The sequence below is a fragment of the Nicotiana sylvestris genome, chromosome 6, assembly GCF_000393655.2.
Source record: "Nicotiana sylvestris chromosome 6, ASM39365v2, whole genome shotgun sequence".
Classification (NCBI taxonomy): Eukaryota; Viridiplantae; Streptophyta; class Magnoliopsida; order Solanales; family Solanaceae; genus Nicotiana; species Nicotiana sylvestris.
Genome location: NC_091062.1, coordinates 184377407 through 184449495, shown reverse-complemented (window position 1 = coordinate 184449495; position 72089 = coordinate 184377407). Strand labels below are relative to the sequence as shown.

General features: G+C 38.0%; 2 protein-coding genes across 2 annotated transcripts; both read left to right on the top strand.

The window, feature by feature from the left end:
- The first annotated feature begins 43018 nt into the window (after positions 1-43018).
- LOC138871794 (uncharacterized mitochondrial protein AtMg00810-like) lies at positions 43019-43512 on the top strand. The gene is made up of 2 exons (XM_070149696.1): positions 43019-43073; positions 43163-43512. Exons 1-2 carry the CDS (start codon positions 43019-43021, stop codon positions 43510-43512), a joined length of 405 nt encoding a protein of 134 aa, XP_070005797.1.
- A 21981-nt stretch (positions 43513-65493) lies between these two features.
- Positions 65494-65985, top strand: LOC104236511 (uncharacterized). The gene has a single exon (XM_009790440.2). The coding sequence runs from the start codon at positions 65494-65496 to the stop codon at positions 65983-65985; it is 492 nt and encodes a 163-aa protein (XP_009788742.1).
- Positions 65986-72089: the final 6104 nt, after the last annotated feature.

Below are 72089 nucleotides of genomic sequence, written 5' to 3'. Positions count from 1 at the left end.
TGTGACAATGGACCACAATTTATTGGAGCACAAGTTACAGAATTTCTTCGAAGTTGGCAGATCAAAAGAATAACGTCTACGCCATATCATCCAGTGGGGAATGGACAAGCAGAATCAACTAACAAAGTTATTATCAATAACTTGAAAAAGAGGTTACAAGATTCAAAAGGTAATTGGCCTGAGGTGTTACCTGGAGTACTATGGGCTTATCGTACAACGACCAAAACAGGCACTGGAGAAACACCATTTTCAATGGTTTATGGTACGGAAGCCTTAATTCCAGTTGAAATAGGTGAGCCAAGCACACGATACGATCAGGCAACGGAGGAATCTAATAATGAAGAGATGCGGGTTAGCCTAGATTTACTTGAAGGAAGAAGAGAAGCTGCTTTGATAAGGATGGCAGCACAAAAGCAAGTAATAGAACGATATTACAATAGGAAAGCACGCCTCAGATTTTTCAAAATTGGGGACTTCGTGCTTAAAAAGGTGTTCCAATCTGCAAAAGCTGCTAACTCAGGAAAGCTAAGTCCAACATGGGAAGGGCCATACAAAGTCCATGGCATTGCGGGAAAAGGAGCATACCAGTTGGAAACAATGGATGGTAAAGTTTTACCCTCACATTGGAATGCTGTCCACTTAAAAAGATACTACTTTTGAGAAAGTACCTACGGTCAGGTATCATCGTGTTAAAATTTCTCTCTTGGTTTATTAGTATTTTACTAACGATTTTAGATGCTAGGCAAAATATCCTAACTCGTGCCAAATGATGAGTAACAACCTGCAAGGCAAAATGGAGTATTCTTAAATTCCTAGCCCAGGGTTACAATTAATCTGATGGAAATACACACGAATTAGGCGGTCGTCATCTATAATCGCACCTTCGAGTCCCGCATATCTTTCTGTTTCAGGAAAAAGGGCCAAAATAAAAGAAATAAACAAGTGCTCGAGGCTTCATACTTCACCGCTCAAACACTTGGGGGACTACAATATTGTACACAGATACATGTAGAAATGCAGATACGCAGATACGAATATCGAATGATAGAAGTCAAGTGTTGAGAAAAAATTATGAAGTCTTCAGCATTCATGAGAACAACAGAGTCATCTCTCAAACTCATAAACAAATTCACCTCTCAAAACCCTTCTTAATATGTAAAGATAGGGTCATGACTGTCGCACCTCCTTTTTACCGCGCCCGCGGGGCGCGTGGGGAGTTTTCTCCAATTGAAGGACAGTCGAAACGGGATTTATTTAATTATTTCAGAGTCGCCACCTGGGAATTTTAAGGCGTCCCAAGTCACCAATTTTTAAATCCCTGAATCGAGGAGAATATGACTCTGTTTGTTATTCTGCGAACCAGAAATCCTGAGTAAGGAATTCTGTTAATCCGGAAGAAGGTGTTAGGCATTTCCGAATTCCGTGGTTCTAGCACGGTCGCTTAACTGTTTTTATTATTGGCTTAATTATCTTGATTTTACTAAATACGTTTTTATTGCATGATTTTACTACCGCTTTTTACTTATTGTTTACAATTATATGGACGAATTACGCGTACGTATATTCGTATTATATACTTTTTATAATTATCGGGGATCATGCCACGCGTACGTGTACACAATAAAATTGTCCATGTTATAGTTTTTATAAAAAATATATGTTCGAAATTTAAAATAAAATCAGGAACATCATCACCCTTTTTATTTAAATAATGAACTGCACACCTCGGGTTATATGAAATTATTTTGACATCCGCGGAGAAATCTATTTTATTAAATATTCGCTCGGAATTGCGCGTACGCATAATCCGAATTTGCTTTTAAAATATAATCAGGGTACGCGAACGCATCCCTAATTGTGCAAAATATTTATAATGGTATTACGGATTTTCCACAAATTGTTTATTATATCTACACGTTTTATATGAAAATCCTGCGAAATTCACATTTTAAGGATGCCTTTAAATTATTTTTTAAAAGGATTCATAATTTATTAAATGTTGCCCGTCGATTATAATTTCCGGATATAAATTATATTCAGCCAGACTATTCAAATTCAAAGAAAAGAATAAAAATATGATTAACACTATTTCCGGCAAATACAACATATATATCTATATGCCCAATAATGAATTGTATATGAAACTAAAAATGATTTATAAAGGGAAGAATATTTTTCAAGAACTTTTATTATTTCTATTTCGTGCAAGTTTTATTTCTACTTACCCTTGATATAAAGTGTTGCGATTCGTGTTTATATATCTCATCTCATTCTCATATACTTGTTTTAATCTAATAGATGAAATTAATTTATTTACGATGGTAGATAGGCATCAAATTGATAAGAAAGGGAATTATAAATCGATTAATAATATTGCCTTACCTGCAATATAGATGTACGTCTAAAACATTCATAGCATTTTAACATCATAATCAACTCATCATCCATTAATGGTTATATATATACCTGTTATCATGCCATATATGAACGTATAACTCACATCATTCAATCCATAACTAAATCAGGTATTAGAATAAACTAGCAATATGGTTTTTGGACATTTTTATACTACTCTTTATTCAACTAACAACATCTAACCTTAATCCACAACCAAACAATCGAAATACACTAACCATGCATTTTCTTGATATTTCAGAATACTCTATACCTGACTAACAATGTCATAGGACTTAACTAATAGCCAACTTCATGCCATGTTCCCTATCTTAACAATTCAATCATAACTATACTTTAATGAAAATTTAGAAATTAACCTTGTTACAACACTTATACAGTCTTCAATAAAGGACATTTAACTTACAGTCATCCTGTCAACATATACTACTTATTTGATCAAGAAACAAAACTGAATTTTTAACTAAAGAGCTCAAATGAATAAAAGATAGTATTACAATTCAAACTTTATTTATTTGTCATGTTGAATCTCTTTCAAACATAGAATTTAAGAGATATGTACCTGAAAATGAAGGTAGAAGGAGTGAATTTCAGCAGTTGCAGCAGTAACAAAATACTGACAGAATATCAATAACACAGCAAGTCTGAACAAGACCCGTTAATCCAGATGAACAGTGACAGAAACTTGAGGGAAAGATTTCAGATTCAAACTGAATAATATCCACAACAAACAACGGACAGATTCTAGAAGAATAACATTTTTTCAGATTTTAGTTTCTTCCTCTTTCGGATTCCTATTTCTGACTTTTTCTGTTTCTGTTTTCTTCTCTTCTTCAGAAAATCATTTCTGGTTTTCTGCTTGATTCTCTTTCTTTTTATCTCACTCTAGGTGTATTTTTCTTAAAATCTCTCTCAAAATCTGATCTAACTCTCCTTAAATACTTCTGAAAAAAAACTGATTTTCTCTCTTTTCTTTCTTCTTTTCAATCTGACCTTTTTTCTCTCTTAAAATCTGCCCCCTTTAAAGTCTGTCCAGCTCCCTGTATTTATACAGGGCTGGTCCTATCTTTTTAAGTGCTTCTTGGACCCCTTCTTCTTTTAAAATCAAAAAGTTCCATTAAAAACTGCTTTTGAATAATTTAAATGATCCTATCCTGATTTTAAGCAGCCCATTACCCTTTGTTTCCCATTAGTATCTTAAATTATAGCCAACCAACATTCCACTTTCAGTCCACTATTCTATCACATTACCCTCACTATTTTGTCCCAAAAAATGTCCCAGATTTCCTACTGTAATTACTGTTATTACTGCCTTAAATTCAGAATCTAACAATACAGATTTTAAAATCTGTTTAAGCAGCTATAACCAATCCTAAAGTTTTGGACTGAATCCTAACTAAGGATGTAACCTTCTAACACAATTACATCTAATCAACATTTGTAAAATCACACTGAATTCAACATAGCAATTTAAACAGAACTTCAACACTGAGTTAGGATCAAACAGATACAGGAGCATTGTCAATATACTGACAATGCCCTGAAACTTAATGCTCAGAAATCAACACACATACAACATCCATTTGATGGATTTTATTGAACTATAAACAAAGATGACTTAATTAACGAGTATTAATCAAACTGATTATCAAATAAGAAACAACTGATTACAACAAAATAATCCATCCGAAATAGGTTGCTTCAGTTAACATTTTTAGAAACAAGATTCACAATACAACTAATCGACGAACTTAATCGAGTCGATTACACACATTGTACATAATCACAATCAACAGAAACAATTCACATTTGGAATCAAGTAGACAGATAGGAGACAGTATAACATAATTGACTAGAAAAATCATGAAAATTTAAACAAACTAATGAAACGAACATAGAATACACGTAGAATACACATAAGAAACAGAAAATTACCTCTGAACCTTCAAATTCAACCGGACTCAACTCAACTTGGATTTGGACTTTGTTTGAAATCAAACAGACCTTAGTCGAAGTATTTTCCACTGAAAATACTTCGACTAAGGTCGATTAAACCTCAATCTTCTATTTAATTTGAAACAGATGTCAGGATTGGAATTTTAGGGTTTCAAATCTTGGATTTTAAATCCGAACACTTCTGGGTAGATTCGAATCAAACCAACGGTATTCTAGGCACGAGGGAGGTCAGGGGGGTAACTGGTGTGAGTTTGAGGTAGGTTGGGATAGGGTCAGGTTTTACTCGAATCTTTAAATGAAGATTCGAGTAGTTCCAGTATGATTCGAACCATGCAACTAACAGATCTGTGGTGAGGGAGTTTAGGGGAAGCTGTGGTGTTAATTTGAGAGCCATTGGAAAGGTTTGAGTTTTCAGACCCACCTTCGATTTAATATTCGAAGAGTTGGGGTCTGATTCGAAGGAAACTAAGGTCAGATCTGTGTAGAGGATGTTCAGGGGGTTCTAGGGTGTTATTTTGGTGACCGCAGCGTTGATGCCGCCGGGTTTCAGGCGGTGGGATTCTAGGGCGGCTAGGGTTAGGGGTTTGGTTTGGGAACGATGATGAACAGTGAGAGTAGGGGGTGTTAAGTTAGGGGCCGGGGTAGGGGTTTGATCCTTAAATAGGGGTGGGGTGGATTGATCTCATCCGTCGGATCAATTAAGATGCACGATTGAGATCAATCCACTTAACCAAACGTTGTCGTTTGGTCTAAGTTCAGGGTCAGCCTGGATCGGGTCAAAGGGTCGGGTAAAGGGTTACGGGTAATGGGGTGAGATCTCCGCCGTTGGATTGATTTAATCCAATGGTCTTTGATGAAGTGCGACCAAACGCTGTCGTTTTGGCTCGTATAAATTGGACCGGACAGGCTGTTTGGATTGGGCTGTGGGGGGGGGGGGTAATTTGATTTGGGCCTGGATTTTAATCCAGGTCCAATTTTTATTTTACAACTTATTTTATTTTATTTTATTTTATTATTTATCATTAAAAAAATCCTAATAAAAATTATAAAACAATTTTTAACCTTACACAAAAATATTAATTACTTTATAACAACTATTAACACATAGTCAAAACGTTAATGACACAGTAACATATTTAAAAATAGAACGAATGCATATTTTTGTGATTTTATTTAAATTATCTTTCAAATACATAATTAAATCCTATATGCATGCAACATGTATTTTATTTTAATTTTCATTTTATTATGACAAAGTAAACATTTACGGACATAAAACAAATATTTAACACCACGCAAATTCAAAAATTACACAGTAAAAGAAATTTATTTTATTTTTTGATTTATTTTGGAGTAGTTTTCGTAAGGCAAAAATCACGTGCTCACAGCTTCCCCTCTTTGTGCGGAAACTCGAAGAGTTTTCGTGCAAAGATAAAGTGAGCGGATACGAGCGATTTTTGCCCGTTCAAATACTCCGTGGGAAGCATTTTTTGAAAGATTTGACCGAACCTCTGCTTCAAAGGTTTCCTACATATCCTTGGCTATAAAGGAATCAGGTCAATGTAGTTCGGGAAGTTTTGGGTAGCTGGGACTACCATGGGACTGTGATGTTACTGCTGCTTCGTGCTGTTTTTACTGCTTGCTGACCTCCTTATTACACCTTACTTCCAAGGTAATACAAAAAACTAAACTAGACTATGGTACATGAATTATAAAATCTTATCTAGATCATGCCCTTGCGTTTCTTGTTGTCTTGATGTCTTGTTGAATCTTGGGCATTTTGGCTTATTCCGTATTCTTTTCATTGCGTCCCATATTTTCTTTATCTGTTTGGGACTCTTGTTGTTTCTCGCTGGGGACTTTGTTGGACTCCTCTGCTTTATTGACTCTAAATGTACTCCTTTCTCATATGAGCGGGTTTTTGATTTCAACATTTCAATTGTACTCCCTTGTTCTCCAGGTGGGTGCCTGACTCCGGATTCATCCTCATTCTCCAGGTGGACGCCTGACTTCTTCTTTTCTTTGGCCTCATTCTTCAGGTGGACGCCTGACTGCTTCTTCTCTTTATCCTCATTCTCCAGGCGGGCGCCTGATTTCTTCAATTCTCATCCTCATTCTCCAGGTGGACGCCTGATTTCTTCAATTCTCATCCTCATTCTCCAGGTGGACGCCTGATTTCTTCAATTCTTCATCCTCATTCTCCAGGTGGACGCCTGACTTCTTTAATTCTTATCCTCATTCTCCAGGTGGACGCCTGACTTCTTCAATTCTCATCCTCATTATCCAGGTGGACGCCTGACTTCGTCAATTCTTATCCTCATTCTTCAGGTGGACGCCTGACTTCTTTAACTCTCATCCTCGTTCTCCAGGTGGATGCCTGATTTCTTCAATTCTTTGTCCTCATTCTCCAGGTGGACGCCTGACTTCTTTTTAATTTTTCATCCTCGTTCTCCAGGTGGACGCCTGACTTCTTCAATTCTCATCCTCATTCTCCAGGTGGACGCCTGACTTCTTTAATTCTTATCCTCATTCTCCAGGTGGACGCCTGACTTCTTCAATTCTCATCCTCATTATCCAGGTGGACGCCTGACTTCTTCAATTCTTATCATCATTCTACAGGTGGACGCCTGACTTCTTTAACTCTCATCCTCGTTCTCCAGGTGGACGCCTGATTTCTTTAATTCTCACCCTCATTCTCCAGGTGGACGCCTGATTTCTTCAATTCCTTGTCCTCATTCTCCAGGTGGACGCCTGACTTCTTTTTAATTTTTCATCCTCGTTCTCCAAGTGGATGCCTGACTTCTTCAATTCTCATCCTCATTCTCCAGGTGGACGCCTGATTTCTTTAATTCTCATCCTCATTCTCCAGGTGGACGCCTGATTTCTTCAATTCTTCATCCTCATTCTCCAGGTGGACGCCTGACTTCTTTAATTCTCATCCTCATTCTCCAGGTGGACGCCTGACTTCTTTAATTCTCATCCTCATTTTCCAGGTGGACGCCTGAGTTCTCCAGGTGGACGCCTGACTTCTTCTTTTCTTTATCCTCATTCTTCAGGTGGACGCCTGACTGCTTCTTTTCTTTATCCTCATTCTCCAGGTGGACGCCTGATTTCTTTTTAACTTCTTCATCCTTATTCTCCAGGTGGACGCCTAATTTCTTTAATTCTCATCCTCATTCTCCAGGTGGACGCCTGACTTCTTTAATTCTCATCCTCATTCTCCAGGTGGACGCCTGACTTCTTTCTTTTTTCATCGGGTTTCTCCTGACACAAATGTTGTTTTTGCCCCTGCTTTAAAATCAAAGAAAACTTTGTTAGTTTTAAACCAGGAGGGTTAACTGGGCATTCTCGCCGACGGTGGGGCTTTTCTGTCTTGTTTCGTTGCCTTGAAATGGTTGAAAGACTGTTTGTCCTTGTAATTGATCCTTAACTATAGGATTCCTCTCTGTATGTTTCCTTCAAACCCTTTTAACCGTAATCATATGTTCTCCTGACATTGCTGATCCGCTTTTGATTCCATTTTTCTTACACCCACATCTTATTATTTTATCTGCCGCCTTTCATGGCTGTATTTTGTAACTTTGAATCTTGGTAGTATACCTTGACATTCCTTCTTTTTTGTTTGGAATAAAATTTATCTCAAAGCTTTAGAAAAGTAAGATTATTAGTGACGAAACACGCTGATTTCGACAATTATAGAATGAAAAGAAAAATCCAAATTTGATGTCTGTTGGAAAAGGAATAAACTTATCTGATTGGAGTTACTAGCGCCAATGATCAGGGTATGCATTTTGGATTAATCAACCCAGTCTTTAATCAATTTCCTCTTAATTGTCTCATTTTTGTTTTCCCCAAAATTTCTGTAATCCATCTTCATTTTTCCTTTTACAGACCTGTTGGACTTGTAATATCTCAAAGAGTTCTCACCGACAAACCTTCCTCATTTGTTCATTTCTTACTTCCTTTTCGCCCTATGGTGCCTACGAAGGTTTTCACCAATAAGACTCTCTCATTTTACTTTTCTCTCAACTTCCATCATCTTATGGTGCCCGTGTGGGCTTTCACCTATAAGACTCTCTCATTTTTACTTTCTTTTCTTGTTTGTACCAGAGTGTTATGAACCATCTTCATTTGCTTGTCTCAGCATTTTTCTAAGATTGATCGAAAGGTCTTTTTGGTATGGGGTTAGAAATGGAAAAGGTATTAAAAGCTAAATAGCTTTGGTATGGGTTTAAAATTACAACTCTTGGAATCTTTTTCTTATTTCCAATACAGTTCTTGCCCCAGTTTCTCGATTGGGGTCTCTTGATGTTTCTTTTCGTGCACATTATGTATATTGTGCACCCTATGACCGAGCCGTGAGGCGCCTACATATCCTTCTTTGAGGAATTAGGTCAAACGTAGTTCACTAAATAATAGTGATTTTTTTTTATTGTTTTTTCATATTTGATTTTCATTGATTCCAAGAAAGGGTAGGAACGAAACAAATATGGCTCAAAAGGGGAAGCAAAGGGTATAGTGTTTGGATAGCAGAATAAATTGCCTTTGTCATTCCAATCTTCGAAATAACACTAAATACAAACATTCAAAAGTGCATAATATCTTTTTACCGCGTCGGAATTGATCGCATATCTATGCATTTGCCTTCAATATCTGTTAAGCATAGTGCACCATTTGATAATACTCTGGTTACAATGAATGGTCCTTGCCAATTCGGGGCAAATTTGCCTTTTGCCTCAACCTGATGTGGAAGAATACGTTTCAACACATGTTGACCCACTTCGAACTTCCGTGGACGCACTTTTTTGTTGTATGCTCTTGCTATTCTTCTTTGATATAATTGACCATGACATATTGCGGCCAATTGTTTTTCATCAATCAAGTTTAACTGTTCCAGACGGGTTTTGACCCACTCATCATCATCAATCTTTGCTTCGGCGATGATCCGAAGGGAAGGAATCTCAACTTCTGCAGGAATTACTGCTTCAGTGCCATATACCAACAAATAAGGAGTTGCTCCTACTGAAGTGCGAACAGTAGTGCGGTATCCCAATAATGCAAATGGTAATTTTTCATGCCATTGTCTTGAACCTTCTACCATTTTCCGAAGTATCTTCTTTATGTTTTTGTTGGCTGCCTCGACTGCTCCATTCGCCTTGGGCCGATATGGGGTAGAGTTGCGATGTGTAATCTTAAACTGTTGACATACTTCCTTCATTAAGTTGCTGTTAAGATTGGCACCGTTATCTGTGATGATCACATTTGGGATTCCGAATCGACATATGATATTTGAGTGGACAAAATCGACCACAGCTTTCTTGGTCACTGATTTGAATGTCTTGGCCTCAACCCATTTGGTAAAATAATCGATGGTTACCAGAATGAACCTGTGCCCATTGGATGCTGCCGGCTCAATTGGTCCAATCACATCCATGCCCCAAGCAACGAAGGGCCATGGTGCCGACATTGTGTGCAACTCGGATGGTGGAGAATGAATCAAATCTCCGTGTATCTGGCATTGATGACACTTGCGCACAAAACTGATACAATCTCGCTCCATGGTAAGCCAATAGTAACCAGCTCGGAGGATTTTCTTTGCCAACACATATCCGCTCATGTGGGTTCCGCAAACTCCCGAATGTACTTCAGACATGACAGCTGTAGCTTTTCTGGCATCTATGCATCTTAATAATCCAAGATCTGGTGTTCTTTTATACAAAACTCCTCCGCTTAAGAAGAATCCATTTTGCCAATCGCCTAATGGTCTTCTTTTGATCTCCTGTGGCTTGTGTGGGATATATCCCCATCTTGATATACTCCTTGATGTCGTGGAACCATGGTTCACCATCAAATTCTTCTTCAACCATATTGCAATAAGCGTGCTGATCGTGGACTTGAATATGTATCGGATCTATATAAGCTTTGTCCGGATGATGCAACATTGATGCCAGGGTAGCCAATGCATCGGCAACCTCATTATGGATTCTTGGAATATGTTGGAACTCCACTGATTGAAACCGCTGACAAAGATCATGTAGACATTGTCGGTATGGTATGAGCTTCAAGTCTCGAGTTTCCCATTCTCCTTGAATTTGATGTACCAAAAGATCCGAATCTCCCATGACTAAGATTTCTCGGATACCCATGTCTGCGGCTAGCCTTAACCCCAAAATGCAAGCTTCATATTCAGCCATATTATTGGTGCAATAAAATCGCAATTGAGCCGTAACAGGATAGTGATGCCCTGTTTCAGAAATGATTACAGCTCCTATTCCGACTCCTTTCATGTTGGCGGCTCCATCAAAGAAAAGTTTCCAGCCAGGTTTTTCAATTTGTTCCACCTCGTCGATATGCATTGTTTCTTCATCAGGAAAATAAGTCTTCAACGGCTCATATTCCTCATCGACCGGGTTTTCGGCTAAATGATCGGCCAGTGCTTGAGCCTTCATTGCAGTTCGAGTCACATAGATGATGTCGAATTCTGTGAGCAATATCTGCCACTTTGCAAGTCTTCCCATTGGCATAGGCTTTTGAAAAATATATTTCAATGGATCCAGACGAGAAATGAGGTAAGTAGTGTAGGATGACAAATAGTGTTTCAACTTCTGAGCTACCCATGTTAAGGCGCAACATGTCTTTTCCAGATGAGTATACTTAACCTCATAGGTTGTGAATTTCTTGCTAAGGTAGTAGATGGCCTGTTCTTTTCTGCCGGTGAGGTCATGTTGCCCCAATACACAACCGAATGAATTTTCCAAGACTGTCAAGTAAAGAATCAAAGGTCTTCCTGGCTCCGGCGGGACCAACACGGGTGGGTTTGACAAGTACCCTTTTATCTTATCGAACGCTTCTTGACACTCATCGGTCCATTTGACCGCAACATCCTTTTTCAACAATTTGAAAATTGGCTCACAGGTTGTTGTGAGCTGAGCAATAAACCTGCTGATGTAATTTAACCTTCCCAACAAACTCATTACTTCAGTTTTGTTCTTTGGAGGTGGCAATTCTTGGATGGCTTTGATTTTTGATGGGTCTAGCTCGATGCCTCGCCGACTGACTATGAATCCCAGCAACTTTCCAGATGGAACTCCAAATGCGCATTTGGCAGGGTTAAGCTTGAGGTTGTACCTGCGAAGTCTTAAGAAGAATTTCCTCAAATCCCCAACGTGGTCGGCCTGATGCTTTGATTTTATGATCACATCGTCCACGTATACCTCAATCTCCTTGTGTATCATATCATGAAACACTGTGGTCATCGCTCTCATGTAGGTTGCTCCGGCGTTCTTCAAACCGAATGGCATTACCCGGTAGCAATAAGTTCCCCATGGTGTGATGAATGTCGTCTTTTCTGCATCTTCTTCATCCATTAGAATTTGATGATACCCGGCATAACAATCCACGAAAGATCCTATATCATGCTTGGCACAATTATCGATCAAAATATGGATATTGGGTAATGGGAAATTATCCTTTGGACTTGCTTTGTTGAGATTGTGGTAGTCGACGCATACTCTAATTTTTTCGTCTTTCTTTGGTACAGGAACGATATTAGCCTAACCAAACAGGATATCGAGTGACTCGAATGACCTTTGCTTCCAATTGTTTGGTGATTTCTTCCTTAATTCTCACACTCATATCAGGCTTGAATTTTCTCAGCCTTTGCTTGACAGGAGGCACCGTTGGATCGGTGGGCAATTTGTGAACCACTAAATCAGTGCTCAGGCCCGGCATGTCGTCATATGACCATGCAAAAACATCTTTGAATTCTATGAGTGCTTTAATTAACTCTTCTCGGATCTTTGGTTCGAGATGGACACTTATTTTAGTTTCCCGGATATTACTCGTGTCCCCTATATTGATGTCCTCGGTATCACTCAAGTTAGGTTTGATTTTTTCCTCAAAGTGAATTAACTCTTTACTAATCTCTTCAAAAACCTCATCTTCATCATATTCTGATTCATAATCACAATATATTTCTTGAATTAATATTTCGGAACCAGATTGATTTTTAAGACTGGGCTGAGGATTCCTCATGCATGCCATATCACTAGAGCCAGCGTAAAAAGAACTGTACAGGAAAGAAGAAAAAGAAAAGAAAACTATCAGGAATGATAATAAAAAGGAAACTGCTTTTTATTGGATGATGAAAGATAACAAGGTTTTGCACACTTCAAACAAACTGTAAGATAAGCTTTGGGATTACAACCCTGAAGTAACCCAAACAAACTGAAAGAAAATCAAAATAAACTACCAAGACTCCTTTCGAATGGGGAGAGGAGTGGCTTTCCAATTATTAAGCTTTGTTTCTGGCCCAACGAATTGAACTTCTGCGTTGCTACACCCTTCTCCGCTTTCCAACATATTCACATCATTAAACAATTTCTCGAATCTTTCAATTAATTCCTCCTCAGGATTGACCCGGGATTTAGGAATTGTTGTTATCGGGCGATTTCTAGCACCGGTCTTGACAAAAGACTTTGACAGATGTGGGACTGGTTTTGGAAGATCCCATGCCTTATGTTTCAGCTTTCTGGCCTTTTTCACATTGGTGATAGTGGGTATAAATCCCAAACCAAATGTTCCCCAGTTCTCGGGGAGAGATACTGGTTGTATAATTCCTTGCAAAGATAAGCCCAGACCTTTGCCAGGTATAAAACCATTCTTTAACATTTCATAAGCTACCATGACTGTAGCAGAGGTTATCTTTGGATTTGGAAGGTACTTCCCTTCTGGCATTTTCTCTACCGACACTGTATCGGACACTTGGTATACCCATGGTCCCTGGTCATTTTCTATTCCCTCGACCGGTACAATGGCACTGCTGCGAGCATTTAAACTTTCTTCCCCATGTACAACTATTTCTTGATGATCCCATTCAAACTTGACAGCCTGATGTAGTGTTGACGGGACTGCTTTAGCAGCATGGATCCATGGTCGACCCAACAACAAGTTGTAAGAAACAGTTATGTCCAACACTTGAAATTCCATTGTGAATTCAACTGGCCCTATTGTTAGTTCCAACACTATGTCGCCAAATGAATCTCTGCTTCCACCGTCAAACCCCCGTACGCAGATACTATTCTTCTGGATCCTCTCCTCTTTAATTTTTAATTTGCTTAAAGTGGAGAGAGGGCAGATGTTTGCACTTGACCCATTATCAACCAATACCCGGGTTACTACGGAGTTTTCACTTTTCACGGTGAGGTAAAGAGCTTTGTTGTGCTCGGTACCTTCCACAGGCAATTCATCATCAGCAAATGTAATTCTATTTGTCTCAAAGATTCTGTTGGCTATTCTTCCCAAATGATTTACAGAGATTTTTTCAGGAACATGAGCCTCATTCAGGATTTTCATTAAAGCCAGACGGTGCTCCTCTGAATGGATCAGTAATGACAACAATGAAATTTGAGCGGGCGTCTTCTTTAATTGATCCACAACAGAATAATCATGGAGTTTCATTTTTCTTAAAAACTCTTCCGCCTCTTCTTCCGTCACAGCTCTCTTTATTGGTGTTGGATTATTTTTAGTTTTTCTTAACTCTTCGGGCGTAAAACATCTTCCCGAACGAGTCAAGCCTTGCACCTCACACACTTCTTCCTTGACTTCTTTTCCCTTGTACATTACAGTCACCCGTTCATAGTTCCATGGGATGGCTTTGTTGTTGATGACTGGCAGCTGGGTTACAGGTGTGATAATAACCCGATCTGTACGGGCTCCTTCCACGAATACAATGGGTTTGTTAACAACCCCTGGTACTATCACTTTCGGCCTTTCTTGTTTTGTGGCAACTTTGCTCGATGATCCCTCCTCGACTATCATAGATGGTTCATCACCATTTCTGTTCTGCTTAGGTACCGGCTTCTCCTCTGTTAACTGCTTATCTGGCTTGGCTTCATGAGACTTGATCATCATGACAGTTTGTGACGGCTTCTTTGTCTCCCCATCAGCTTGTATGATTTCTATCATATTGGCCTCTTGATGGGCTGGCATTGGATTTCTATTGATATTGGGAGCTTCGGGGGTTTGAACCTCGATTTTATTAGTATCAATCAGCTCTTGTATTGCATTTTTCAAATGCCAGCATTTCTCCGTATCATGGCCTGGTGCACCGGAGCAATACTCACAGCTAATGGTGTAATCCAGATTCTTTGGAGGAGGATTGGGTAGCTTGGATTGTATTGGTCTTAGCATGTCTAGCTGTCTCAGCCTGTGGAACAGACTAGTGTAAGACTCTCCCAATGGAGTGTAAGTTTTCTTTTTCTGTTCCCTTTCTCCCCTGAATGCTGGCCTAGGCCTGAAACCTGGTCCGGGATAGGCTCGTGGGTAAGTATTTGGTGTGACAGGAGCACGCCAATTGGTGTGAACAGGTGGCTGATTGTATGCTTGAGCATGGTTAATGGAAAAATGAGGCTCTGAAGGGTGATAGTAGTGTTGGGATGAATCATGGTGGTAAGCTGATTGGCGAGGTCGTTGTTGATTATAGTAAAGCGGTGAACCTCTGGGTCCCGACCAAATTCCTGAATCAACTACCGCTGCTTCCTCCCTCTTCTTTCTTCCGATTCCTCCTACCCCGCCTTGAATGGCTTGAGTAGTTGCCTTAATTGCTGAATAGCTCATAATTTTATTTGTTTTGAGGCCTTCTTCCACCATACCTCCCATCTTCACCACTTCGTTGAATGATTTCCCAACCGCTGAAACCAGATGGGCATAGTAAGTTGGTTCCAAGGCTTGGAGGAAGTAGTCTACCATTTCACTCTCCTTCATAGGAGGATCCACTCGTGCTGCCTGTTCTCTCCACCGGAAACCATACTCTCTGAAACTTTCATTGTGTTTCTTCTCAAATTTCGTCAAAGATAATCGATCTGGGATGATTTCCAGATTGTATTGGAAATAGTATGCGAATGCCTGTGCTAGGTCATCCCAGGTGTACCATCTCCCATGGTCCTGGCGTGTATACCACTCTAAAGCTGATCCGCTTAAACTTTGACTGAAGTAAGCCATCAATAATTCATCCTTTCCCCCAGCTCCTCGCATCTTGCTGCAGAAACCCCTTAAGTGGGCTACTGGGTCGCCGTGCCCGTTGTATAGGTCAAATTTGGGCATCTTGAAGCCAACTGGTAATTGTACATTGGGGAATAAGCACAAATCTTTGTATGCTACACTGACTTGCCCACCTAATCCTCGCATGTCTCTGAACGATTGTTCTAGACTCTTGACCTTCCTGAACATCTCTTCTTGTTCAGCATTTTTGGCTGGCTTGTCAATTTCGGTTGGGAGATCAAAACGAGGAGCAGTTGAATGGATTTCGGAGGCTTTGAGGGTGGGCTCCGGGGGGTAATATTGGTTGTCCTGGGCCTGGAATGTAGGCTCACTAGGAGATTTGTGGAATGTAGCAGGGGGAGGTGCTACGAAAACAGGAGTCATAGGTGGAGGAAAATATGGAACTGGTTTCGGAGGTGGAGACTGCGGTGTCTGAGAGGTGGTGCCTCGGTAGTGCTGGTAAATGGGGAAATTTGGGGATAATTCAGTGGTAATATTATCCTGAGTTTGGGTCATTGATGGAGCAGGGTTATTTGGGTAAGATGGGGGTAACTGTCCTGTAGACCAGGCTTGGTACATCTCAGCCATTTGCTGCTTGAGTTTAAACATCTCTTCTTTCATTTTCCCGACATCCATCTCCTCTAGCTCCATACCTGTGTCAACATCTGGGATAGACATACTTTCGGGTATTGGTCCTTTTGATCTTGTGTGATAATGATAATATGCCAGTATACTCTTTAGAGAAACTAACTGCTTGAATTCTGAAAATGAACAAACTTGTTAGTTTTGAGAGTTTAACACATATATAATTACACGTTGAGATGCAATGCTCCTAGACAAATAATCCCTTTCTATTATGCATTTGCTCGGTTGCTTGTGTCGTCCCAGCTTTCTTGAAATTTTCATTGTTATTCATTTTTTAATTTTATTTATTATATATATCTTTTATTGTGGTGGTCGAATCCTATAGAGATTGCCTACGTATCATACTCCCGCATGAATCAGACCTTGCGTAGTTCGGACTAAAGGCAATCACTTTTATTCATTATACAAAGATGGAATTACATTTGAAAACTTTTAAGAAAATGGCTTGAAACACACACACTTAAATCAAAATAAAAGATACAATTCTTAACATCTCACAACATGCCCCACTTTCCACTTTTGTTGTCAAATATTGGATTATCTGCTCAATGTGGGGCTTGACCTGGATGGCCTCCCAGCGTACGATACATCCTTTCCAACTCCATTGCTAGATGACGAGCAAAAGTGGGTGCATGCTCTGTAAACCTTTCATAATCCATTCCTTGGCAGTTTACATAACTTTGAGATGTGTAGACCGCCAGGTCGTGGATTTGTGCCCTGAAACCTTGGAGACGTTGGTCTTGGTCCTGCAATTGCTGCTGGCGAGTGGTGGCTATATCTCTGACACGGTTTTCACGATCTAGAGCTGATTCTAATAGAGCTCGGAGTCTGGCCTGTTCTAATCTTGCTTGCGCTCTTTCCCTGTCGATGTCTGCTTGTTGATGTTCTCTGTTGCATCTTCTTGCCTCTTCTAGTTGTGCATGAAGCTGGTCTTCTGATCGTATCCAATGGTCTTTTTCCTTCTTGAATTGTGCCCTGTCTTTTTCGGATTGCTTATCTTGGCGTTCCTTATTAGACATGGCTTCTTCGTTTAATTGTTGGATCCTTTCTTTTGCTTTGCTCAACGCCCTTTCGTTTTCCGCAAGAATGGAATCATAATCTTGCATTCTTTCAAAAAGATTGGCGATGGTTTTTTGATCCTTCCAGCTCCTCTTTGGTGTTTCAGAAACTCTTTTCATTTTTTGGAATCGAGCATGAAGATTTTCATTCTCACAAGCTAGACTCTTCTTCTCGCCTTCGGCTTCTTGTGCTTGCAAATCTTTCTCCAAACTGAGGCTTCTCAGATTTTCTTTTAGGGCATGGATAGTTGCTTTGTACCCTTTTTCCTTTTCTCCCCAGATCAACCGCTCTTGGATTTTATCATTGAAGTTTTGAACATGGGGTCTTTTTGTTGGCCTTCTTAGCTCAGGCTCTGGTACATCATCCACGCGAGACCGTTTTTCAAACCACCTTGCATATCCAGGATTTATCTCACCCTTTGTAGTGTCTGGGACTTGAGTATCACTCTTCAAGTATCGACATCCATTCCACATCTGCTGAAGTAGAGCCTCGGGAATAGTGGCTTCTGGGTGTAATTCGATTACTTGCATACTCAAATCTTCATCATCAGGAACTACTTGATATCTCCCTAGTTGTCTTAGGACTCTTAGTGGCGCATACGGCTGGATGCTTCTCAATCCCAATAGTAGCAGATAACTATTTGAGGTTGACATGTGTATCACTTCCCTCATCGGGAGCCATCCCAAAGTCCATTCAATCTGATTTGCCGTTAAAGCCTTTAGATGAGATACCCATGCTTCTATCCCTTCTGGAGCCTGATAATTTTTTGTTCTTTCCTCATAGCTCTCGATGCAATTATCATTGTTTGACCCATACTGTATGATCTTGGGCTGTTGTTGGAGATGTTCCATCACCCACATTTGCAACAAAATTTTGCATCCTTCGAAGACTTTTGCTCCTGATTTACATAAAGTCAAAGCCCGATAAATGTCTGATAGAATGATGGGGACAAGGGTGTGATTTTCTTTGGTGGTGAGGATTTGCACAACTTTTGCGGTGCGAATATCAATTGTTCGCTCTTTGTTTGGGAAGATCATGATTCCTAGAAAAGCCACCATGAAGGAAAAACGACGGTGAATCTGCCAAATGTCTTTGTTTTGCTTGTTAGTAAGGCCTTTCTCATGAATTTCGAACCCATCTGACTTTCCGAACCTAGAATACAAAAAGTTGAAGGAACAACATCTATTGATGACATTGTTTTTCCTGATTTGACTGCTGATGTTCAGAAGACCGAAGAATCGATGTACCGAAGGAGCCTTTGTGAATATCAGGCTTTGATTTCTTAGACTTCCGTCAAAACCAGCATATCCAGCTATCTCCTCTAATGTAGGAGTAAGCTCGAAGTCAGAGAAACGAAAGACATTGTGAACAGGGTCCCAAAAAGTTACTAACGCCGCAATCAGATCATCACGGGGTTTAACTTTCATAATATCCGTGAGATTTCCCAAATGCTTGACGACCCATTTTTGACCATCTTCGCCTAAATCATACCACCACATTTGAAGCTGAAATAGAAACTCTTCTGTATTCGTGGATGGGGGGTTTTGCGTGGTGCTCATTTTGTATCTGAAATTTAATTTAATAAAGTCAAGACTTATTTTGAAAATATACACTAAAAAAAATCATTTTCGAAAAAATTTTATTTATTAAAACCTTTATTTCAAGATTTAAAACTATTTTTTTTAGAAATTTTTTTTTTTTTGAATTTTTTTTTTAAAACAACCCATTTTATTCCTCTCTTCTCACCATGATTTTATTTAAGCTGGTCAACAAGCATGTTCGAGGCAAATGAATACACAAGTAGCAAGTAGGATGCATCATGATGGTCTTTTTATTTCGGGTTCACCTATCCTAGACAGACCCAACCCCTGTGTTGAGTCTCCAAGGCCAAATGTACATGATGCAAATAGACGTTCCTACTAGGGATCCGGTTCATGGCTGAGTTATTCTAGGTAAAAACCTGAGGTTGATTGTTCTAAACCTGGCTTACCCAAACGGACAGTTTGAGCCGAAGCGGGGGCAACGTACCGGGAGCACGAAAGTCTACCCGGCCTAGTTACTTGTCCCAACTTCGTCTTATTTGGTATGACTTTAACAGAAAGGTGGGCCACGCGCACGTGTGCACCATAAATTTAGAAGACTCAGAAAGAAGGGGGTTTTCGTAGCAGTTGTATATATTCACAATTCAGATAATATTAAAGCGGTAAAAAAAACATTTAGCATGTTAAGCATATAAACAGTTGAAAATCATATAGTAAATGAAGCCAATTATCGCAGTTATTTTAAGCTCGCATTCTTTAAACCCTGAACCAGTGGTTCTGGGTTACAGTACAGTTGTCCCCAGCAGAGTCGCAAGAGCTGTCGCACCTCCTTTTTACCGCGCCCGCGGGCGCGTGGGGAGTTTTCTCCAATTGAAGGACAGTCGAAACGGGATTTATTTAATTATTTCAGAGTCGCCACCTGGGAATTTTAAGGCGTCCCAAGTCACCAATTTTTAAATCCCTGAATCGATGAGAATATGACTCTGTTTGTTATTCTGCGAACCAGAAATCCTGAGTAAGGAATTCTGTTAATCCGGAAGAAGGTGTTAGGCATTTCCGAATTCCGTGGTTCTAGCACAGTCGCTTAACTATTTTTATTATTGGCTTAATTATCTTGATTTTTACTAAATACGTTTTTATTGCATGATTTTAACTACCGCTTTTACTTATTGTTTATGACGAATTACGCGTACGTATATTCGTATTATATATCTTTTATAATTACAGAGGATCGTGTCACGCATACGTGTACACAATAAAATTGTCCATGTTATAGTTTTTATTAAAAAAATATATGTTCGAAATTTAAAATAAAATCAGGAACATCATCACCCTTGTATTTAGACAATGAACTGCACATCTCGGGTTATATGGAATTATTTTGACATCCGCGGAGAAATCTTTTTTATTAAATATTCGCTCGGAAGTGCGCGTACGCATAATCCGAATTTGCTTTTAAAATATAATCAGGGTACGCGAACGCATCCCTAATTGTGCAAAATATTTATAATGGTATTATGGATTTTCTACAAATTGTTTATTATATCTACACGTTTTATATGAAAATCCTGAGAAATTCACATTTTAAGGATGCCTTTAAATCATTTTTTAAAAGATTCATAATTTATTAAATGTTGCCCGTCGATTATAATTTCCGGATATAAATTATATTCAGCCAGACTATTCAAATTCAAAGAAAAGAATAAAAATATGATTAACACTATTTCCGGCAAATACAACATATATATCTATATGCCCAATAATGAATTGTATATGAAACTAAAAATGATTTATAAAGGGAAGAATATTTTTCAAGAACTTTTATTATTTCTATTTCGTGCAAGTTTTATTTCTACTTACCCTTGATATAAAGTGTTGCGATTCGTGTTTATATATCTCATCTCATTCTCATATACTTGTTTTAATCTAATAGGTGAAATTAATTTATTTACGATGGTAGATAAGCATCAAATTGATAAGAAAGGGAATTATAAATCGATTAATAATATTGCCTTACATGCAATATAGATGTACGTCTAAAACATTCATAGCATTTTAACATCATAATCAACTCATCATCCATTAATGGTTATATATATACCTGTTATCATGCCATATATGAACGTATAACTCACATCATTCAATCCATAACTAAATCAGGTATTAGAATAAACTAGCAATATGGTTTTTGACATTTTTATACTACTCTTTATTCAACTAACAACATCTAACCTTAATCCACAACCAAACAATCGAAATACACTAACCATGCATTTTCTTGATATTTCAGAATACTCTATACCTGACTAACAATGTCATAGGACTTAACTAATAGCCAACTTCATGTCATGTTCCCTATCTTAACAATTCAATCATAACTATACTTTAATGAAAATTTAGAAATTAACCTTGTTACAACACTTATACAGTCTTCAATAAAGGACATTTAACTTACAGTCATCCTGTCAACATATACTACTTATTTGATCAAGAAACAAAACTGAATTTTTAACTAAAGAGCTCAAATGAATAAAAGATAGTATTACAATTCAAACTTTATTTATTTGTCATGTTGAATCTCTTTCAAACATAGAATTTAAGAGATATGTACCTGAAAATGAAGGTAGAAGGAGTGAATTTCAGCAGTTGCAGCAGTAACAAAATACTGACAGAATATCAATAACACAGCAAGTCTGAACAAGACCCGTTAATCCAGATGAACAGTGACAGGAACTTGAGGGAAAGATTTCAGATTCAAACTGAATAATATCCACAACAAACAACGGACAGATTCTAGAAGAATAACATTTTTTCAGATTTTAGTTTCTTCCTCTTTCGGATTCCTATTTCTGACTTTTTCTGTTTCTGTTTTCTTCTCTTCTTCAGAAAATCATTTCTGGTTTTCTGCTTGATTCTCTTTCTTTTTATCTCACTCTAGGTGTATTTTTCTTAAAATCTCTCTCAAAATCTGATCTAACTCTCCTTAAATACTTCTGAAAAAAAACTGATTTTCTCTCTTTTCTTTCTTCTTTTCAATCTGACCTTTTTTCTCTCTTAAAATCTGCCCCCTTTAAAGTCTGTCCAGCTCCCTGTATTTATACAGGGCTGGTCCTATCTTTTTAAGTGCTTCTTGGACCCCCTTCTTCTTTTAAAATCAAAAAGTTCCATTAAAAACTGCTTTTGAATAATTTAAATGATCCTATCCTGATTTTAAGCAGCCCATTACCCTTTGTTTCCCATTAGTATCTTAAATTATAGCCAACCAACATTCCACTTTCAGTCCACTATTCTATCACATTACCCTCACTATTTTGTCCCAAAAAATGTCCCAGATTTCCTACTGTAATTACTGTTATTACTGCCTTAAATTCAGAATCTAACAATACAGATTTTAAAATCTGTTTAAGCAGCTATAACCAATCCTAAAGTTTTGGACTGAATCCTAACTAAGGATGTAACCTTCTAACACAATTACATCTAATCAACATTTGTAAAATCACACTGAATTCAACATAGCAATTTAAACAGAACTTCAACACTGAGTTAGGATCAAACAGATACAGGAGCATTGTCAATATACTGACAATGCCCTGAAACTTAATGCTCAGAAATCAACACACATACAACATCCATTTGATGGATTTTATTGAACTATAAACAAAGATGACTTAATTAACGAGTATTAATCAAACTGATTATCAAATAAGAAACAACTGATTACAACAAAATAATCCATCCGAAATAGGTTGCTTCAGTTAACATTTTTAGAAACAAGATTCACAATACAACTAATCGACGAACTTAATCGAGTCGATTACACACATTGTACATAATCACAATCAACAGAAACAATTCACATTTGGAATCAAGTAGACGGGTAGGAGACAGTATAACAGAATTGACTAGAAAAATCATGAAAATTTAAACAAACTAATGAAACGAACATAGAATACACGTAGAATACACATAAGAAACAGAAAATTACCTCTGAACCTTCAAATTCAACCGGACTCAACTCAACTTGGATTTGGACTTTGTTTGAAATCAAACAGACCTTAGTCGAAGTATTTTCCACTGAAAATACTTCGACTAAGGTCGATTAAACCTCAATCTTCTATTTAATTTGAAACAGATGCCAGGATTGGAATTTTAGGGTTTCAAATCTTGGATTTTAAATCCGAACACTTCTGGGTAGATTCGAATCAAACCAACGGTATTCTAGGCACGAGGGAGGTCAGGGGGTAACTGGTGTGAGTTTGAGGTAGGTTGGGATAGGGTCAGGTTTTACTCGAATCTTCAAATGAAGATTCGAGTAGTTCCAGTATGATTCGAACCATGCAACTAACAGATCCGTGGTGAGGGAGTTTAGGGGAAGCTGTGGTGTTAATTTGAGAGCCATTGGAAAGGTTTGAGTTTTCAGACCCACCTTCGATTTAATATTCGAAGAGTTGGGGTCTGATTCGAAGGAAACTAAGGTCAGATATGTGTAGAGGATGTTCAGGGGGTTCTAGGGTGTTATTTTGGTGACCGGCGGCGTTGATGCCGTCGGGTTTCAGGCGGTGGGATTCTAGGGCGGCTAGGGTTAGGGGTTTGGTTTGGGAACGATGATGAACAGTGAGAGGAGGGGGGTGTTAAGTTAGGGGCCGGGGTAGGGGTTTGATCCTTAAATAGGGGTGGGGTGGATTGATCTCATCCGTTGGATCAATTAAGATGCACGGTTGAGATCAATCCACTTAACCAAACGTTGTCGTTTGGTCTAAGTTCAGGGTCAGCCTGGATCGGGTCAAAGGGTCGGGTAAAGGGTTACGGGTAATGGGGTGAGATCTCCGCCGTTGGATTGATTTAATCCAACGGTCTTTGATGAAGTGCGACCAAACGCTGTCGTTTTGGCTCGTGTAAATTGGACCGGACAGGCTGTTTGGATTGGGCTGTGGGGGGTAATTTGATTTGGGCCTGGATTTTAATCCAGGTCCAATTTTTATTTTACAACTTATTTTATTTTATTTTATTTTATTATTTATCATTAAAAAAATCCTAATAAAAATTATAAAACAATTTTTAACCTTACACAAAAATATTAATTACTTTATAACAACTATTAACACATAGTCAAAACATTAATCACACAGTAACATATTTAAAAATAGAACGAATGCATATTTTTTGTGATTTTATTTAAATTATCTTTCAAATACATAATTAAATCCTATATGCATGCAACATGTATTTTATTTTAATTTTTATTTTATTATGACAAAGTAAACATTTACGGACATAAAACAAATATTTAACACCACGCAAATTCAAAAATTACACAGTAAAAGAAATTTATTTTATTTTTTGATTAATTTTGGAGTAGTTTTCGTAAGGCAAAAATCACGTGCTCACAATGACTATGTACTGAAACAGGTTATGAAGAAAAACCTTGTTTATTTTATGTTATTCACAAATCTGTTACAAGAAAAACAGTTACGAAAAAGTTTAGATGTATTGTAATACATGTAACAGTCAAACACTTGATAAAAGTTTATAAAAAAAACTTGGCAAAGTTGTTTCATACAAAACGTGTGTATTCCTATTTCTTTCATCGTATTATAACACCATTATGAAATTGAGACGTCTTCTTCAATAAGTGTCGATAAAATAAAAGGGCCCTCTTTTATAAACCTCATGTTAATAAGTCATGAGAAGAATCATAAAGCATTTTCAAAGGATAAAAATGCTAAACTATTCTATAAGTCCTAAATAAGTAAGGAAAAGGCAAGAATAGAACACATTGAAGTACTAACAAAACTTCTTAATATAATTAAAAAGACTAAGTAGAAACTTAGTCAATAAAAGTTTATACAAGTGCCCCATTATGATAACTGGGGACTTTCACCAAAAAATCCCTTAAAAACTAAGGGATAAAACCATCATCCAATTGAAGGGGTTAGCACATCAGAAGTTGCAATATTAATTTCACTTTCAGCCACAGGCACGGTGGCAACTTCTGAAGAAGCAGCAACAGGAACGGTTTCAGCAGAGCTTGAAATGTTAGGATCAATGAGGGAAACAAGAGTCACGGAAGCTTCAACTTCCATAGACTGAGTCATAGAAGTTTCACCTTCTGAAGCTGGAATTGCAACATTTTCAGCTGAAGCAGGAATTGTAATCCCAATTGCTGCAGTATTCACTTCTTCATTTAAAAGTTCTTCTGTTCCAGGAACTTCAAGTGCAGGAGAAGGAGTATCAGTAGACTGTTGGCTTTTCTCGATGGTATCTACGACTTTGGCCAGTTCAGACTGCAAGTCAAAACCTTCTTGAGCAGCTTCCGTCAAAGCATCACGACGAGATTTCAGGAAAGCCCAACTCACTTCTATGTTAAAATTTTCCTCTAGAAGTCCATATTCCTTTTCCCACATAGCAAGATCGTTTTTTAAGATTTGATATTCAGCTAAATGGGAATCAAGGGAAGCTTCAAGAGAAGCATGAGAACTCTTCAAGGCATGAATCTCGTCAGAAGAAGTCTGTAAGTCAGCCTGAGCTTGAGTCAAGCTTTGCACTAACTCTCCTGCATATTCTTCCTTCCTAGCCAAAAGTGCCTTCAGCTCCCTAACTTCTTCACTAGCCCTGGATAATTGTTCTGACAAAGAGCATTCCAAAAGCTCTTTGTCTCTTTTCAATTGGCTTGAAGAGGCTTTGACAGTTGCCAGTTCAGAAGTTAAACCACGGTTTTGCTGCTCCAGGAGATTTTTATCTTCTTGCAACTCCTCTATGGTCCCTTGAGCATTCTCGAACTGCTCCTTCCAATTGGTTGCTTCAAGCTGGGCTCCCCTAGCTATTTCTTAGGCCTCGTGGACAGTCTTTTCAGACTCACGAGCTTTTCTTTCCAGTAGGGAAATTCTTCCCATTAATTCCGTGCCAATAAGGTTAGCCTACAGAGATAAGTCATAGAAATGAGAGATTGAAGATAATTAAAAAAAAACTTGTTGGTAAAAATACCTTCAAAGTAGAATGAACTATGTCATTCATCAGAGTTAAGCAACTATAGCTCTCCATCTTCTTCTTCTCTATATCTCCAATTAGAGGTTCGAGCCAAACATCGGCTCTACCGGTCTTCCTCAAGAGGCTATGATTGGCAGGAACCTCCAAAGTAACACTTCTCATAGTCATACTTCCACTGCTAGAACCTGTCTCTGTATGATGAACAGAGGGAAGAGGAGCAGTGGAAGGAATGGAAGGAAAAGATGTAGAAACCAACACAGGAGCGGAAGCAGGTGCGGTAGAAACAGCCAAGGGAACGGATATAGGAGCGGTAGAAACTGGCAAAAGAACAGAAGTCGTCAAAACTGGTAAAGAAATACTTACGGTTGGCAGAGGAATGGAGGAAATAGGAACAAATGAGGAAAGAGGAGCTTCATCAAAAACAGGGTCGAGCTCGCCACTCCCGAAACCACTGTCAAAAAGATGCTGAATTGACTCCATTATTATCTCTTGGTTCGGCGTCCTCGTCAGATTGAATCAAAACAGGCTCGGTGGTGGAGGTTCGAGCAGGAGTGTTTTCAATTTCATCATCAATGATTATTCGTCTCTTGACCCTTGGCCTGGTAATTAGGGAGGTACCCTCCTCTTCTTCTTTAGAACTTTCCTTTGTAGCTTTCCTTTTAGGCAGCAAGGCTCGAGCCTTATCCAAATTAAGAGCAGCATTCGCAGACATGCGAATGGCCATAGCTACTTCAGCCGTCATTCCTCTAATGCCAAATCCTGATTAAAGGATGGATATACATGATTAAAGTTGAGGAAAAAGTGCTTAACATGTAAAAAAAATTCATATAAAAAGGGGGATACCATGTGTTTTGGCCTTCCAGCCATGTAAGGAAGAAATTGATTTCCAAGTTCTCTGCTCCCTAGAAGCAATCTTCAAAAGTGAGTCTACCCAACCACGAAAGTTGGGAATAGGTTCCACATCTCCCATGGTTGCTACAAAAAACCAAGAAGGGACGAGGTTAAAAACAACTTTCTTTTGAAATTCTCAAAAGTAGGTACGGTAAATAAAAGGAAACCTACGTTCAAAATTCCACTTCTCAGGGAAGGGAATATTTGTTTCGCCAATCAAGTCCACCGTACGGACAGCAACGTAACGGATATACCATCCACGATCTTTGTCATCCTCAGGATTTACCAAAACTTTTTTGCTCCTTGCAGTTAAGGTAAAAACCCCATGGCGTATTAAGTTAGGATGGTATAGATGAATGAGGTGAGAAAAGGTGAAATTGACATTGGCCTTGGAGGATAAATATCTCAAACAAGCCACTGTTCTCCACACCAATGGACCGATTTGGGCCAAACAAATTGTAAAGAAACGACAAAAATCGAGAATAACTGGGTCAATCGGAGGATTAAAACCTAAAGTGAAGGGGTAAGTGTAAACAGAAGAATACCCACTTCTAAAAGAGGAAATTCTTTGATTTGGGGAAGGAATTGACATTCGGAGACTATCCTTCCAGTTACAATCTCTTCTTATGGTGGGGATTGTAAGCTCGGTTACTATTGTTGGGTAAGTATCGGCTCTTTCTAAATTTTTAATTTGTTTTTGAAGAGACGTTTTGTCACTTTCAAAAGACAAATCGCTGGGAACTATATCATCAACTGAGGGTTTTTGAGAAGAATCAAGAATTTCCCTACTTTTAGAAGAAGGGGCTTTTGGGATAGAACTCCTTGAAGAAGAACCAGAGGAGCCGCCTCGCGTAGATTCTAACCTTGTTCGAAGCCTACCTCCTCTGCCTCTTCTGTGTCTAACAGGGGCGTTGGGGAATTGATCTAGAATTGGAACTTTTTTACGGTTAGGGTTTGAAGAAGACATTGTTAAGAAGGAAGTATGTGCTGAAGATTTGTGAAGAAGACAAAGTTATGTGTAAAATGGGAACCGTCAACTTTAGAAGTGTAATGATGAAAAGCCTATAATAAAGGCAGCTATCACTTCGTAAATAGTGAGAATGAAGAAGTCTCGAAAAAGGGTATGAATTGCGGAATCAATTAGAAAATGACACATGGGCAGAACATTAAATGGAAAAGACTATTGAGACGTTAATACTGTCATGAGCATTAATTGTGGCAAAAATTCCTTTTACATGAAGATTCACTTCCCAATTATTTAATTGATAAAAAAAAATGGAAAGTGGGGGGACTATCTGTATTGGGAAAAAACTGAGTTTATATTAAAGATGATGTGGCATGACACATGGATTAGTTAAATGGTCAAAGCGCAGCAATTGACTAAAGAGGCACGGATGGAGACAGCCACGGGAAGAAGAATTTAAATAGGCACGAGACGACGTATAGATACGAGTCTCGTACCACTTTAAATTATTTACAGCCAACGGATTAGAAGGCATTGAAGGCAAAGATCTGATGACAGAAAGTAGTCCAAATTCATTATTAAATACTTGATACGTTACAAAATTGGTATTTAATAGGAATGATTGCATAACGGCTTATTTAATGTCATTTATTACTCATGATTATATCATTAAAGCTGAGGCTTCATTCCTTTACCTAGAATTATCTATAAAAGGAAGAAGTATCATCATTTGTAAGGACACGAAATACTATTGAGAATTCATTGAAATACATATCTATTTGTTTTTTTACCATCGTTCTCAAAAGTATTTTATTTTTGTCTCCTGATTATCAGTAACCCAAATTTCTTTTTAGCTTTGACCAAAGACTCAGATTTTTGGTTAAACATAGTAGATATGAACTCATAACTTAAAAATATAATAGGTTCAATGCTAAGAATTTTGGAGATTGAACCAATAGAGTTTAAATAATAAATACTTCTCTGCATGACATATCTGAGTCCAAGTATCTAGAGGCTGAATGAACTTGAGATCAGTCTCAGCCGGTAGGTCTACTTGATTAACGGTCCAAAATTAAGTAGCATTTTTTCAAGATTAACTCATAACGGGAAGAAAAATTACAGTATAGGAATAATTAGTTATAGGAATATCTAGTGGAGATTTACTTTTATTTTGTTGGTGTTTCTGTTAAACAAAATTTTCATAGATCTATCTTGAGAAAAATGTTTAATATATGTGTACTCCCTTTATCACGAAACGGTAATCACCACATCTAATTTTCTACGTCAATTGTAACGTAAATATCATAATATTTTTTTAAAAAATGTGTATGTTTAGAAACTATATAAAGGTGCTATAATAAATATTTTCTTAGTTTAAAAAAAGAAAAACTTAAAAGTGTGTTACGCTGAAAAAATTGACAGGTATATGTTAGGACCGAAAAAATCAGGTATCATACGGAAGCTAGCAAAGCAAACCTTGAGCGACAATAAATCATACAACAAAAAGAAATATACCAAAAGAAACACAAACAATTAACGTAGTTCGGTCAATTGACCTACATCCACCGCGGAGATGAGCAATCCACTATATAAAAAAGAGTACAAAATATCGAGAGAACAACCTCACGAAAAGGCAAACACAAGTGACACACTAACACTTGTTCCGTAAAGTTCTCCCCCTAAACACTACTCTCAAGCCCCTATGGCTACATTGTGGATGCTACTAAATGAGAAGGACGGATCTTCAATTTATAGAACTCCAAACATTTTCCTACAAGAAAAAGGACTAGCCAAGTATAGGAGAATTATAATTTCCTTCTACAAAAAGGAAAACCCAATTAAGGTAATTATATTGCCCTTTCCTTCAATAAATAGAAAAACCAAATATGGTAAGAAAATTATGGCAAACACCTAACAATTCTCCCCCTTGGCCGAAATTTTCTGACAAAATAAACTTGATCCACCTTCTTCACATAGCCTTAAACAGGTCGCATCTCCAAATCTCCACCAAGAAGTTTGTCTCAACGTGCGTAGCACACCGGTCAAATTTCTCAGACAAAAATCATGATTATCGTCAAATATGTTGCGGCTAGAACTGAACCCGCCAAGATGAACCTGTCTTGAACCTCGCTCTGATACCACTTGTTAGGACCGAAAAAATCAGGTGTCATACGGAAGTTAGCAAAGCAAACCTTGAGCGACAATAAATCATACAACAAAAAGAAATATACCAAAAGAAACACAAACATTTAACATGGTTCGGTCAATTGACCTACATCCACCGCGGATATGAGCAATCCATTATATAAAAAAGAGTACAAAATATCGAGAGAACAACCTCACGAAAAGGCAAATACAAGTGACACACTAATACTTGTTCCGTAAAGTTCTCCCCCTAAACACTACTCTCAAGCCCCTATGGCTACATTGTGGATGCTACTAAATGAGAAGGACGGATCTTCAATTTATAAAACTCCAAACTTTTTCCTACAAGAAAAAGGACTAGCCAAGTATAGGAGAATCATAATTTCCTTCTACAAAAAGGAAAACTCAATTAAGATAATTATATTGTCATTTCCTTCAATAAATAGAAAAACTAAATATGGTAAGAAAATTATGGCAAACACCTAACACTATAATGAAAGTTAATTATACATATGCTCCACCACTAAAAAATAAAGACGTTAGAGGCAGAGACTAGAGAGGAGAGGATGAAACATGTATACTACTATTATATTATATTACTGTAGTATACTACTATACGTTAAATATAGTATGTAAAAAAAATTACTTCAATTTAAAACTCAAACTCATGCTGACGAGCACTTACCGATACAATACTTAATCATATTGCAAAGAGTTTAAGGACGTTCGACGGAGCGAGGATTTCAAATTTATGGGCTCGAAATTTTAATCATTTTAATTTATTGGGTTCTAAATTAATAATTTGTACATATTCAATAATTTTTTAAGATAAATACAGGGTTCGAACTAAAGCTATTGGGTTCGACCGAACCCGCTCCCGGCACTCTAGTTCCGGCCCTGGTTCTATTGTATATTATAGGGTTCTTTTCTCCAAACAAGTTAGGTTAGAATAAGTTGAATTTATTATCCTATTTTTCCTTACTGTTTTCCGTCGCTGTCTCCCTATGTAACTCTAAAGAAACAGAAAAGGACCAAAGGCACAGAACCAAAACCGTGTGGTCTGTTCCGTGGCAATGGCAAGCACGACGCCAAGCCTTTTCTCTTGTGTCATTTCGTTAATTCTATTACAAGGACTGGTGTGTGGGTCTGGGGTCGCATTTTTGTCGTAAGGAACTGAGTCGACCCAAATGATCCCAAACAGGGTTATAATGGATTGGTAACTATTCCTTTATTTTTGAACTAGAAGCTTAGATTGCGAAAGTTAGATATGAAATCACCTTTATTAAGAAATATTTTATCTCAACATAAAACTTTTCTGTGTGAATCTAAATTTAATTGGGTCCTAATAAAAATATAAAACACCGAACGAAAAAATATGAAGTAGACAGCCATTTTTGGAGGACTTTTTTTTGGCATAATTTCATTTGAGGGCACTCTCCTATAGTTAAAAAATCGTACGACTCCCCGTCGCATCAAGAATTCTTTAGAAGCATCCGCGTAACTTCCTATTCTTTTGTCCTGCCTGCTCAAATCTAGCTACGAAATACTTGCGCAATTATTACAACCAAACGTATCCATAATTTTAAACGTGTAATTTACCTTAAATAATTTCTCTTACACTATCGATGTATAAGTACATTGCAAGTATTATTGTTTTGTGATAATACTTCTTGAACTTAGTATAAGCATTTAAGTCGAAAATTGTGATCGCGATTGCATCTTCTACTCGAATACAATATCCTTCTATTGTATTATTAGCCATGTAAAACTTTCGCACAGGAATTTCTTGGAGCGCACGTAATTCCTCTACACACAAAAAATAAGTTTTTACCAAATTAGAGAGGTCAAACTAGCTCACTATGATGTTGGTGAGTGAGTGTGTTAACACATTAATATAATTTGCGTAAAACAAATCCATGTTTTACGGATTAATTGAACCATTCAACTTCATTATACTTTCACTCTGTTTATTGTAATGTGCTACAATTATCCAGTTCCAAAGAATCAAATTTAATTCAGTAAATGGTCGTTTTACCATATTCAAGATTCTACAACTTTAACTGTCATTTTAGAGTTTTTTGTGCCCAATGTATATAATTTTTCTGATTCCTTGAAAATGGAAAGAAGACATATTGTTGCACTTAAGTTTCAATTATGACAATAATGAAAATCTAATTGTTTCTATTTAATCCAGTTAATTGCAGGAAATTAGGAGGACAGTACTACTTCAAAGGAAGTCCTTTTTGGTAAGGACATCAGAAAGGAAACAAGATCAAATGCAGCAAGAAAAATACTAATCAAAGGACGTCAAGGATATCAAAAAGGATACAAAATCAAGCACAAGTGCTAGAGGAAGTCAGAATAGTGCTAAATCAAAGAACGTCAAGGCTATCAAAAAGGAAACAAATCAACCGCAACCGCTAAAGTAAGTCGGGCCCTACTTCAAGGATTGATTTAGAATCTGGAAATACTGAAGATTGCTCGATCAAGTCAAGCCACAAATCACTCCCTTTATTATGGATATGAAAAGGAAGGACGTAAACGAATTCAGCCCATCTCTTGTGCAGGATTCTGAGGCACCCCTTGGTCAAAATCTCTTAGAATATTTTATGCCTCAATTAATGGCAAAACTACTCAAAACGCTCCTATAAGAAGATTGGCAAACTCAAGAATTTAACAACGCAACAACATTATATATTTCAAAAAAATTTAGTACAAATACTGTATTCTTGAGTCTACAAGTGTCACAAAAGATAGGAAGAGTTAGAACATAAAACGAGAGTTGTGTCAACATTGGAAAGAATTACTGTTGTTGTATATCGTTGTTGGTGAACGAACTAAAACCATCACTACTGTAAACATTTATAAAAATCTAAGAGAATCCTTGTGGCCCAAGGGAACTGGATGTAGGTACCAAACCGGTACTGAACCAGTATAAAAATTGTTGTGTCTTCTTTATCTTTCTGCTCATTTAGTTTATCTCTACTGAAATCAATCATTGCACAAAGTCTAGTCGAATAAACTCATACTTAGTCAACTAAAATTTTTAAATCGGTTACAATTCACCGCCCTCTTGTACTTTTAATTGGTATCATAGCAAGGCTCACGAACTTTGCTTAACAGCAAGTGACAAAAAGATCATAGGATCAAATACAGTCGTTGGAGCACTATTCCAAGAAAGAACTTCTCAGGTATGATCCCCGTATTTCAACGGTCAACACTTTTCTCACTGGAAACTATGCATGGAGATCTACACTATGTCATATGACATTAAAGTTTGGCGCGTGATCAAAATGGGAAATCTTCCAATTCCGTTAAAGAAAGATGAAAATGGTCAAGTCATAGTATCAACTGATCCTCTTGATTTAGATGCTAAGGCAAAAAATCTGGTGTACAATGCTATCAGTGGAGAAGCATATGAAAATATATCAAGTTTTGAAACTGCAAAGGAAGTGTGGGATAAATTAGAGGCCACATTTGAAGGAACCAAAAAAGTGAAAGAAACAAGGATCAATATCCTTGTTCGAGAATATGAATTATTTCAAATGAAGAATGGAGAATCAGTAGAGAAAATATTTTCCAAGTTTAGCAATGGAGACTTAAAATCATTTGGTATACCAATCAAAAGAGGAGAACAAGTCAGAAAAATTCTGAGTAGTCTTCCCACGATTTGGCAGCCCAGAATCATTGCTTTGGAATGTCATGATCTTGACAAAATATCCTATGATGAATTTAAAGGTGATCTAATTGCATTTTATAAAACACACTTAGACAGGCAGATTCAACAAGAAAAGAAGAAGATAGTTGCATTCAAAGCAACTGTGGCTGAACTAGAAAATGAAGAAGAAGAGGAAGGGGGAGAACAAGATGAAAACATAGCTATGCTCTCCCAAGTTCTAACAAGTATGATGAGGAAAAACAAAAATAGCAGGAGAAGTAAATCAAACTTCAGAAAAGGAAGGATGAACAATGATAATGATAAAAATGATGGAACATGCTATGAATGTGGAAAACATGGACACATTCAAGATGAATCTCCTGAACTTTCAAAAGAAACTCAGCAGGAACTTTCAAAAGAAGAAATCCTTTAGAGATTGGAGTGATGAAGAATCTGATCATGAAGAAATCTCCAACAGGTGCTTTATGGCCATCAATGAAGATAGCGATGAAGACTCAGGTGAACTTGGTCTCATGGTAGACGAAGGTACGAGTGAGGTACGTATTCCAACATGTCATAAATATCATGAACTTCAAGAATTTATTGATATTGCTCTTGCAGATGTTGAGAAAGTTCTCAATGAACTTCGAAAAATCCAAATAGAAAAGAAAGATTGGGCTTTGAAGTTAGAAGTATGTGAAATTGAGAGAGATATACTTCAAGATGAAGTTAATGAACTTCAACTTCAACTGAATGGATTACGAAAATCCACCGATCATAGTTCAGTTAGATCAATTCAGTTGTTCCTCATAAATCTCCAACTAGAACTAGAAATCCTTCTTCATGTACTCATTGTGGTAAAAATGGGCACTTCTCTAACCATTGCAGGTTTAGAATCATAGGATAAAAAGCCTCTGAAAATTCTAATAATCCCTCATGTTTCTAGTGTAGAAAACTCGGTCATCCTCTAACAATTGCAGGTTTAAGGATAACAACAGATGGGTCTGGCGACCCAAGCCCTCTAATCAAGCTAATACTCAGAACACTAACCATTCAGGACCCAAGCAAGCTTGGGTACCTAAAAATAAGTAATTTGTTTGCAGGAACAGCGGAAAAAGAATAAAAAAGGGAAATTGTATCTTAATAGCGCATGTTCCAGACATATGACTGGTGACAAACAACTGTTTAAGATGGTCACCAAATTAAATGGAGGAACTATAACATTTGGAGATAAATCAAAAGGGAATATAACTGGAGTTGGAAGAGTCTCTCTCAGCTCAATATGTGATGTAAATGAAGTATACCTGGTTGATGAACTTGGTTACAACCTTCTTAGTATCGGTCAACTGTGTGACAATGACTATGAGGTTCGTTTTAAAAAACATGTTGGTTTGTTGAAGAGAAATCAAGTAAAGTTATTCTTTCTGAAAATAGAGATAGGAATGTTTATACTATCAATAACATAAGTAGTCTTGGTAATCAAATTTGTCTAGCTTCTATGATTGATGATCCCTGGGTATGACATAGAAAGCTTAGCCATGCTAGTATGCATACTTTTCAAAAACTTTCTAAACGCGATCTTGTTAATGGTCTTCCAAAACTAGATTTTTTAAAAAAATCATATTTGTGATGCATGTCAATTAGGAAAACAAACTTGTTCATCTTTTAAAATCAATATATTATTTTTACTACTAAACCTCTTCAACTCTTGCATATGGATTTGTTTGGTCCAACTAGAACTACTAGTACCGGTGGTAGAAAATATGCTTTTGTTATTGACCTTCCTTTGAGAGAGATGAGTGTGTTTTCCACAATCCTCGTTCTGAGTGCTACAATCTAAAAGTGAGGTTTGCTTATGGAGAGTTGAGGAGTATGAGTTTGATTTCCACAACGACCAATGTAACAAAAAGAGTTTCCTTGATGAGTTGAGTCATCTCTTGATGCTTTTGTGTCGCACTATAGCCATAGTGCTAAAAGATTGTGTATTGTTGATAATGCGTTCGAGTTGAGGGTAATTGTTAGTCCCAATTAATTCTTGATGATGTTACTTTAGGACAACTGAATTTTTCTTTCTTTTATCTTGAGGAGGTGGGAATTACTTTGTTTACAATTGTGTTCGCAATGGAGAACTTTAGGCCTTATCTCATGGGTGACAAGGTGATAGTTCATACCAACCATGCAGCACTCCGCTACTTGATGACAAAGAAGGATTCCAAAGCGCAATTGATGAGATGGGTTTTAATGCTTCAAGAGTTTGATCTCGAGATTATGGATCGGAAGGGGAGTAAAAACTAAGTGGCGGACCACTTGTCCCGCTTGGAGGAGGAGGGGAGGCCTTGTGATGGCCTCGAAATTAATGATTCATTCCCTGATGAGCAACTCCTCTTCATATCGGTGAATAGCATGCCTTGGTTCGCGGATGTTGCCAACTTTTTTGTGACCGGTATTGTTCCATGTGAGCTATCTTCTAACCAAAGGAAGAAGCAAACAGGATAGCTTGGACTACTACTAGGATGAGCCTTACTTTGTTCAAAATCTATAATGATGGTATGATCCGGAGATGTGTTCCAGAGGAGGACCAAATGAGTATTCTGGATGCCTTTCATTCCTCTCCTTACGGTGGTCATCATGGTGGGGGCGAGGACAGCTTCAAAGGTGCTTAGTTGTGGGTTTTATTGGCCTACATTGTAGAGGGATACGGGTGAGCTTGTGAAGATATGTGATGAGTGTCAAAGAGCAGGTGGAATTTCAAAGAAGGATGAGATGCCTCTCACCACTATTCTTGAGGTTGACATATTTGATGTGTGGGGCATTGATTTTATGGGTCCTTTTGTGAGTTCATGTGGAAACACGTACATTCTGGTGGCCGTTGATTATGTTTCAAAGTGGGTTGAGGTCGTGGCTTTACCCAACAATGAGTCCCGGAGTATTGTGGCTTTTCTCAAAAAGAGTATCTTTACTCGGTTTGGCACTCCTAGAGAAATCATCAGTGATGGAGGGTCTCATTTCTGCAATAAGGCATTTGACACTTTGCTTGCAAAGTATGGTGTCAATCACAAAGTTTCTACCCCTTAACATCATTAAGCTTGTGGGTAAGTTGAGGTCTCCAACAGAGAGATCAAGAGCATATTGTCAAAGACAGTTAATGCAAATAAGAACGATTGGTCAAAGAAATTAGATGATGCTTTGTGGGCCTATAGGACTGCTTACAAGATTCTGATTGGTATGTATCCATACCGGTTGGTGTTTGGGAAAGCTTTCCATATCCCGATTGAGTTAGAGCACAAGGCCATGTGGGCCTTGAGAAAGTTGAATCTTGAATAGGATGTTGCAGCAAATCTTCGGGTGGAGCAACTCAATGAGCTTGATGAGTTCTGGTTACATGCCTACTCCAGTTCGTCCTTGTATAAGGACAAGATTAAATACTTACATGACAAGTATGCTCATGGCAAGGAGTTCAAAGTGGGTGATTTGGTTCTCTTGTTCAACTACCGGTTACGACTGTTTCCGGGAAAGCTTAAATCAAAATGGAGTGGACCTTTTGAGGTGGTGCTTATGACTCCGTTTGGTGCTCTTGATTTGAAAAACAAAAATGGTGAGATATTTAGAGTTAATGGGCATAGAGTCAAGCACTATCTTGGCAAGTTTGATGAAAGCCATGTGGTGGCAATGATCCATTTCAAGTGATTGATGTTAACCTGCATCGTGTCGCAACGTTAAATCAGGCGCTTCTTGGGAGACAACCCATGTGTTTTTATTCTTTCTTTTCTTTAATTTTCTTCTTAGTGTAGGATTTGTTTTTGGACTAACTGATTATGAGATGTGTGTAGGGATGTTTGATGCAGTGCAGGACTAAGCTGAAAAAATTTGACACTCTTTGAAGTTTGGACCGCTGACACACTCCATTTTTCGCGGTCACGATGGCCTTACCGCGGAGGCAGAATTTGATTGCGGTCAGCGGTGCTAAAAGGTCCAAAATGGGGGTTCTCTAAAGTTTCAACCGCTGTCACATGCATTTTTCGCGGTCAGCGGTGGCTTACTGCTGTCGTGGAGCATTTTTCGCGGTCAGCGGCGATCTCAAAACTGCAGCCCTTCTGAACTTCACAATCGTGGACCGTGGTGATTTACCGCGGTAGTGGTAGGTAAGATTGTGTGGTCCCCTGGGTAATTTATATAAATAGGCAGTCCTAAAGCCTTTTACACTTTTCAATTATTTTTACTCTCAAACAAAAACAACAATGTTCATCCACGCCCTAATTTGCACAAACACAAGAATTAAACTCCATTTTTACTACTCATATCACATCTCGTAATTCCACTCATGCCTTAGTCTTTAATTTTGTAATTATTTACTTTTAATTGATAGTTCTTTCTTCTTCTTCTTCTTCCTTTTTCTTTTAATTTTGACTTAGGGTCCGTAGTAGTAACTAGATTGGGTTTAAAATAATTTGAATTGATTACTGAACACCTAGTGGGATTGATAATGTTGATTTTATTGCTAGAATGCATGAAAAATTAGAAACCCTAGGTTTGTTGAGCCCTAGTTTGCCTTCCGCGACCGCGGTTGATTTACCGCGGTCCGTGGTCATATGTATTATCTAAGATTATAAGTCCTGCTAACCGCGATCACCGGTGGCAATTTTTTATGACAGCGGTACCTCTCCGCGACCGCGATGGATTTTCCGCGATCTGCGATGATCAAGTTCCGAGAGGTATATTTGAGGGTCTGCGACCGTGGTTGTTTTTTCGCGGATAGCGGTGCAACTACCACGACCGCGCTCTTTTTTCCGTGATCAGTGGTACTATTGAATCAGAGAGTGCGTAATTTGAGTCCCACGCCTCCGCGGCCAGGATCTATTTTTCGCGATCCACGGTGTAGCCTCCGCGACCGTGCTCCTTTTTCTGCGATCCACGGCCTATAGATTTTACTCCCATGCACTGTAAAATGTTCTGATATTTTCTTCACTTCTTCCTCTGGCAACTAAAAATGCTAACTGATTATACTTGCAGACAATGGTTAAATCTCGAGGCGGTAGTGAGAAACAAAAAGGTAGAGTAGAGTCCTCCCAGGGTAGTGGACGAGGACAGATTAAATTGACCCCAGCGGTTCGGAAAGCAATTGGGGAAACAAGAAAAAACATCAGAGATGCAGATAGAGTTGCTTCCCATTTTGAGGGAAGTGAGTACTTCCCCTCTTGTGAGGCCTCGGAGTCTGATTTTGTGCTAGCTTATGTACCCAATTTTCCGGAGAGGCATAGATTGAGAGATGAGCCCATACCTCTAGCTTCTCCTACTGCTCGTGCTTCTGTTCATATTTCTTCTGAGTCGTTTGAGGTCTCAGCAGAGAGCAGTGATAGTTTAGCTTCAACCTCACCTACATCTTCTTCACCTGGACAGGATGTATATGTTGGGGTACCGGATGAAGAGAGAGGGGGTGTGACCCAAACCGAGGGTGTGGAAAGAACTAGAAACCCTGAAGTGTGGCAAAGGAGGTTTGTCAGTGAGCTGGCATATCACAAGTTCCGATAGTGATGGCCTCTAAGGTCACTTATTCATGAGTGCCAGTTCATAGAGAGGGATCTTCTGCCTCACAACCCCAACGTGAAGCAGCATTACAATGACCGAGTGGGATGGGATTATTTCACTAGTAAGGTGTCGGATAAAAATGAGCACTTAGTCTAGGAGTTCTACGCCAATGCCTCCCACATCAAGAAGGATACCAAAGTAACTAAGGTGCGGAACTTGAAAGTGAAGTTTGATGGGAACACAATAAATGAATACCTAGGCTTCAATGAGGAAGATGAGACATTGTACCTGGAGAAGGTGGCGTTGGATGAGGCATACTGCCCGTGGTTGGCATCATACCTGGCTCTCCTGGATACCACTCCATCATGGTTGACAACAGGGGTTCCTATCTTAAGGAACGCCCTAAACTTTGAGGTGAAGGGTTGGGAGACTTTCCTATGCAGCAAGCTAGACCCCACTACCCATGAAAACACTTTGTCGGTCTCCCGGGCAATATTAGTGGCAGCTATTATGGCGGGGTTCCCGATAAATGTCGGGAATATCATGTCTAGGGTGATCATCAGAGTGGTCAATGAGGGTGATAGATCATATCCCTTCCCAAACTTCCTTACCATGTACTTGGAAGATCGAGAGGTGGAGAAAAGAAACTTTGATGTGAAGGTAAAGCCCAAGATGCCCTTTTCATGGTACAACCTCAATGGTCCAGACAACCCCAAATCCAAGGTATCCAAGGGCAAGGCTACTACTTCTACTAGCCAGTCTGAAGAGCCAGTAGTGGTAGTCACTACATCTCATCCTCCCACTGCTATACCAGAGCCTGCCTTCGAACCATCTACTTACATGCCTCTAGATATCACATCCTCCCCAGCATACCCATTGATTTCCCACCGATTAAGCCAAATACTCTCCAGTATCAACAACTGGATGCAGGCAGCAACTTCTAAGCTGTCTATGCTATCCAGTTCGGTGGCATCCCAATTAGTTCCCCCAAAGCCACAGTGCCAACTTTGGTAGAGGAGTCTCTTAAGGAGCTTCTGGACAACCAGAAGAAGCTCCTGGAGAACCAAAAGATTATCATGGATGCTCTTGTTGATCAAGGAAAAACACTTCAGGAGCTGAGCAAGTACACAAAGAAGCTGAAGAAGACTCGGGCCTCGAAGAAGTCTGTGAAGGAATTAAGAAGGGGAAGTGGAGAAGATGAAGGCAGCTGACAACTTACCTTTGGAGCTACTATTACATGACCAGCCTCCAGCAACTCAGACAGAGCATGTCTAGGAGCAGGAGATTGAGAGAGAGCCCAAGAAGAGGAGAATAGTGCCCAGGGTCGATGATGTAGAGATTCAGTTGGAGGAGCCGGAGGAAGGTACCTCTAGCCAGCCACAGGCCTCAGAGTAGACAGAGGATCCAGGGACCCAGCCATAGGACCCCATCCAGTCATAGGACCCCGTGATACCACATGACCCCATGCAGACGGAGGATCCATATGGAGTTTTCTTTACTCTCTATCTTTCTTTTTGAGCTTATTTTTGGTTAGTTAGCATTGATGACAATGCTAGCTTTCATTTGAGGTGGTGACCCTACTTTGATTTGGTAGTTGGTTTGTAATTATGATACTATTTTCTTTCTTTATGCTTTTGTTTTCACTTTTGGTATATATATAACTTTACATTTTATTTCACTTTTCGTTATTTTTCCATCTTGGTATGTATATAAAGTTACTCTCTCATGTATATATTCATTCCCTCTTATGTATATTCATCTAAATCCCCTATTGTACATATTTAGTTTACTTCCCGCAATATTACTTCATAGCTTCTTTTGCAATTTCCCTTAATAGTATAGCTTCTTACTTCATCTAGTAGCTTCTTTTTTAGTTTGTCACTTCTTATTTTACAATTTTGTATGATCAATAAACCTTTGGTTTTCTTAATGCCACGGTTCTTTCATAATGTGGAGTTTGTGTGAACCGGGTGGCTCTTCCCGATGATGGATGGCATGACAACCTTCTTAAGTGTTTGAGTCTGTTTTTCTTTTTGTTTTTGTGTAAATAGTAGTTAGTGAGCAATGGTGCCTCAGGCAAAGCTTCACTTGGGCCTAACACGTTTACCTTTGACCTTATGGTTAAAAACAAATTGGTGTGTATAGGATGGTGATAGTTGTGACCTTGAGACTCTTGTGTTGGTTAAACAATTATCGAGTGATTTCTCGGAATCATTTGTGTTGCTCAAATCTTAGCTAAGGTTGTTGTGGGCCCCCGACTCTGTCTCTTTAGCAATCCTAAAGCTTGTGTGGTGAGATATGGATTTGCAAGTCCAAGTCCCGTGCCAATAAGTCTAGAACTTGTCCTAAATATTTGTCTAGGCGAAATACTAAGTGAAGCTTGACTTCAGAAGTGATTTAGGCCCTCTTTGATCCTAATTGAGATTTGAAAACATCCATAACCTACTAATGATGATATCCCTAGTCAACCCCGTTGAGACATAGCCCTTATTCTTTCAATAACCATGATACAAGCCTTTATACGTTCTAAAATGATCCTCTCTTGGCACCCTATCTTTCCTTAGCACAAGGTAAAAACATCAGTTTGGGGGGAGAGACGAGGAATGCACAAGTGATAAAAGGTACAAAATGAAGAAAAGGACAGGCAATAAGAAAAAAGAAAGAAAAGCCAAAAATTCAAAAAGAAAGTGAACAGTGTAAAAGAAATGAAGGGATTCAATAAAAGCAAATGATGAAAGGCATGGAAAGATTAGAAAGGAGAAAAAGGATTGAAATGAACAAGAAAGAGTGACAATATGTCTCTCTAGCTCCTGAAGAAGAAGTAAATGACTCAAAGAGTCAGTTATCATAGATCATTTTTCTCGTTTCACTTGGGTTATATTTCTGAGTCATAAAGATGAAGCCCTAAGAAATTCTGATGTTTTCTGTAAGAAGGTACATCGTGAAAAGGGATATTACATTTCTATTATCAGAAGTGACCATGGAGGAGAGTTCGAAAGCATAGCCTTTGAAAATTTTTGTAATGATCAAGGAATCTCTCACAACTTCTCGTCTCCAAGATCACATCAACAGAATGGAGTGGTATAATGTAAAAATAGAACTTTACAGGACATGGCAAGAACCATGATTGTGGAAAACTCTCTACCTCACCACTTCTTGGCAGAAGCTGTAAGCACAGCATGTCATACTATCAACAGATGTCTGATTCGACCCATTCTTAAAAGACTCCATATGAGCTATGGAATGGTAAGAAACCCAACATCAATTACTTCCACCCATTTGGATGCAAATGCTTCATTCATAATAATGGAAAAGACAACTTGGGTACGTTTGATCCAAAAAGCGACGAAGGTATTTTTCTTGGATATTCTCCCTTAATTAGAGCATATAGAGTTTTCAATAAAAAGAACTTTATGCATTAAAGAATCCATTCATGTTGTTTTTGTGGATACTAACCCTCGCTTAAGGAATGAAAAACTTCCTGAAGATGAGGAAATCTTTATTGTCCCAAAGTCTATAGTTACAGGAAAAGACAGTCACGATCAGTCGACCAATCAGCAAAATCAGTCAACTAAGGAGCACATTCAAATCCATAAACCATCTTCTACTGATCAGTCAACCACTGTGTAAAAGGAGCCAATCACAAGTGTTCCAAATAAATGGAAAAGTGAACATGGATATCCCCACAAGTTCATCATTGGAAATCTACAAGAAGGGATCACTACCAGAAGATCTCAAAAGGTCAACTCTGACATGGCCATAATATCATAACTTGAGCCAAAAAAGGTTGATGAAGCCCTTAAAGACGACTACTGGGTCAAAGCTATGAAATATGAACATTATCAATTTGAAAGAAATAAAGTGTGGGATTTGGTTGCAAAACCATCAAATGCTTCCATTGTAGGAGCTAAATGGATTTTTAGAAATAAGCTGAATGAATCTGGCCAAGTAGTTCATAACAAAGCAAGGCTAGTGGCTCAAGGTTACTCTCAGCAAGAGAGAATCGACTACGATGAAACATTTATACCTGTAGCAAGATTAGAATCCATTCGAATACTACTTGCCTTTGTGCTCATAAAGGATTCAGGCTATTTCAAATGGATGTAAAAAGCACCTTCCTAAATGGATATATCTCTAAAGAAGTATACATGAAACAACCTCCTCCCTTTGTAAGTAACAGCTTTCCAAACTATGTATACAAGCTGTCTAAAGCTCTATATGGACTCAAGTAAGCCCCTCGAGCCTGGTATGAAAGACTAAGCTCTTTTCTCCTAAATCAAGGTTTCAAACGAGGTAATATTGACACAACCTTGTTTATTAAGCATTCAAATTCAGGTAATCTTATTACTCAAATGTATGTTGACGATATTATTTTTGGGAGTCCTAACTCTGTATTATGTGAAGAATTTGCTCATATTATGAAAGGAGAATTCGGAATGAGTATGATGGGAGAGCTAACTTTCTTTCTTGGACTGCAAATCAAAGAATCTCCCAAAGGGTTTTTCATTAGCCAAACCAAGTATACCAAGGAACTCATAAAGAAGTTTGATATGGAGAATGCAAAGTCTATTGGAACTCCAATGAGTCCAACAACAATGCTTGAAGAAGACAAGAATGGAAAAAGTGTGAATGAAACAATGTATAAAGGAATCATTGGATCTTTACTAAATCTCACTGCTAATTGATCAGGTATAATATTTAGTGTATGTAAGTGTGCAAAGTTTCAGTCGGCTCTGAAGGAATCTCATCTGACTGCATTTAAACGCATTATTAGATATCTCATTGGGACCACTGAATTAGGATTATGGTATGTTCATTCTAACAATTTTGATTTAAAAGGCTTTTCATATGCAGATTTTGCAGGTGATATGATTGACAGGAAAAGTACTAGTGGCACATGCCAATTGTTGGGGAATGCTCTAATTTCCTGGCATAGCAAGAAACAAAATTGTATTGCCTTGTCAATTACTAAAGCTGAGAATTTAGTTGTTGGAAGTTGTTGTACACAAGTTCTTTGGATCATGCATCAACTTCTCGATTATGATTTATCTCTTACCTCTACTCCTATATTTTGTGATAAAACAAGTGCTATATGTCTGTCAAAAAAAATTGTGCACTATTCTAGGGAAAATATATAGAAATTAAGCACCATTTTATTCGTGATCATATTGCAAAAGGTGATATCTTGTTAGAATTCATTAGGACTAAGTCTCAACTTGCTGATATTTTTACAAAACCTCTTTTGGAAGAAAGATTTTATCTACTGCGTAAAAATATTGGTATTATGTCTATTATATAAAAACAATCTTTCGTATCTTTATAGAATATTTTACTTCCTTTCTTAGTTTTCTTAATTGATGAGTGTATTAATTTGATGTGAGTGTTATTATTACACTTGCATTGGTGCCGCCGAAGAAACTCCGCAAAAGTGTCACTACCATCTGAACCTGCCTTTTCCTGTAATCGATGCAACCCTTCAACCTTCCGAAAGACTAGATAAGTACCCCCCTACTCTCTCATTCTTCATCACTTCTCACCAAATTCCTATACCATGGCGAAGAGAAACCTCTCATATTACACTGCCACAAGACGAAGCAAACGATTTCAGAGAACCCAAAATCCCGAAGAAACCGTCGACCTTGAATCATCTCTTGATTTAGACTTTCTCAAAACCGACAATGTCACGACCCAAAATCCACTAAGGTCGTGATGACGCCTAACACCACCGTCAGACAAGCCAATGGTGAATGATTAACTTAATCACTCCTTTTAGTATTTGAAATCATAATTTTTATTAATTAAAGAGTATGAAATAGAATTTACAAGGTAAGTAATAATATTACACGAACTACAATAATGAACATTCACGTAAGAACCCTCAAAACTCGGTGTCACAAGTGCATGAGCATCTATTAATGAGTACAACAATAATACAACATCCGTCTGAAATACAAATTAGATGGGGAATATAAATAACTCTGATGGAGATTTTTTATGCTACCGATTGTAGTTCAGCTCATTGTAAAGTCCCCGCAACAGCCGCGCTTCTGCACTTAGAGGACCACCAGAAACCTATATGTATACCTGCACAATAAGTGCAGCAAGTACAGCATGAGTACGTAAATCAACGCGTACCCAGTAAGTATCTAGCCTAATCCCAGAGAAGTAGTGATGCGGGGTCAACATCGACACTTACTAGTGGTCCAATAAGACAGATACAGTAAGAAGTAAACAAATATGGGGCAAAGTAAATAAACGAGATAAACAAGTATAAATACGTGGTACAATCCTTCTCTCAACAATTAAACTCAAACTCTCGATTAGCAGTTACCTCCTCCATCATGGAGTGTGTGTGTGTGTGTATATATATATATAGGACTTCACCAGATAGGTCGCCATAATTCAAATTAGGAAAACTCCCAGATACACTAGCTTTTTGACAAATAATATGCACGATTCCATAGGAGTATTTTATAGAAATGTCGAGGCGTATGGCCCGATCCCATCATAATCTGGTATATAACCATAGATACATCAATTATATTACCAAGGCGAACGACCTGCTCCTATGAGAGTATGGTACATAATCCTGCCGAGGCGAACGACCCGATCCTATTAGAATAAGAAGCTTTTACGGGTCCTTGACCCCACTCATGAAGGGACGTGTGAGTTATAAGGAGCTTTGATGAAACCTTTCGATGAGAATGCATAACGCGAGAGAAATTCATAAGAGGAGTAAAATTATTTGCGGCTAATCATGAAGCCCGTCGAATCTCTATAATAGCGAGTCTATCGCTCTACACAAGTCTAGTCTCAAGTCGTAATGTAACATAAAGGAATTTAATAGGCAAGGGACTGCTCAAATAGTATAACTATAGCATGGTGAACCTAAGTCTACCTTAACAATAACATGGATTTAGCTACGTGTATACTCTCACACCTCGTGCGTACGTAGCCCCCGCAACAAGTAGCACATATCAAATACCTCACCTAGGGGTAGTTTCCCCCTCACAGAGTTAGACAAGAGACTTACCTCGCTCTGAAGTTCCATAACCGACTCCAAAGCCTCTATAACAACTCAAACTGATGCCCGTTGATCAAAAAACTAGTAAAACAAGATCAAGATGCAAGCCAATCAAAATATATTATAATACCCATAATCAATCAATTTAAATAATTCCTAACCCCACACGAAAAGTCAATGAAGCCAACCCTCGGGACCACATGTCCAGATTCCAAAAAATTTCAAAGATAAACTTTACTCATAACACCACGAACTCAAATATATAATGTTTTCCTAATTCCATGTCCAATTTCGTAGTAAAAGCACAAAAATACCAATTTCTAGGTTTCTTTCAAAATCTCACAATTTCTACTAATTTCCATGGTTAAATCCTTGTAGAATCCATGTAGTTAGCTAATAATATGCGGGAATTATTAAGTTGCAATATATGATGAAAATCTCCCCTTGAAGCTCTCGAAAAATCACTCAAACCAAGAGAGAAATGAGTGAAATGTGCAAAATCCCGATTTAAAACAATCTGCCCAGGTTCGCATTTGCGGACAAAAACTTCGCATTTGCGAATGAATAGTGTTCGCAATTGCGATGAACAGTTTCTGCACTTGTGAATGAGTAGTGTTCGCAATTGCGAATGAACAGTAACTCACCAGAAACCAACAAACTCAAACTTCTCCGAAATGATCTAAAACCACCCTAAAACTCATCCGGAACCTCCCGGACACAAACCATATATGAATTTCAATCATAAAACATGTTACGGACCTGATCGAGCACTCAAAACACTAAAAAGAGGTCGTCTTGACCATGGTCAAGTTCCAAATTTCTTAACTTTACTAGTCTCTCAACCAATGATCCAAAATACACCCAAGCCCCTCGGGACCCCGTCAAATCATATCAACAAGTTTCAAAACATGATACGAACTTAGTCGAGGTTTCAAATCACATCAAACAATACTGAAACTAAGAATCGCACCTCGAATCGAATTTTGAGTTATGAAATTTCCAAATTTTGTAATTTGCGCCTAGTATACCAAATCAATATGAAATGACTTCAAATTTTGCACACAAGTCATAATTGACATTATGGACCTATTCCCATTTCCAGAATTAGAATCCGACCCGAATATCAAAAAGTCCACTCCCGGTCAAACTTTCCAAAAATCTTCAATTTCCAACTTTCGCCAAATGACCCCGAAATGACCTACGGGCCTCCAAATCCACATTCGGACGCGCTCTTAAGACCAGAATCACCATACGGAGCTATTACTAGGCTCAAAATCCCAAACGGACATCGATAACATCAAAATACACTTCAACCTAAACTTATGAAATTCATCCAAAATGCCAACTTTCCACAATAAGCGTTGAAACGCTCCCGGGTCATCCAAAACCAAATCCGAACATACGCCCAAGTCCAAAATCATCATACGAATCTGTTGGAACCTTCAAATCCCGATTCTGAGGTCGTTTACTCAAAAGTTAAACCTTAGTCAATTTTTACAACTTTAAGCTTCTGAATATAGAATTTTCCATCCGAATCAACTCTGAACTTTTCGAAATTCAATTCCGACCACACGTACAAGTCATAATACATGAAGTGAAGCTACTCAAGGTATCAAACTGTCGAACGATGTGCTAGATCTCAAAACGACCGGTTGGGTCATTACATTCTCCCCCACTTAAACATACGTTCGTCCTCGAACATGCTAAGGACTACTCCAGAGTTATCCAAAATCACTGTTTAACACCTCATGCACCTATCCATGCCACCACAACCTAGTTGAGCACATTAGCTTGAGCCATACTGAAGATTCTCCTTTTTATGTAATCAATAAGCCTAAGAACCAAAGTCCAACATCCAGAATTCTCCATGAGACCCGATTCTAACATACAAAAGTCGTATCAATCTCCACACACTGAACCAACACATGATCAAGCACCCATAATGATGCCACACAATGCATAGCATACGTCTGTTGCCCATAATAACATCCTTCAACTATAATAGCTGTATTTTTACAAATTTTATACTCGTAATACACCTCATAACACATATAAGCCCTATTTCAACTTTCGCAACACTACCACGATGAAAGAGATGTGTAGAAGCTCATAACCATCTACCGAACCAACAATTCATGGAGTCTTCCCTCTAGAAAAGAACCATTAATCTATTTTGAACTGAATAGTGACACCTTCTCTTTAATATACTTTGCATACCTCCGATCGCACTAATCCCAGGTCCAATAATCTCATCTCACCCAGTACAAGATGCTCTGGCAATAAGCCACCTCAAACACTAACTAAAATCCCACATGACGTCATCAATGTGCCAACAAGCTACAACTTGAATATGGCACCTACGAAAGAACAAACTCTGGAAAAGAACTATACAGCTCGCGTAACGAATAAAATGGCTATCAAACACCATGAGCCCTTTTCAAGGAATGAGAAACAAAATACACAAGAATAGATATCAGGAACCATACTCCACATCTCACTGTTGCGGCGTGTAGCCCGATCCACACATTATACCATTGCGGTGTACAACCCAATCCAAATATGATATCGTTGCGGCGAACAACCCGATCAAAATATGATATCGTTACAGCGTGCAACCAGATCCAAATAATGTACCTTTGGCGGCGTGCCACCCGATCCACACATGAAAATAAACAAGGAGGTACTCATCAAGCCATAATGCTTATACATACGAAATATCTGAATACTGACCACGATCACACCAAGTGCAAAAATATAACCCTGGGGAGACGAATAGTGTCATACACTAAAAAACCCAAGCACGACTAAGCGGTAAACAACCTGCATCTTGAGAGCCATCTTGCTCATATAACACCACAAGCTGCACGAGACCATAATACAGGTGAGACTAACCAAGTCGTCTCACAACCCACATGGAACAATTGAGTATTATATGGAATAGTTGACGATGGGAATAACATCTAACACCCGAAGACTCCTCCATAAGAAATGCTATGCTGAATGAACACACCCGGTCTGGTGTAGAGCGTACACCCACATTTAGACCCATCAACAGACCTCAAGCCAATTTTGATCATATAGTACTAGGCTAGTAACCTTTCAAGGATCCACAATGACCTATCCATGACACACAAGAACAGCCATCAAATTCGGGACAAACTCACATGGTCTACAGCCCAAGGAATAGAATGTCTCTCAGGCATAAACCCTCACATTATCAATAGTACCATAATCTTCATGCTTGGTTTAAATCTTTAACAGTCAAGTGACTAATATGCCACACTTATAAAAAATTCTCCGTGGAATATGCTCCACGACCTTCTGTACCAGGTAGCAAGTTCTACACATCCATACCACCAGCCGTTCTAATTCTGTAAAGCAAATCAAAAATCCTAAGTCAATACATAAAGCCTCTTCCACACAACACAATTATCAAGTGACACTAAAGAGAATGCCAGTTTACTCAGAACATCTGAGTTCCCCCTGCTCATCCGAGCTCATGACATCTATCAATACTGAGCCGCGATCTTGACCTTCAACTTCCAGTCCTCATGTCGCTACGCGATAATACACGTATTCACCATAAACCTTGAATGACTGATGGAATAAACACTTTATTGGATAGAAACCATTCACTTAGCTCATTTCAAAATAACCAACGCAACACGCAACTAAATTCTCAAACCGCATAAAATACAAACCTCAAGTCGTAATCTAACCCGCCATAGCCCTTCCGGAATCCATTTACGCAACAAAGCATTCGAATCAAATACCTCCCAAATAAACCAAGTTGTGGTGGCACTCAAGCCCAAGTGTACAACTACAAACTACATGTATAACTTCACACGTCGAAGGAACTGATCATTGCCACAATCATGTTTATTCGACCATTACTAACCAAACCAACGTTTTCCAATTAACTCTTGACTTGCCTTAGAAATAATAACAGCTCCATTCAAAAACATAATGAACTCAATCCGCACTCATCCCGAGTGACCCGAATCACGAGATCACATCATCTCAATACTCATGAACCATCTTATACCCTCCTCAAGCGCACAATAGCATCTCTAACTAGTACATACATTCTGCAAGACCTTCCGCGAATCCGAAGATATTTCTCCCTTACCACCAATACTGCACCGCAGACCCAATGATAATATAGAACACTCCAACTCCCTTTCCCAATCCACTACAAAATCCGATCCTTAAACACACAACGAACCTGAAATCCTTAGGGACTACACTTTAATTCTTGAACTCGCTAGGACCGTTGTTGAGAGTCACTCACTCTGATGTGGTCCCGAATATGACCAAACGCCAATGCCCTTCTAGCATATGAACACCCCTTCAAAGAAGCAACCAGACGAATTCTTTTCCATGTACATCACATCCACAAAAAACATAAATTCTGAGCCTTCCCGAAACCTGAACATGAATCGACAAGGCCAAATATAGCACACATTCCTTAAATCCTTTGCTCGAATTACCACAGATGTTTTCTTTCCTTAGTCATAATAACCCACCCATACACCAATAACCAAAAATTGCACAAGCAGACAACCACGCGATCCAATCATAGATAGTTGGGCTCCCTCACTTAGCTTGAAGCTACAATTACATAACCCTAGAACCCACCAAGATTCCTCCTTCCCAATTACCATGATCTCGCACAATTAACCCACCATACTTCTTGTAGTTTCTTGTTAGATTTTTCATGAACCCTCCAAGTTATCAACCACAATCACACATTCGACTTTCTGTTGGGTAGTAGGTAGAATTTTTCATAGAAATTCATCAAAATCACGCAACCGCTAACCTGCTCACAGGAGATAACCCACATGTGGATTCCCAAATCACTCTAAATCTTTCTCAAGTCAGGTGGCTATCCTACCACAGAATCTATATGCTACTTGCCACTCCCACTTTGGTTAAACTATCTCCTTTAATCAACTTCTCGACCTCTGCTTTTCATACTTGACCTTCTAGCCATTCAACCACCGCAAGATACCTCCCACCGTGTCCTTCCTCATCCTTTGCTACCCAAATGCTACCTCAAATCAAAATCTATCTCTGTAGCACCTGAACTAATAAATTACTACTAATCCTAAACCTCCTAGAAGCTCATCTTTCTCGAGCCATCAATATTAGAAACACCGATACAATCCCGAAACTGCTACACACCACTATCTCTGACAACCGCTTCTTAGGCACCATTTCACAGCACCCTGCCCCGTAGGCAAATCAAAGAGGCCATAACACTGGCAAACATACTTCAAACAAGGACAATGACACTAGATCATATATGAAAATTCCACCATGTTCGAAAATACCAAGTCTCGTTACTCCATCAACCCAAACCCGAACATTCATAGTCTGATTGCCTTTACTTTGTTGGAATTAAATGTTGAACCTCTAAATATGCGCAGAGAAATTCTCCTTTAAAGTTATTCACTGCGTCGGCACATAAACGAGCACCCTACCATTACATCAATCTGTGAGATAACAACTCATGAACATCATAACAACCTGTGCATATCCTCAAAACTATCAGAAATACAGCTACTGAGCTGAAATGATAGAATATCCTTCTGCAAGAAGATGATAATAACTTGCTCGAATGCGTAGGGAGAAACATCCTGCTCCATGTTTATAGTACCACTGCAACTCCTCGGTGCCCAATTGACACGAGTGTTCAACATCGTATAAGAATGAGTAGGAAGGAAATAAAGGCATAAGCCTCAAAGGAATCAAATTGCTCGATGAGGAATCAATAAGGGAAATGCTCCTAACAGCCCTCTACTCTCCTGAAGATAAGTACAGACGTCTCCGTACCGATCCGCGAGACTTCGCTAGACTTGCTCATGACTCATGAGACCTAAGTGAACCTAATTCTTCAATACCATTCCTTGAGATCTTATGGCCAAGGAAAATGCATTCCTCAACCATGAAATGACATTTCTCCCAATTGAGTACCAAGTTTGTTTCTTCACATCTTGCCAACATTTTGTCCAAATTTGCTAGACAATCATCAAAAGAATCCCTGACTACCATAAAGTCATCCATGAAGACTTCAAGGAAATCGCCCACCATGTCCGTGAAGATAGCCATCATACACCTTTGAAAAGTCGCTGGTGCATTTCACAACCCAAATGGCATTCGCAAGAATGCGAAAGTACCATAAGGACATGTGAAAGTAGTTTTATTTTGATCCTCCGGAGCAATAAGAATTTGATTGTAGTCACAATACCCATCAAGGAAACAATAGAAAGCACGGCCGGCCAATCTATCAAGCATTTGATCTAGGAAAGGAAGTGGGAAATGATCATTCCTTGTGACTTTGTTGAGCTTGAGGTAGTTCATACACACTCTCCACCCGGTCACAGTTCTTGTAGAAATCAACTCATTCTTGTCATTGACAACCACCATCATGCCTCTTTCTTTGGGATGCATTGAACCGAAGAAGTCCATGAACTATCGAAAATGGGGTACACAACCCCGATATCCAACCACTAGATGACCTCCTTTTTGACAACCTCTTGCATGGCTTTATTGAGTCTCATTTGATATTCAATAGATGGTTTGGAACCTTTCTCCAAGTTGATAAAAATGTGGGGCTTATTCTCTGAATATCCGCCAAAGTCCATCCAATAGCCTTCTTCCTCTTTTGTAGCACCGCCAGTATGGAATCTACTTGCATGTTAGTCAAACAAGAGCAAAGAATAACCAGTAAAGTAGAAAAAGGGCCAAGTAATTCATACCAAAAATGTGGAGGCAATGACTTCAACTCCAAGATGGGAGGCTCCTCAATTGAAGGCTTATTTAGAGGAGTGGTTCTATTCTCAAGATCCAAGGACAATTTGTGGTGCTCATAAGTGTACGACCACATTCCTTGCAAAGCGTTCACACATTCCACGTAACCTTTTATTTCTTCATCATCACAATTGAGCAATATGGCCTCCAAAGTATCATCAACATTCACCAAGGTTCTTGTTTCATCAATAATCACATCGGTCACCAAGTCCACAAAAGATCACACCTCATCGTTATTGGGTTGCCTCATAGACTTACATATATGGAAGACCACTTTCTCATCACCAACCCGGAAAGTAAGTTCTCCAGCTTCAATATCAACTAGAGCCTTCCCCGTAGCAAGGAAAGGTCTCCCAAGAATAATAGGAACCTCATAGTCAACTTCACAATCAAGAATAACAAAATCCGTCGGGAGAATGAATTTGTCAACACGAACCAACACATCATCAATTATACCCAACGGTCTCTTCATGGTACGATCCGCCATTTATAATCTCATAGATGTGGGTCTTGGTTGCCCAATTCTCAAAGTCTTGAAAATCGAATAGGGTATCAAGTTGATACTTACCCCGAGATCACAAAGAGCTTTAGCAAAGTCGGCACTTCCATGGTACAAGGGATTGTGAAAGTGCCGGGATCTTCCAATTTAGGATCCATTGAATGCACAACTTCACTCACTTGATGAGTCATCTTTATAGTTTCACAATTCATCGACCTCTTCTTTGTCACCAAGTCCTTCATGAACTTTGCATAATCAGAAATTTGCTCCAACGCCTCAATCATGTCAATGAACTTTTTGAATTGATTCTAGCCATTTTCTTGGCAAGCCTTTGAGGGTATGGAGGAAGAAGTCTAGGCATTAGTGCCTTAGCCTTTGGCACTATCGGTTCCGGTATGTCAACAATGTGCTCCCTAGATGGGTTCACTTCATGAGTCTCGTCCACATTGTCATCAATATCAATCCTCATTTCATCATTTGTTTGCACTTTATTGCTCGTCATCTCATCTTCGTGTACCACTTGCTCATCATCCAGAATTTTCCTTTGACTTGAGGCAGTTGCATCCCCGCCTTTTCCACTCCTAGAAGTAACGGACATCGCATGTCCGGTGTTGTTCCCACCCTTTGGGTTCACCACCGTGTCACTTGGTAGTGCCCCCTTAGGACGAGTGTTTAAAGCTTGCGAGAATTGCCCCAATTAAACTTCCAAATTGTGAATTTAAGTGTTGTGACAGGCTAGTTGAGCATCAGAGTCGGCATTCTTCTCTATCATTTGTTTGAACGTGTTCTCAATTCGTCTCATCTCATTGTCGAAGGAACTCGAACCATGGGAAGGATAAGGAGGTGGGTTGCTCGGTTGTTGATACATCGGGGGCCTTTGAAAACCCGACCCCCGATTCCCTTGATTATTGTTCCACCCTCCTTAGCTGTTGCCTCCTAAATATCCTTGAATATTTCCACTCCAATTGCCTTGATTATTTTGACACTTCCAATTTCCTTGATTGTTTTGATTGTCCTAATTACCGTGGTTGTTACCACCATTGCAAGAATTCTAATTCCCTTGATTTCCTTGGGGTCGCCATTGCTGTTGATTCGGGCCTTGAAAGTTCTTTCTTTGCCCTTGGAAGTTTTTCACATATTGTACTTCCTCCTCCTATTCATTGTACGATTCTTTTTTATAAAACCATTATCATCTTTTACATAATTTTCCACACGGTTTTGCACTTAAGCACCCTTTTGCCTTCTTTTGTTTACCATCATACTAACTCCCTCCATTGCGTTGACTTGGTTAGGACCTTGCACTTGCTGAAGTTGAGCCTTGGCTAATTGATTCATCGTAGTGGTCAACTCGGCAACTGCTTGCCCATAATCATGTAATTCTTTATGCAAGTGAATCACATTTGGATCACCTTGAGGAACATTTGCTCTACTTTGCCATGCTGATGAAGTATCCACCATTTCATCTAGAATCTTGCAAGCTTCCGCATACGGCGTTGTCATGAAATTTCCACCATCAAGTTGGTTGACCACACATTGATTGGTAGTATTGATCCCTCTATAGAAAGTTGTTTGAATCATAGCCTCTGTCATGTCATTGTTTGGGAACTCTTTCACCATAGTTCGGTACCTCTCCTGTATATCATGCAAAGGATCATTGGGTTCTTGTTTAAAAGCTAGAATATCGTCTCTATAAGTAGCCATATGCCCAGAAAAAATAACTTGGAAATAAATTTCTCCGCCAATTTATCCCATGTATGGATGGAATGGTTTGGCAATATTTCTAACCAATCCAAGGCCTTCCCCCGTAGAGAGAAAGGAAATAGCCTCGACTTTAAAGCATCCTCGGAGACGTTTGTCTGTTTACACCCCCTCCCCAGCAAGTGTCCACAAACCCCTTCAAGTGTTTGTACGTATTTTGATTCAGAGCCCCGGTGAAGAATCCCCATTGCTCTAACAATGTGAGCATAACATTTGTGATTTGAAAGTTGTCCGCCCTAATGCGGGGCGGGACTATGGCACTTGCATACCCTTCATTCGGAAACACCCGGTGTGGAGCCGCTCTTTGTGGAGGTCGGGGTGGAACGAGAACACTATCTTGAGGTGGTCGACCTTGTCTATTTTCTTGAGGTTCAAGAGGAACCTCTTCAACTTGATCATCATCCACGTCCACATCCCCCATAGGCATGTTTCCAAGAGGATCATTGTTGTTGAGAGCCATTATTTTACCTATATTTGTTTCACACAAAATATTAGTAAAACGGAAGGAAAAGAAGATAATTCACACACAATACCAAATATATAGCTAAATCAGGTTTTAGCTCCCCGACAACGGCGCCAAAAAATGATCTTGTCCAAGTCACACCTCTATTCGAGGTTATGAAACGGTCGATGCAATAGTAATACCAAAGTAAGAGTCGGGGTCGAATTCCACAGGTAGCTATATGAATGGGATTTAGGATTATATATTGTGGTGAATGAGTTTGAACTATCTTAGATTACACTTCCACAAATATGGTTGTTTCTAGGTCTAAATTAAACTAAGATTGCAATACAAATAATTGAAACTAAGAAATTGTGTTTTTGTTGTTGTTTTCAAATATTATAAAAGGCCTAGGGCTATGACCTTCACCTAGGTGTTTGCCTAACGAGTTGTACAAAGCTTGTTTTGTTAGTCGGGGTGTATAATAACTATCAATACTCAAGTACCCACTTAATACCTCTCGGTAAGAGAGTGATTTTGTTCAATTTGGCTTTCTCAAGTCCAAATGGGTATTGAACCAAACAGTTGATAAAATATTCAAGTCGGGTTTTACTATCTCTAGGTTTAACCCTTTAATTAGGACTATCAATCTCTTGATTTCATCCCAAATTCTTGTTAGCCAAGTTTTCCTAGACTAAGTGTCTCTTTCTCAAGTAGAGACCAAGCCAAATAGGCATGAACTAATGTTTGCAACCATTAATTCTGCAATAAAAAGAAAGAACAAGGCTAAATAATAAACACTCAACCATAAATAAGCCATAAAATAAACACCCATTAGGTTTACACACTAGGGTTGAGTCACAGCCCTAGTTAAAAATCTAGCTACTCATAATGGGTATAGAAGAAAACAAGCTAGAAAAGATGATAAAACTCATATTCAAAGATTAAAAGATAAAAATTCAATGTAAATCACTAAAGTAAGATAAAGTTGCCTATAGAAATGAGGAAAAATGGCTACAGGAGTTCCATTATTCAAAACTTGACCTAATTTCGTGAAACTAGTTTATTTATACAAAACTGAAAATTTCGGGGAAAAATGCCCTTTCGGAGGTTCTGCGGCCGCACAATTTCATGTGCGGTCCGCACTTTTCTTGAGGCTTGACAGGAGTTGAAGCTGCGGCCACACAATTCTGGAATGCGGCCGCATCTCTTAAGTTTTGTGGTCCGCACAAATCATGGTACGGCCGCATAGGGCCCTTCTACGGACCGCACAATTTTGAGTGCGGCCGTGTGGCTGACTTTTGCTGTCCGCATAAATATTGTGCGATGTGAACTTCTTTTGATATTCTGCTCTTGGGTAGCTTCTACGGCCGCACATTAATTGTGCAGTTCGCACTTTGCACTAGAACTCTGATGAATTTCCTTCACAATATGTGGCCGCAGATGGAATTCTGCGGTCCACACTTGAGCCCTTGTGCCTGATTTTTGTCCTTGAGTTCAGATCACTACTTCTTGAGTTGAATTTCATCTTTGTGGTTCATTTTCCAATACTCTTGCAATTAAGCATATTTTATCAGTTTTCAGAAATATAATTAAACACTTTTGGACGAAAATGAAAGCTAAAAGGTGCTAATAAGTAGTCAAGAACCCAACTTATCACCTAACACTGCCGTCAAGCAAGCCAACGGTGAATGATTAACTTAATTACTCCTTTTAGTATTTGAAATCATAATTTTCATTAATTAAAGAGTAAGAAATAGAACTTACAGGGTAAGTGATAATATTTACATGAACTACAATAATGAACAATCATGTAAGAACCCCCAAAACCCAGTGTCACAAGTGCATGAGCATCTATTAATGAGTACAACAATAGTACAACATCCGTCTGAAATAAAAGTTAGACGGGGAATATAAATACACTGATGGAGACTCTGTATGTTATGGATCGTATCAAGGAAGTGCAACTCACCATAAAGTCCCCACAACAGTCGCGCCTCTGCACCCAGAGGACCACCAGAAATATATATGTGTACCTGCACAATAAGTGCAGCAAGTGCATCATGAATACATAAATCAACGTGTACCCAGTAAGTATCTAGTCTAACCCCAGAGAAGTAGTAACGAGGGATCGACATCGACACTTACTAGTGGTCCAATAAGACATCTACAGTAAGAAGTAAACAAATGCGGGGCAGAGTAAATAAACGAGATAAACAAGTATAAATACATGGTACAATCCTTCTCTCAACAATTAAACTCAAACCCTCGATTAACAGTTACCTCCTCCACCGGAATGTGTGTGTGTGTGTGTATATATATATATATATATATATATATTATAAAGGACTTTACCAGATAGGTCTTCATAATTCAAATCAGGAAAACTCCCAGATATACTGGCTTTTTGAAAAATAATACGCACGATTCCATAGGAGTATTTATAGAAATGTCGAGGCGTACAGTCTGATCCCATCATAATCTGGTATATAGCCATAGATACATATATTATATTGCCGAGGCGAATGGTCCGCTCCCATGGGAGTGTGGTACATAATCTGGCCGAGGCGAACAGCCCGATCCCATAAGATGTGCGCACTGCCGAGGGTCAAACTGTACAAGCCATGGATGTATATATCCTGCCGAGGCGAACGGCTCGATCCCATTAGAATAAGAAGCTTTGACGGGTCTTTCACCCCACTCACGAAGGGACATGAAAGTTATAAGGAGCTTTGAGGAAACCTTTCGATGAGAACGCATAACGCGAGAGAAATTCGTAAAAGGAGTAAAATTATTCGTGTCTAATCACGAAGCCCATCGAATCTCTATAATAGCGAGCCTATCGCTCTACACAAGTCTAGTCTCAAGTCGTAATGTAATATAAAGGAATTTAATAGTCAAGGGACTTCTCGAATAGTATAACCATAGCATGGTGTGAACCTAAGTCTACCCGAACAATAATGCGGATATAACTACATACGGACTCTCGTCATCTCATGCGTACGTAGCCCCCGCAACAAGTAGCACATATCAAATACCTTACCTAGGGGTAGTTTCCCCCTCATAGAGTTAGACAGGAGATTTATCTCGCTCTGAAGTTCCATAACCGGCTCCAAAGCCTCTCTAACAACTCAAACTGATGCCCGTCCATCCAAAAACTAGTCAAACAAGGTGCAAACCAATCAAAATATACTCTAATATCCATATATGAATTTCAATCATAAAATATGCTACGGACCTAATCGAGTACTAAAAACACTGAAAAAGATCATCTTGACCCGATATTGACCATGGTCAAAGTCCAAATTTCTTAACTTTACTAGTCTCTCAACCAATGATCCAAAATACACCCAAGCCCCCCGGGACCCCGTCAAATCATACCAACAAGTCCCAAAATATGATACGAACTTAGTTGAGGTCTCACATCACATCAAACAACGCCGAAATTACGAATCACGCCTCGAATAGAATTATAAGTTATGAAATTTCCAAATTCTATAATTTGCGTCGAAGCGTATCAAATCAATCCGGAATGACTTCAAATTTTGCACACAAGTCATCACTGACATTACGGACCTATTTCCACTTTCAGAATCAGAATCCGACCCTGATATCAAAAAGTACACTCCATGTCAAACTCCCCAAAAACCTTCAATTTCCAACTTTCGCCAAATGACCCCGAAATAATCTAAGGACCTCCAAATCTACATTCGGACGCGCTCTTAAGACTAGAATCGCTATACGAAGCTATTCTTGGGCTTGGAATCCCAAACAAACATCGATAACATCAAAATCCACTTCAACCCAAACTTATGAAATTCATCCAAAATGCCAATTTTCCACAATAAGCTTTGAAACGCTCCCGGATCATCCAAAACCCGATCCAGTCATACGCCCAAGTCCAAAATTATCATACAAACCTATTGAAACCATTAAATCCTGATTTTAAGGTTGTTTACTAAAAAGACAAACCTTAGTCAATTTTTCCAACTTTAAGCTTCCGAAATTAGAATTTTCCATCCGAATCAACTTTGAACTTCCCGAAATTCAATTCTGACAATACGTACAAGTTATAATACATGAAGTGAAGCACCTCAAAATCTCAAACTTCCAAATGATGCGCTAGAGCTCAGAACGATCTGTCGGGTCTTTACAAACAATGAAAGTAATGACTCATCAAAGGATCTTCATATTAGCGAGAAAAAGGCAGGAAAAAGACATATGGAGCAAACTCCCAAAAGGATTGCATGCAAGAAAAGAAAAGTGAAAAGCACAGATTTTAGGTCATAGGATAAAATGAACTTCTATAGACCAAGTGAGAAATTAAGGTTTGAGTCTTATAAGTCTAAATCTAGGACTTATGGACGCTCTATAAGTCTCTCTATTATGAAAAGTTTGCACTATGATGTGATTGCAATTTTTGATTTTCAACGTCTTTCTCCTCTTTTTGATACTATTGGAAATTCTGTATGAAGAGCCTGTGAGGATGTTTTATGCAAATCTGTTTATTAATGACAAAGATGACTTGGAGTCAATGGTTTTAGGCACTCGGATTGTTCTTGATTCCTATCAATTTGAAAAGATATTTTCTGGTAAGTTTCATGGTATGATGTTTTTGTGCAAAATTCCTGGCCTAAAGATTTTGAAGTCTCTTTAGAAGAGGCAAAAGTTTTTCTGTCTGAAAACCTTCCTGACATTGGTCCTAAAAATCTCAAGTTTGAACACCGCATTTTAGCCCACATGATAGTTACTACTCTACTTCCTAGGACTAGGTCACTCAGCACATTGACTAGTAGAGATATCTTTGTTCTTTACTATCTTGTGAACAATAAAAGGCTTGACTGGTTTGTATGGATATGTCAGTATATGCTTGAAAGTATCATGGATATATCTTCTGATGCTGCTTGTTTACCTTATGGCTTGCTCATATTACATATTCTTGAGGTCATGAAGGATGATTTGACACCTTTCTCGCCTAAGCACATTACAAGAACCTATGATAATATAGCCTTTGCTATGATGGGTTACACCTTAAGTGACGATGGATGGATAAGACGTGCCAAGGTTGAAAGTGCTACAGTACATGTTGAAGCACCCATTGAACTATTAGAGCCTCAGTCGACTGCCACTAACAACCTACAACAGATTCAGCAAAGTTTAGATGGGGTAGAAATCATGCTTATTACAATGAAAGAACAGGTGGACAAGATCATGAAAGTCACCAAAGAAACAGGCACAAATGTGGCTAAGCTCAGGATAGACATGGGAGCCACAAGGAGGCAAGGAATCAGGGCATTCAACTCCATGACAGAAAAGATGGACAAAATCACCAAAGAAGTTAAAACCTCATATAACTCCTTTTGCACCAAAGTGATCAATACTCTAAAGTACTTTCTAGGGAGAAATTAAGGCAGTGTGTGTGTGTGTTTAAAACAATCTCTTTTTTCTCTGATTGCTTTTATTTTGTGAACTACTTTTGCTTTGGTCGGTAAGAACCATCCATGTGCCTCTGCTGAAGGCATAACCTCTACTACCCTAACTACTCTGTTTATTATCTACATTATTATGTTTGTTCTATTGCACTTGTTTTTCTTCTTTTTTGATTGATGTCAAGGGGCGGCAATGTGATGAGTAAACCAGACCAACAACTCAGGGGGAGCAGTGATGAGTAAACTAAAGCAACAACTCAGGGGAGCAAGAAACTTAAGTTATGAAAGGGAAGTATACTCTATTTACTCTTTTTGATTTTTATCATCAAAAAGAGAGAGATTATTACACCTGAGTTTCAATGATGACAATAGTGTGAATCTAACTGTTTCTATTTAATCCAGTTAATTGCAAGAAATTAGGAGGACGGTACTACTTCAAAGGAAGTCCTTTTTGGTAAGGACATCAGAAAGGAAACAAGATCAAATGCAGCAAGAACAATGCTAAATCAAAGTATGTCAAGGCCATCAAAAAAGAAACAAAATCAAGCACAAGCACTAAAAAAAGTCAGAGGCTATCAAAAAGGAAACAAATCAAGTTCAGCTGCTAAAGGAAGCCAGACCCTACTTCAAGGATTGATTAGGAATATGGAGATACTGAAGATTGCTCGATCAAGACAAGCCACAAATCACTCCCTTGATTATGGATATGAAAAGGAATGATGTAAATGAATTCAGCCCATCCCTTGTGCAGTATTCGGAGGTACCCCTTGGATCAAATCTCTTAGAATATTTTGTGCCTCAAAAAGGGTAAATCTGCAACAGCTACTCAAAATGCTCCTATAAAAAGATTGGCAAACTCAAGAATTCAACAATGCAACTACATCATCTATTTTTAAGCCTTTCTAATTCTTAGTACAAAAAGTCTACAAGTGTCACAAAAGATAAGAAGAGTTAGAACACAAAATGAGAGTTGTATCAACAATGGAAAGAATTATTGTTGATGTATATTGTTGGTGGTGAACGAACTAAAACCATCTCTGCTATAAATATTTATCAAAGATCTAAGAGAACCCTTGTGACCCAAGGGAACTGAATGTAGGTACCACATCGGTACCGAACCGGTATAAAAACTGTTGTGTCTTCTTTATCTTTCCGATCATTTAGTTTATCTCTATTGAAATCAATCACTATATAAAGTCTAATCGACTAAACTCATACTTAGCCAACTAAGATTTTTAAATCGGTTACAATTCACCCCCTCTTGTATTTTCACATATATCATTTAAATAAATAACTTCGATCAAATATATTATAAAAGTGTTCTTGTGTAATTTACTTTGAGATTAACCAAATGTATGAGTCAATCTTAATGCGTAGGGAAAATATTTAACTATTTATAGCTTTTTTGTGTATGTTTTATCTTTATAGTAATACAATAACATTTTGTAACGACAAAATTACAGAATAATGCACTTCATAAGTTGACCTTGCACTAATTTAGCTCAATTACAAGTTTGCAAATGTGTAGAATATCAATAAGATCTGTTTTTCCCATTCCCTCTAATTATAACAACCTCATTAATTCCTACCTACCCCTATTGTAGCTCTCTCCTCATTTTTCACCCATAAATATTTAATTTAATTAATGAAAAAGAATCATATGCAAATAAAACTGAAAAGAAAAATTAGTTCCTCATTCAGTCAACACTCATTCGTGTCTTCTTCCATAAACAATACTTCTCTATTTTTTTTATTTTAAATTTTGTATATCTTCAGGTTTATACATACCTATCACAACTGCAAAACGCAAAAACAGACGCGAGAAACCTAAAATCTCATCTCCTTTAATGCTAATCTTGTTAAATTTCGATTATGATTTTGTGAGAAATTTAGAGTGGGTATTGTTTGAACTTATTAGAAATAGTCTAAGTAGGTTGTATACAAAGTTTGAAGTTATTTGCTGGAGATTTGGACTAGTTTTATACAAGAATTGCAAGTGAAAATCATACAAAAATTCCGTTAGCGATGCTTATACACTTTTATACAAAGAGGTACAGTATGTATATAGTTGTATAAAAGTGTATAAAGATGTATAATCACAGAGTAAAAATATTCTTGATACATTATGTATCAACCTTGGATATAATAGTGTATAAGTTGTGTTTATACACTATTATATACTATTTATACAAGATTATACATTATTATACAAATGAATCCTATCAATGGAGCTTCACGTGTTCTTCTTCTTCCTTGGGCATCCTCTGAAATTTAACTCAAATATAGCCTAAAGCTACTCCAAATCACGTGAAATTTAAGTTTTGAACTCATGTTGATGATTCCAATCAATTCAGACAACACCCATTCCAAACAACTAACAAATCGGAAAACTCAATTTCTGAAATTTAACTCAAATATAGCCTAAATCTATTCCAAATCACTTGAAATTTAAGTTTTGAACACTTCTTGATGATTCCAATCAATTGAGACAACACTCATTCCAAACAACTAACAAATCGGAAAACTCAATTTTTGAAATCGAATCTTCGAACCACTTGTAATGGTGACTTTTATTTTTCAAATCCTTAGTTAACTATTGGAATCCGAAAAAGAATTGAAGGAGAATAACAATAGTAGACAAATTTTGTGGTGCAAAGGCTCACATGGGAAGGAGAAGAAGAATGAAGAAAAAAGGGAAACGGAGAAACAAGGGATAGGCTAACTGGTGAAAATTAATTTTTAGATTATGTACAACTTGGGCTATACTAGATAAGGGCTTCAAACATGGACCATTTTCTGATGGGTTGTTGGGCCAAGTGATAAAGTCGTAATTCTCCCTTTTGTAATTATATACCATATCAAAATGGAAATCATAAAGTGCCGTGCAGTTATATTCATAATAACACGTGTTTTAGTACAAGAGTGAGGTTAAAGTTTCGTCCTATAAAAGTTCGTTTTTTCCCTTAGTTTGTCGACAGAAAAAAGAAAAAAAATAGATTCGGTTGGGCTGGAAAATAATGTAAACTATCAATACAGGGTATCTTAACGATATCTTAATTTTTAAGTCAACGTATAGATATCAGTGATTAATCATAACGATAAGATTCGATAAGCATTCATTTTCTTTTTGATCAGATCTCATTTATTAGACTAAAAACTAAATATATACTTCAAAAGATTTAAATCTTCAAAAGGACAGTACCATGTGTAATAGCCTGTTTGGTCAAAAGTAATTTTTTTTTCCAAAGTTAGGAAAAGAATTGTTTTTGAATAGAAGCAGGTTTGAGAAGCAAAAAAAAAAAAAAAAGAGTTTCTTACCAAAAGTATTTTTCGAAAAATATTTTTGAGAAAAATACACTTATAAACACTTTTTAAAAATTTGACAAAAAACTAATTATTGTTCAAAAGTATTTTTCAAATTAATTAACTAAATAGAATCTGCTTCTCACCAGATTTTTGAGAAAACTTTTCAAAATAAACTAATGTCAGAAGCTTGGAATTCCAGATGTAGGGGTGTTCATGGTTCGGTTTGGATCGGTTTTCTTTAAAAAGAAAAGAAACCAAGTAAGTCGATTTTTCAAATATTAGAACCAAACCAAACCAATTAAGTCGATTTTTTCTCGATTCGATTTATGTCGGGTTTTGTCGGTTTTTCGGTTATTTGTCGGTTTTTTCTTAAATATAAGACATACACTACCAAACACATATTCCGGCGACCATATTTTCAACGTAACACTATCAAATCAATTGACATTTGAGAAATCTATTATTTACTAAAATATATTGATGATAATTGAATCAAATAGTGATGAATAATTTAAGGACTCAATTAAAAATATATATTTTTAACATGAAATGGATTCTTACACTTAACAAAAGAAAACTATCAATCAAACTAGAATATAAAAGTAAAGAACTGTACTAAAAGTGCAAATGATTAACATTCACCATAAATTTTTTGAAACTTTGTATAAAAATATACATATATACAGGTGTAATAATAAATTTGAAATAGTTACTCCTATAGTCGGTTTGGTTCGGGTTTTTCGGTTATATTTTGATTAAAATCAAAACCAAACCAAATTTGATCGATTTTTAAAATTCAAAACCAAAATCAAACCAAGCCAAAAAGTATTGATTTTTTTGATCGATTTGGCTTGGTTTTCGATTTTTCGGGTTTTTATGAACACCCCTATCTAGATGTAATAGAAGGCTACCACATCGAAACAACTATATTTATCTGGACAAGTTTACACTAATAAGGCAACATGACCGATACTAGTGTATTTATATGAAATCATATTAATTTATTATAATTAAGTATTAAATTAAAATAAAATATATATTAATTAATTACTCTTATAATTTTGTGATAACAAATTACATGAATATTATTATATATTCATTGAATTGGTGTGTCAGCTAAATATATTTCCAAAAAGAAAAAACTAACAGACTAGAGACCTTTCCCTTGTTACCCTCACATCCAAAGCGAAGATTTCCCCTACAGTTTACTCCTATAACTTTACACACACACACACACTACTTTTCTCTGCCATTCTTTTGTACCCAACTTTTCAGCTGCTTCATTTTTCTGCTCAGTTTTGGTGATATTACTTCCTTCTAATCAATCAAAATCCTATCTTTTTTCTGTAAGAAAAAGTTTCTATTTTTTTCCTTCAAATTTCAAAGCTTAAAACGATGAAGGTTCATCCAACACCAATAAGGAAACGCAACATCACGCTACGGAACGACATCGTATTATCAGCTTTCTCTCAAAAGAAGCTCCGGCGACTCCCCCATATCTTCGCGAAGGTTCTAGAACTTCCGTTCCATTCCGATGCCGACGTGTCAATCCAAGAAACCTCCGATTCGTTCCGCTTCGTTATCCCAACTGATGCTGATGATGTGGGCTTGGGCCGTAATATTGCGGCTCACATAGTCGAGATCTATCCGGGTGTTACTAAGATTGTTATCCGAGGTGATAATGTTTTTGATACTTCGTCGTCTTTGTCTGGGTTGGAGCTCGACTTATGGCGGTTTCGGCTTCCGGCAGAAACTTTGCCGGAGCTGGCTACTGCCGCTTATAGTGACGGCGAGCTGGTTGTGACGGTGCCCAAAGGGGTGGATGAAGATGGTGATGGCGGCGATGGTGATATAACTGGAGCTAGTCGTCTTGTTCTTGTACAATAATCTTCTTAATTCCTCCTCTTTTTTCTCTCTCAATTTTCAGCTATGTTTTCAAATTTTAATTTTTAATTTGAACTATCCGGTGTTTAAATGAAATATTGTTATGGTTAGATCATTGAATTTTTGGGTTCTTTTAAGTGCTGTGACCTGACAGTCAGGTCATTTAAAAATTAATTATGGCTAATCCTATTTAATATCATTGACTTAATACATGGTAGAACTTGTTATTAAATAATATTGATAGCATATAAACTTTCTTTTTCAGTAGTTACTAATACTGAGCTAAATGGTAAAGTGTGTAAGTAATACTCTAATAGGCCACCCTAGAAAGGAAAAATACAAGCTTTTCGTTAAATTGTAGTGGCAATGCGCAGTCAAAGTTGGCTTATAGGTTTGTTCTCGTATTTTTGGAATTTTTCGTAAGCACAATATGGCATACCTTGAGTTGCTTATTTGATTGTTCTATTATATGTATTAGACAAGGTTTATGATTGCCAAAGACTGGACCTTTTTCTTTTATATAGTATTATTTTTTGGATGATTTTTCGTTGCTATGGTCTCAACTCTCAAAGAAATCAAGATATCTTCTTGTCTGTGTATGTGGATGTCCTCTTTGCTTCTCTACTTATTTCTTCTTTTTCCTCATAATTTAAATCTCAGTTTAGTAGTCCACAGTCAGATTGCCTTGTTGCTTACAGACATTTAAGTTCATCTGAAATATTTGATTGCCTTCTTTTTAAACCTCTTTTTAGATTTATGATTACAACATTGTGGCTCCATCTGTAAGTTGGTTTTTCCAGTTCTCTTGCTGACTCGTGATGTGGCTGGTGCCGCAACTACATATAAGTTTATGCATGTCTAACTCTGTTTTAGAGAGCTCTAATTTTATAATCAAGAATTGATTCCGCATCCTCTGATTTTTTCAAGTATCTTACAGAGCAAAATGTTGGTTATTCTAGTACTCTTTATTGTTATTGATTTCTGAGAATTAGACACGCTTTGGCTATTGTAAATTGGGGTGTTTAAGAAATTTAGAATGAACTTCAGGGAGCACAAGTGCATAAGTGTGACAATGATAATAATTCAGTTGCATTTGGAACAAAATCATCGCATACTTTTATGCCGTCCTTGTGCTATATGCATGGTCCTTCTGGTTTAGATCATGTTTCTTGACATTTCACTCGGTTATTACATGCATTTCTCATACTAGTGTTGCCAAAGGTTTAGGGAGAGGAGTGTGGGTTCACGTGAATGTATATCCCTCAACTTGGCTACGTCTCTGTGCCAATGGGTTGATCCTTGCTGAATTTATAGGTTTGTTTAGATTTAGCAGCTTCTCACACTAGTTGTGCTTTTTGTGGTGCTTTTCTGCAATAATATTCTGTCCGGTGGCTTTTGGTTCAATCTTTTTCTGAGATTTTGTTATCTTCTCCCTCTTTGTGTTATGGTTCCTCATTCTTATGATATATAGCCTGTACTACCTGCGTCAGCTTTCCGTTGATAAAGCATTGAAATAACTCAGATCATTGAATGGCTTAAAGAGCTGAGCCAAGCTGCATTTCAAGTGGCTGAAGGAAAGAGAGTGAAATTAAAAAAGAAAAAGAAAAACCCTTGGGGAAGTTGGATTTGATATCATTACCTCTGAGGATATAGCTGTACTCGTGTTTAGTCTCAATATCATCCTTTTGGCAAGTATAACTAATTTTTACATGATCATGATCCTTTTAGGATGGGGCATCAGCAGCATATTTTACGAGCCCACTTCTTCCTTGTTGCCTTAACAGTCAGTAGCCTACTGGCTACAGATATTAACGCGTTACTTCAAAATCCCTGGTTAATTGGCCATAAGCTGGTGTCAAATAGCATTCTATCCATTGTAGACGTGAATCCTAATGTTTAATCAGATCAACCACAGGTTTTGTATGTTTATAGATGCTCAACATGTGAGCAGCTCTTGACGCGTCTATTGGCTAGGGTTTCATATGGATTCTTGTCCTTAGAATGTTGTTGAGCAGATGCCTAGAATAGGTCTATCTGCATTAGCTTCATAAATATGTCTATTTGCATTGTCGTCGAAGGAAATCCTGGCAGAATGTAAGTGTTTGTTTCTGTCACATTGTTCTCGCAAAGAACGATGGGATAACCTTGAAGACACCAACTTCTTTGGCAATTTAATGTTCTGTTACTAATATATACCTGTGTTTTGTTTCCAACTGTTACAATCTTGATTATTTTCTTCTCTAAGGATTTTGATTAACCAGAAAATGGTCCAAGTAACTTTATCATGAGATAAGTAAAGACTTACATATGTTGGTGTGTTCTCACTTGCCATCCCATTCACTGGTAACACGGCTTCCTGGTTGTTTATTGTGGAAGTGCACACCCAACACTCTATTGAATAATGTCGTTGCCTCATCTAATAGCTTAAACTATTAGAGTTGGTGTACTTCTTTTACTTGTGCCTGCTTTGTTAAATCGTGTGATTACCTCAACTAAATGCTTAAGTTGTGCCTGTGAGAGAGTATTAAAAAAAAGGGCAGCCCGGTGCACTAAAATCCCGCTATGTATTAAGAGAGTATATTTTTCTTTTAATTTACTTAATTATATCTTCAATACACTCTACATCCCAATATATGGTTGTTACTGGGTTTTTTTTCATTGCTTTTCCACTATTGTATTTCTGCTTTCCTTGAACCGAGGGTCTATCTTCACAAGGTAGGGTAAGGTTTGCGTACTATGCTTTCCATACCTAACTTGTGGGATACTGGCAGAGCCGGACCCACCTTATGTGTAGAGGGATCACTGGCACTCAGTCTCGACAAAAGTTGTGTATATATGTCTGCATATACGTCGGGAAACGTTATATAAATTACTTGTGCCCCCGTAGCAACAAAGGATGAGCAGCTGCGTTGGTCGAGTTCTCTGCACAAACTCTTACCGTGCCTAGCGGTCCTGGGTTCGATGTCAAACCGCAGCAAAGTTCGTAGCTTTTTTTTTTCTCTTTACCCTTTTTGCATTCAATAATAATATAGTTCTTTGTAACTTGGTAGTTGACTTCATTTACTTTTACTTTTTCTTTTATCTTTTATGAATTCAATATTAATTTACTAATAGTAGTGAACTTAGTCTAGAACCTAAGTAACAATTATTTGGACTCAAGGGACCAAAATAGTGCATAAAAAAATTGGGCACCATTCTTTCTCTTTACCCTTTTTGCATTCAATAATAATATAGTCCTTTGCAACTTGGTAGTTGACTTCATTTACTTTTACTTTTTCTTTTATCTTTTATGAATTCAATATTAATTTACTAATAGTAGTGAACTTAGTCTAGAACCTAAGTAACAATTATTTGGACTCAAGGGACCAAAATAGTGCATAAAAAAATTGGGCACCATTTTATATTACTTGCGTTATACGTTAACGGGGCACCACTTCATTTCTCGGGAGAAATTCAAAAATAGCCAGATTTACAACTGGTCGTTCAAAAATAGCCCAGTTTCAAAAGTAATCGAAATTTAGCCACTTTTCATGTAAAGATAAATCTGAGCGAAAATACTGTTCAAAACCCGAAAAATACGCCAGTATATTATACGGGAGTTCCAGCATAAGTATACTAGAACTCCAGCATAATATACTGGAGTTCCAGCAAGTATAATTGTCCAGTATAATATACTGGAGTTTGGAGCACCGGTGCTCCAGTCTCCAGTATATTATACTGGAGTCAGCAAAGTATATATGTCCAGCATAATGTGATGGAGTTCATACACAGGTGCACCGAACTCCAGTATATTATGATGGACCGGTCTCTGTCGCAGCAAAATAGTGGTTATTTTTCATTGACTTCGTAAACGCTGGCTATTTTTGAATGACCAGTCCGAAAACTGGTTATACCGTGCTATTTTTACTCATTTTTCTTTTACAAATCCCTCCCTCAAAAGGCCCAAAACCCGGCATTTATCTAGTCTCCACGATTACTCAATTTTCTTTTAGTAATCCCTCCCTCAAAAAGCCCAAAACCCGGCATTTATCTAGTCTCCACGATTAGAAACAATTTAAACTCTTGTGCCTTTAATATTCACTTCTGCAAAATTGTCGGTATAAGTCGACTCGGGACAGCTTATTTTAAAGATGGTGGTGCCCCGCTGCGCTTAAATCCTAGATCCACTGGGTACTAGTACGTTGTTGTTCTACGTCTCAATATAAAGTCAATATAAAGAGGAAAGAAAAGGGTTCAACTTTTATGGTATTGAGAATGAGGAACTTTCGTCGTGTGTTTGTGCAGCCAATAATTCTTTGATATTAAAGTAGAGGTGAACCATTTTTCTCATCCTAACTTTGCAACTGGGACAGGAATAGATTCTGCTTGAAGGGTCCATTCTCACAGTTAGGCAGCAATCACTCTCCGTGTCCTCACTTTCAATGGTAGTTTTGAGCACCTTATCGAAACCGCACATTTGTGTCTAGACTTGATCGGTCATTTTCAATCACAATGGAATAGTACTAAGAAGATTAAAATAATTTCATTCTGTGAGAATAAATCGAGTTTTCTACAAGAGTATTCTGTTAATGTATGATCAAAGATAAACATAAATATGAATATTGATATCATATTGGCGTTTGATCATCCAATTTTTCATACTGGAAAGTTTATACTTAAAACATATATGAACTTTTAATGAGACAGTAGACATAAATTTACTTGGTTTTTTTTAATGTTTCGATTTAGCTGACCTCAAATGGGCCAATGTGGTCCGTGGGCATTCAAAAAATACCCACATTTTCAAAAGTAATCGAATTTTAGCCATTTTTTATGTAAAGATAAATTTGAACAAAAAAGATGTTCAAAATCCGGAAAATACTCCAGCATAATATACTGGAATTCCAGCATAATATACTGGAGTTCCAGTATACTCTAGTGTTGGCCCAAGTAAAGGTTAGTTTTGAAGACTGACAAAGGAACTCCGACATGAACCAGGTCCATCCCATTGGAGCACAGATACGGATAGACTTAAGCATGTGGGATGCACGTGAAGGAGATAAACCTAACTTGACAGAAGTGATATCTCCTGATCGAAAAGGTTGCATATTGGATAAGGAGAAGGACTCCTTACTCAAAGAGAACACGGGTTAAGAAAGGAGTTAGAGGTTGAGATCAACTAGAACTCTTCCACCAAGGAAGAGTAGCATTAGAATTCTAGTCAATCTCTATTTACTAACTCTATAAATATCAGTGTTGTTCTCTTTTACAGATAATCCACATAAGCAGAAGTTAAGCGTGAATTGAGAGCAAAATAGCTAGGCATTTTGTAAGCAATTCGTGTGTGATTCAAGTGTGCAAACCCGAAGCTACTTGAACCAGATAGAAGAACCAGTTCCAAGTGTCTGTCTTTTATTCTAGTTCAATTATAGTATGTGGTTTTATATTGTACCTTTCAACTTTATCTAGAGGCAATTGTAATAGGTACTCAGAGTTTTCAAGTTAGAGTTAACTTGAAGTTGTCGCAATAGTGAGAGGTTGTTTACTACAACGGGATTAGAGTTAGTCCTAGGTTTACAAAAGAGTTTTTGTAAATGCAGTTTTTGGCTCAGTAATTTTAGTGGAGAGTTTGGGAAAATTCTACTGGAAAGTAGGTCGTGATTTTTCACCTTTTGAGCCAGGTGTTTTCCACGTAAAATACTTGTGTTCTTTACTTTCCGCATTTACTAATTCTGCAATAGTAAGTTAAGGAACGCTAAGAAGAACCAGGTCTTTCCATAATCACTTTAAACGAAAATTGGTCACCACACAAATCACCCCCTCCTCTTGTGTGGTATTAAAGTATAAATTAAAATATTAATTGGTATCAGAGCGGGTTATCCTTGAAAATGTTAACACCTTAGGAGCAGATCAAGATGAGTCCACCACCTGAAAATTGGGAAGGACAATCCACTGTTAGGCCTCCACTCTTTAATGGCCAGTAGTACTCCTGGTGGAAAAACAGGATAAGAGATCACATCATTGGAGAGGACTATGAGCTATGGGACATTGTCATTGATGGTCCCCTGGCCACCTTGAAGAAGAATGCTGAAGGAGTAGATGTGCCGAAAACAAGAGCTGACTGCAAT

Excerpts from the sequence above, each read along its gene's own strand:
- LOC138871794 (XM_070149696.1), top strand. The coding sequence starts at position 43,019 with ATGTATACAAGCTGTCTAAAGCTCTATATGGACTCAAGTAAGCCCCTC. Across the intron at positions 43,074-43,162 it reads AAGTAAGCCCCTCGAGCCTG|GTAATCTTATTACTCAAATG; the intron begins GTATGAAAGACT and ends ATTCAAATTCAG.
- LOC104236511 (XM_009790440.2), top strand. The coding sequence starts at position 65,494 with ATGAAGGTTCATCCAACACCAATAAGGAAACGCAACATCACGCTACGG.